Source organism: Zosterops lateralis, assembly GCF_965231275.1.
Source record: "Zosterops lateralis genome assembly, chromosome: 11".
Classification (NCBI taxonomy): Eukaryota; Metazoa; Chordata; class Aves; order Passeriformes; family Zosteropidae; genus Zosterops; species Zosterops lateralis.
In genome coordinates this window covers 10,100,239-10,161,186 of record NC_139771.1, presented here as the reverse complement: position 1 = coordinate 10,161,186, position 60,948 = coordinate 10,100,239, and the positions used below count along the sequence as shown (strand labels likewise).

Here is a 60,948-nt window from a genome sequence, read left to right as displayed (position 1 = left end):
TGCACAGGGTGCACACAACAATGCACAGTATCCTTTCCAAATCTTCTCCTTTAGCAGCCAACAGATGAATGCTAAGGTGTCATGGAGTAAAAGTAATGACAATAGCTTGAAAGAGGGGACTTAATCTGAGGAGGGTAAGACCTCATGCAGAAGGGGAGGGAGCAAAGGCCAATCCATACACCAGGCTAAATTTATCAGCACAGACTAATGGGATCCCAAGTAACCTTCCAAGTAGCAAAATAAAACACTTAAGCCATTGAAAACTAAACTGGTCAAAGAGCTCCACTGAACAATCCTGCATTGTCCATGGAGCCAGGAAACAGATTTATTAGGTCACCCAGGCCATCTCCAGTTACAGTGAACTTGGGATGCTTCTACGGATGGTTCCAACTCCCTCCTCTGGCACTGTCCTTCACTGGGCAGCGGAAACTGCAGGCAGGGGAGAGTCTAGCAAAAGATCTCTTTTTCAAGGCTCAGGAAAAGCTGAGTGAGATAGGACATTTTGTCATGCCAGACATTCCCAAGTTTGGATTCCCTTGGACTGAGGCTGCTCTGGTGGAGGAACAGAAACACCCCCCCACAGAGCTCAAACAGCCAAAAAGAGACCAGCCCATGAGATTAGAGCTTCAGTTCCTCCAATATCAAAGCATTTGGCTGCCAAAAGCTTAATGACTGCACCAATTCCAAGTTACACTTCCCAAGCCCCTGATAAGGCTCAGAGCATGGGGGTCTTTGCCAAGCAGGAACGCTTGACTCCTGAATGGGCTTTCCCTCCCCACCTTTTACAACCCCAGTTACTGTTTACCAAGGAAAAAAATATTACGGCAAACCTCTCATTCCCTGGAGCTGGTGACACACTCATGTTTCTGGAGGCATGGACTGCCACAGCACACAAACACAACAGGCACTACAGGGCAGAGTGCCACCACAACTGCAGCCTGAAAGTGCCAACATCCTGGGCACAGCTCAGCCTTGACTCCTAACAGGCACCCACCAGTCCTCTGCATCCAGTGTCACTCACCAGGGCATGGCTCCTAGTACTCAGAGTTCTACATGGAAAAAGCATCTACAAAATCCATTTAAGGCTGCATAAGCAATGACCAAAAGCTGCAGCCCACCAGAGCCGCAGCCTTTGGTCAGGAGTTGGTCCTTGCTGAAGTGCTGAGAGCAACGCTCAGCACAGGCAGTTGCTTTTGCAGAAAAACAGAGTAACCTGGAAAGCATCTGTTGCTGAGGGGTTTGAATGTGTTCCTAGAATAAATTAGTAGACAAAAGCCTGAGGAATTAGTTACCCAAGGAAAACAGACATTCCCAAAGAGATACCTCTAAAGAAGAAAACTTGTAGGAAATGTTAAGCAAGGATCTCTTTCCTGGTATTTCTCACCAACTGCATAACACCTTGGAAAATCAAACAGGAGGGGAAAATATATAGCAATGGAAAACAAAAGAGGATTACAGTCCTGATTGCAGTCACAAAACCAAGACAGAATCATTTACAGGTTCCACAAGGCTGGAGGCATTAAGTGAGCTTGTTTAGTTTTTCAGCCCTCAGTGCACTTGTAACGAGCCAGAGCTTGTGGCCATAGTTAAACCCAAATTGCATCAAGAGCATTTAACAGTTTCAAACTTGCCTAGTATACACAATGAGTTCAGACCCTGACTCTCTAATCAAGAATCCAGATTCAGCACAAACGATTTAGTACACTGGATTAGTCTCAAGTGCAATGACTAACTCTGAGAAACTTTTACACTGTTTTGAAATCTCCCTTGTCAGGACAGAACCTGGAAATTAAATGAGAACCTCAGAGACATTTATCCCAAAGAGAAAAATCAAACAGGAATACCTTGCAGCTTCCAAGGGTAGCTGTGACAGGCTAGTGCCACCTGGTGGGAAACTTTTCTCCATCCCCCTTGCTCAGCTTTCTCTTCCATGTTCCACCTTCCCAGAGGCAAGACAAGGGAGCAACAACCAGTTTAACACCAAGAAGGCAGAAAGGGCTTTGTAGCTCTTCCAGCTACTCAGACTCAGAGATTATCTTATGGGTATAGGCCAGTCAGAAGCTTCTCAGTTATTGCATGGCTGAACCTGACTGCAGGAGAGTTAAAGAAGAATGTGTAGACCAACACCACCACTACACAATAATCTCTGCTCATTATTGAGCTGGTTTACAGATAACCAGGAATCTTAAGATGAAAGGTTACACATCTCCATAGAGAAACATATGGGTTATAACAAAGCTCCTCTGGAAAGACATTTGCCTATCAACAGCTCCACCTCCTCACATGGTATTTCCCCAATTTGGCAAGATTACCAATGTCTACACACACCACCCAGGAAGACACAGTTGACTACCAGCAGAACCAACTTCACATAGGATGTATTTATTTTTATACATTTAACACAGAGAAGACTGCTGCTTTGAATGGACTCAGCTTGCCTGTGGTGCCCAAGACATTCAGTGCCAGAGGGAATCTGTCATAGTCGACAGCTTCTTTATTTCCAACCTGCAGGCAACAAATCCTAGAAACGGACCCAGTACATGGCACTGCGGATGCGGTTGTAATCCAAGAGCTGTTCAATGGGACCTGAGTGAACAGGAGTAAAGTCACTTGGAGACATAGTTAAAAATCCCTGTACAGTTTCTCATGGTCTTTAAAACAGATAGTGGCAGAGCAGCCTCTATCTGTTGCAATATCTGTGCTTGCAATTCATAGCAGCTCTGCACAAAACCAAGCAACTACAGCTCAAATCTGCATCAGGAAACTAGCAGATACCAGCTCCCAACAGAATTAGGTGTTTTCTCATACTACTTCACAATGCTCAATACAGCTCCCCATACAGGTATCAAATAAAGGGAGCCACCAAGTAATTTCCACATTTCAACTTCCTGCTCAAACACTGTCTTTTTTTTCCAAGCTGCTCCACTTTGAAGGCCAGAGGAAACAGCTGCAAGGAGGAGGGGAATTCTCAACACACAGGAAGGAGGCAGCAGAGCTGAGCTGCTTAGGCAGGTTTTCTGAGAGGAATTTGTCCTTGGCCAGACAGACATGCCAGAGCAGCACAGGAGAATCAAGTCCCTTCACTTCCCTTACATAAACCACCCTGACCCCAGGGTAAGGACACCTGGCAGACATGCTGGGCCTGCACCCAGCTACAGAACTCCTAGTCTTAGTCACAGCTCCACAACAGGCAGAGGTGGGAGGACAGCCAGCAGCTCACTGGCACTGCATCTCCATCACCTGCAAGTCTGATCTCATGGCAAATGTGCCTTGGCACACCTCATGTGCAGAGGCAGGACACCACTAAAGAACCAGAGTAGCTTAAAGAGTCAGGACAGACACGTGAGGACTGCCTGCAACACACTTCCACTCAGCTCTCCACCCCACCTTGCTTTTTAAGTGTGTACTGATTGTCACCTACTACTCACCAACTGCTGCAATTGCTGGGCATTTGTCATAAATGTATTTACTGCAGACATCTCTCACCATTCTTGCATCAACGGCCTAATAAAAATCAAACAAGCAATTAATGACTCTGCCAGCAAATCTACACTTCTCAAAGTTGCAAGTTACTGTTGCCATTACATATCAAGATCATTAAAAGATAAAATCAGACCCTTGGGGTCATCCGCACCAACTGCCCAGCTTTGCCTGCAAGAATGGCTGATGTCCCTACACAGTGCATGTTCCCATGAGTACAGAAGACAAGGCCAAAGTTGGAAGGGATAGGGTGGCTGCAGAAACTACACAAACTAGATGTGGGACACCACCAGGAAAACTGTTACAGAAATTTCAGGTTGTGCTGCTCAACACCATTGTATGTCCACTTTCTGGGATGGACTGACTCCAGTCACAGGGACACAGGATACACAGTGTCTGATATCAGTGTCAGCAGGATAACCACCTGGACTCCAGGCAGTCTGATTAAGGGATAAGCAGGTCACGTGTTACTGCAGCACACTAGGGCCAGACAATGCTGACACAAACCATGCTCAGGTACCCCAACCAAAACAAAAGGATACCTACAGAAATCCTGGCATCCCACTCCTCCAGAGGTATGCGGCGTCCGTAGTGCAAGAGATTACTTCCAATATTCTCACACACTCGTGTGGTACCTGGATGTTGAAGATATTGCATGATCAGTGAACCAAGAAGACTTCCAGGACTGCACAGCCTGACCATCAGCCAAAGCACAGAGCAGAAACTCCAAGCATTAAACCCTCTGCTAAATGAAGCACAGTCGTAATTCCCACTTTATGCAGCTCCAGCAGGAGCTACACAATACACATATTGCTTTACTCATCCCCAAAGTGTTACAGCCAAGGCAGACCAGTTTGAGGACCTCAATTCTTAGGCCACCAGGCAGTATGTCACTCCTGGGAGCTCTGCAGGCTGGGGTCAGCTGCTTTGACAACACAGAAGGAGGAGTGTGGAGCAGGAAAAGAAGTTTTGCCCAGTGCCTGCCAGCAGAACTGCAATCTCTAGCACAGATCCTGTTCCCTAGGAGAACCCCAAGCAGAAACCCTGTGAAAGCTGCAGAGTGGTCAATCCATAAACCAGAACGTACCATCCAGCTGAGCCACCATGGCATTTCGGAGCCAGTTCTTGGCTCTTGTCACCTCTGACTCTGTGGCACTAGTGCACAAACGCATCCTGGAGAAGACACGGAAAAACCACAAAAGCTCTTAATGATGTTTGTCTGCTCAGACAGCAAGTGAATTCCTCCCTTTCCCCAGCCTCCTCAAAAATAAGCTGTTATCAACACCACTTGTCTTGCAGGCTGACATTCATCCTTGATCTCCACAGAGCAGCCAAGAACTGGGAAGCACAGAGCAGCAGGAGGCAAGAGGTCCACCACATAGGCAGGGGATTCAGCCAGCAGGATACACAGAGTTACACTCAGAGGTTCAGCAGCCCTGGTGCTGGCTCTGGTTTGCCCAGCAGCACACACTGTGCATTGCCCTATTACAGGAGAAGGGAGGCATGTCAACCATTCCCATGCATGGCAAGCTGCTATGGAAACTGATGCTAAAAGAACAAGACAGTTCCACAGTCTGTTTGGACTCCAGCTGCTACATCCTTTTGTCTCCTGCCAATGGCCACAACTCTGGTGCAAGGGCTCAGTTCACCTGCTCCACACAGAATGACTTGTAGCTCAGATGTAGCCTTGAACCATTACTGGTTCATGGACATAATAAGACAGACAGCCAGAAGGATGCCAAACACTGCCAGAACGCTACCAAACACTGGCATGACTGCAGCAGCAGATTATTCATCAATCACAACACAAAAGCCTGAGCAGCAGGAACTTTGCCTGCTTTGCTCAGGCTTAACAAGACAAGTCTCTTGTGCACCTAGGAAAGCTTTGTCTAAGGAATGATCTCACTTGCATATGAAAACCCCCAAAGCCTTAGTGTAATACTTGAAAGTGCGAACAAAAGACCTGAGGAGCTCTAAGGGATTAAAACAGCTCCTCAAAAGCCATATCCTTAGAGATTTACAGAAATCACTTACAGGATCACTTAACCAGAATGCAAGTTACCAGGAAGTTCATAAAGTGACACAGCCCTCTGTAAACTTAATAAGCTCCCCCAACACCTGAGTCTTCCACAACAGGCTGAGATCTTGAACAGCAACTTGTGCCAAACTTGTACTTACCACTCTCTCTGAGCACAAAACATCATATCATCTACGGACAGAGGGTCAGAAACAAAATGGAAACCGAAGAGGCCAGTGTCAGAGTAGGAGGTGTTGAATGGCTCGAAACTGTGGCAGAGATTATGCTCTACGGCAAGTGTAGCCAGCCTGCTAGACTGATTCTGTAAAAAAGGAGATGCTATCAGCCATTTCACTGAGCTGTTTTCCCGAAGATCATAGACAAGACAGAGTGGAACACTTTGCTGAAGGAGAGCTTAATTTAGAGCCTTCATGTGGTCAACAGATGAGAATCACTGCTGGAAAAACCACAGACAATGGCCTAGGAGTCCATCCAGCAGAACCATTTCCTCTCCCAGCTGCAGATGAAAAGCTGGCATGCACACCACCATAGAAGTGGGAAAAAAATTGGAAGGACAAGGTCTCCCAGCAGCCGAGATTAGCATAGATATACAGGCCAGACAGATTTCAGACAATAATGGATGCAATCCTGAGTTCCATTTGTTCTGCAGTGGTAAAACAAGCTTGCATCCTGAGAGATTATTCTATCCTGCTTTCATCACCACCCTCACTGAGTGGTTAGTTGTGAGAGTGGGAATAAGCTGCTGAGAATTCCCACCTACATCTCTTCCATAGAAGGTTCAGTTCATTTACCACTATCACCTCTCAGGAACTGTCCTAGATTAGCCTTGATTACACTTCTATTCTACTTTCCAGGCTCCTAACCCCTTCACAGTTGGAAGTTAACCACAACAGCCTCCCCTAAAGCACATCCACCTAGGGTCTCCATAACACTTCACATGAAAAGGCTCCAGGCTCTCCCTGTTACACTCCCAACACTCTTACCTTCCCACCTCCAAAAGTGCGGTCGTAGCGCCCTATGATAGCATTAGCTACATTGAGGACCACGTTGTCTGGATCAGCCCATCCTGGCCCCTCCACAGCAAGAGCAATATGGGCAAGGGGCAGAGCATCATCTCTGGCACGGATCTGGAAAATCATCAAGGAGTGGGGGAAAACTGCATGAACATTGTGATCTGTCTGCAGCCTGCTGCAATGCCAGGCTCACAAACTGGGGCACTTGATGTTATTCCAGTGAAATGAAAGAATCCCAGGCAGAACTGAGCACACACCAGCTGTCCTGATGTGAGCTTTGCAGTAGATCACATAAGCAAGAGCCTCACACTCCTAATGGATTTGTGTCCCATCTAAAACCCAACACATGGCAATAAGCCCCAAGAACAGAACATGGGAGCAGGACCAAGATGGTGCATCATCAGCTTCTCCGAGACACACAAACAACTTTTCCACTGAGAATCAGCAGTAATTGGTTTCACATTCATTCCACAGATGGGCAACAGCTGCTTGTTTTGATGGGGACCAAAACAACTTTACCTCACTCCCTGTGAAGCGACAGCGTGGAAGGGCAGGCACAGAATCCCCCTTGTATGTAAAAGGCGCACCAGTGAAGTGTTGCTTAGCTGCATCTACCAGTTCTCTGTGGGAAATACCTGGAAATGATAAAGAGAGAGATTTCCAGTCTTAAAACAGACTAATTTACAAAACTATCTGATTTTACATTAGTGATGTGAGACAAGTCTGATAACATGCTTGAAAATACCGAGGCTTCCCAGGATTACAAAGATCTAGAACTTACCTCCAGCAGCTGCCAGGACCATACGAGGTGCCTTGAAGTGAGTATCAATATATGAAGCCAGATCTGCTCGAGTCAGCCTCCTGAAAAGAACACAGACACCAGGAACATCAGCATCTCCAACTCTGGAGGAATGAGAGACTTAGGAGAAGCAAGTTCACAGTGCAGAGACAGCAGTGACTGTCTTTGTTGTGGGGTAACAATGCTTTTCAAAACTAAGACTGCACTGCGTACTGTGTTTATCCTGTGGTCTACTTCTACAACACAAAGAACAGGAACCAGCAGCCAAGATGGAGAGTTAGACTTCAACACAGACTGGAGAGTACTGAACCCAGTCACTGAGTGAACACAAGGCCACTGCTTTAATGAGCATCCCTAGCTCTCTAATTTTTCTAACAAACTGAGAAGTATGGAAGGAGGTTCAACCTGTTCCTTCCAACCTCAGGAAGGGCTTGCATGAGGTGGTTCTAAGGAATGCGTGCAGGCACCGTTTCAGCACCAGGGAAAACACAGTCCAAGCACAAGGAGAAGCCCATGGGCTCAGATCTCCTCCATGTACACTCTGTGCAGTCATCACGCCCAGGAAGCTGCAGTCACACACCCATGCACCCAACAGACTGTGCAACACCCCTAGGCTCTGCAATACATCCAGCCTGTTGCTCACTTGATGTTCTCTGTGGTCCCTTCAACAGTCTGGGCCAGCGCAGTCCCCTGGTAAGCAGTGGCATGAAGGTAATCAAAGGTGACATCTGTCAGGCTGCTGTCCATTTCCTTCAGCTCCTGAAGGATGATGCTACGCTCCTTCTCGATCTGAGAATCCTCTAGCGCGCAGTTCTGCACAAGGTCACTCAGAAGCTCTACAGCTGCAACACAATTCCTACATTAGCATCCCACTGCCTGACTGCTACGCAGTGCTGTTGACAGGAGACACACAGGAGTGAGCAAAAGTCATGCTGGGGGAGGGCATGTGACATAAAAGAGCTGAGTGCTACCCATTCCCGAGCATATGGAAAGTACAAACAACACTGGTTTAGCAAGAAACCAAGTTTGCCAAGCACCCCTTCCAACAGAGTGCAGGCAACATCTGCAGAACGTGAAGTATGTCAGAAGCAGGTACCCTCCCAGATACACGCTGAATCCTTACACAGAGTTTGTGATGCCTACAGCACAGTTCATGTCTACAGTAAGGCCTCTACTCAATCACTGCCTCTGCCCAAAACTGACCCAGAGAAGGCAGCACACAGCAGTACAGAGCACAAGGAGCACCTGCAAGAGCTGCACTGAGGACTCCTCACACAGCAGCTGTTACTAACCTCAGTTGCTAGGCTCCATAAAACCAACCACAAACTAGTGAATCCCTCCCATCTTCCCTCCTGGCAATGCAGTGCAGCCTGACCTAACTAGAATTCTTGGTTTAGGGACACACAAACACACAGCCTTGAAGCACCACATCACTGCATTGCTCTCTTCAACTACCAACCCAAACCTTCAATTTACTGCTCAGCTTCAACTTCAGTCCTTGGTCTGCTGGTAGAAAAGATGCTTGGCAGTGAGAAACAGAAGCACATGCACTTACTTAACCTCCCAATCAGACTTTGCCCCTGGCCATCCTACCTTTGGGCATGTCCTTGGACAAGGCTTTTATGTAGAAGGCAGTTTGCTCACGGGAGGTGTACCCATTCAGGTGAGCACCCAGACTCTCCACTTCTTTCTCAAAGGCCGAGCCAGGACGCTTCTTTGTGCCCTAAAGGAAACCAAATAAACTCAATTATGAAGTGAACAAACTCCCCTTTAGGTCAGAATTAAAGCAATGAAAATAACAATAAAGGCCTAAAGAGAAAAATCTGCCATGTGATTCATAAAAGCCAAAGGCAGGTGCACAAGGCAAGAGATATAATACTTGGCTTATTTCCTATAGTTAAAGGATGGGTGAGGTGTATTTTGAAAAACCAACACAAACTTTCAAGAAAGCTTGTGTTTATTGCAACACAATAAAGCTGTCTGAAAAAATAAAGGTTGTCATCACCACTAACCAACAAAAACTCAGCAGGGAAGGAGACAACCTATGCTGAGACATGAGTGTTTGAATAGCATACCCCTGGAAGTAAACCAAGAACAAGCCCAAACCAAAAATAAGCAGGTTTCTGCCTATCCAAGCAGTGATATATAGAAGAAGACAAATAGAAGGAGAAGACTACTTCTAATACAGGGCCCATCTCTTAAGGAGCTAGCCAGATGTCATAGTTGCTTATGAAGACACAGGCTGAACTTGAGTCAGCAAATCCCACACTTAGATGTCTTCTGCCCTGTTCAGCAGACACCTACATAATTTCAAAAGCAAGAACTGTAGCCTCGGAACTTTGTTGGACAAGTAATAAAAGCAAAGAATAATAAATGGCTACAGGAAATGCTGCTTCAAATTCTCTGTGCTAACCTGAGAAAACATGCTTCATAACACAGCACTCGACATGTGTCACACTTTTAATTACAACAGTTTTTCCTTTAAAAGGAAAAATCAGAAAATAGTAATTAAGAGTTATTTTTAATTCATGCATGCTTGGAAATTGCTGCACATTCAACCAATGAGCACCACATGGGCTGGATGCCTTTTTAGACTTATTTTTATACTTCTGCAAAGACTCTAGGACTCAGATGACCTGATTTACACCCTCTTTCAACAGCCACAGCCTCTGAAATGAGATGACAACGTACAGATAGAATATGCAGGGCAGCTCTGTGCAGACCCAGCACACATCCTTACCTTAAAGGCCATGTGCTCCATAAAGAAACCAGCCCCGTTGGTCTTGGCGTCTTCATAACGGCTCCCGGCCTCGATCCACAAACCCACCTGGCAGCAAGAGTACCAACATCAGAGAAGAAAACAGTCAGCATCCAAATGACACAAATATAACTGCAGGGGCAACAACTCTGCTCCACAGATATTACGCTAGAAGAGCCAAAATGAGAACAAACTAGCAACTGTTTCCTGCAAATATTTTTGCTTTTTCTCTCTCTAAGCCTCACCAAATCTGGTTTTGCCAGACTGATAACTTTTACTGATCACTTATTGGTCATACAAAAACTCTAAGGCTGAGCAAATTTGTAGAGCACGAAAACTTGTCTAAAGACAATACAACACCAGTCTGGGCTTCCTGCTGCTATATTAATCCCACCTGTTCACAAAGAGAAGCAGTGAGGTCTCTGTCAAAAGCACTGGTTTAGAGAGGTTTAGCTGCAGGCTAGGCAAGGTTGACTGTTTCAAATAAGCCCCTAATTTATGTTAAACTTACAGTGCAGGTTGGCTGATTTGACTCCTCTGAGGCTACACGGAGACCGTTGTCCAGGGTGGTGACCTGGGTATCAGGGATATTCTGGAGTGTCTGGGCATAGGTGGCAGCACCTCGCTTCCTGGTCGAAGTCAATAAAGCTGCCTATAAAAATAAAGGCTGTCATCACTACTAACACACTGTTCCCCTCGGGAGGGCCAGGAACTCAGAGGCTTGAAGAGCTGAGAAATCCCAGGGAAAAGCCGCACGAACCGGTCACACCACAGTATCGGGGCGGAGAGCGGACAGCGCTCGGCGGCAAGCCCCGCAATGGGTGACAGTGACAGCCGCCGCTGCCCCCCGCCCGCCCGGCCCCGCTCCGGGGCCCGGGGGCTCCCACAGCCACCGCCGCGTCCCCATGACCTTCCCGGCCGGAGCACGGGCGGGGCCCGGCAGCCACTCGGCACTGCGGGGCCGCCCGGGGCCCGGCCGGGCTCTCTCCCCGCGCTGCCCCCGCGAGGCGCGGTGACTCACAGAGGGGCGCGGGCCCCACAGCAGCCCCCACGCCGCCGCTCTGCCCGCCCGGCACACTGAGCGCGCCGCCATCTTCGTCTTCCGCAGACCGAGCGACTGAGGGACGGCGGCGCGCCTGCGCAGGGGCGGGGCCGCGGCCGTAAGGGCCATGAGCGCGCGCAGAGCGGGCGGGCAGGTGGGCGCGCCCCCTGGCGGCGGGAGGGCGCGGCAGCGGGGGCGCGCACCGGGCAGACCGGGATGGGGGTGCCGGGAACGGGGCTCTCGGGGGATTCGGGTCCAGGGAATGAGGAAGGGGGAGAATGGCGGGGACAGGTCCCGGGCAATGTGGGTCCCGCGGAATGAGCATTCCGGGAACAGAGATCCAAGAGAATGGATATCCTGAAATGGGCATCCTGGGCATTCTCGGGGGGGGAGAGCACAGGAGGGTACAATCTGTTATAAATGTATGTTATAAAATTGGCTTTTTGCAAGATGTGTGCCATATGATTAATAATGTTGTAGTAAGAATATAGGATATAAGTTTTTTATTTCTGGTATTAGTAAAGAAAATTAGGCATAGTGGTAGTAGTTGATATAAGTATGCTTAAACTGTCTGTTTGGTTGGGATAACATCCAGTGAACATATAAAGAAGACTCTGCTACTGATATACCAACTATCAGCATCTCTCATCTGAAGAAGATATGGACCAAGGCTCAAGCTGGAGGTGATAATGAAGACACAGCCGCAAAACACACATGCTCTGAAAAAGTGGACCCAAGGAGACACCATGCAAAACATTTCCTAAAATATAGAAACTAGTTTATGGAAGGATATTGTTATAAATGCAACGACAAAAATCAGATTAATAAAGAAACAATTTATTAAAAAAACAATCCCAATCACCAATAAAGAGAGAAGCCACAAATAGGACGGGCAGCGCAGCGCTGGGTGGACAAGGGGTCCGCACCCTAAGGCACAGGTTTCCCAAATCCACCCGGAGCGGATCGGAGCGGATCACAGCCCGGGGGTTTTATAGGGTTTTTCGTGTCCTGAGGCGAAACAGGTGCATGGAATAGTCCGGCAAATAGTCCAAATAATTTTTGGATGGGTTTCCCGGATTTGTCAAACTTTGCAAATTGTATTCCGGGAAGGTTCTTTTCACATGCGGATGGAGCCCGCTGGTCCATGGTTATTCCGTTGTGTATTCCTCAGTGGAGAATTCCCCTTCGTTCGGGGAGGAATTTCTCTGTCTGGGTATGATGCCGATTCTTATCTGGGTTGGCCAGTGTCTGTTCATCCTGGTGGCTCCTATCCTGTTCTTTGTCTTGGGCTGGGAAACGACAGCAGCCTGGCTTGAAGGAAATTTTTCTACAGACTATACCTTTTCACATTTTTATATTAACACTGAAAGGAGTGAAAATTGGAAAGCTCCTAAATATATGTTGGAGACTTGAAGAGTTGAAACCCTTGATTGTTATGTAATAAGTGTATTAATATTTTAAATGTTAATAATTTTAAATTGTAATGTAACAGTAAGGAGCCACCTCTGTGGTCCCCCTGGGGGGGCAATGGGGAGGGGGCTGCTTGGTCACTGGAGGCTGCCCACAGCCCCCCCCGACACCGGAGCGGGCTCACGCGCCGTCGGGGGAGCCTGCAACTCCCACAGACACTGGAGCGGGCCGCCCCGGCCCCGACTCCCGCGAGATGCCAGCCGCCCGTGCCTCCCCGCCGCTGCCACCGCCCCAGCGTGGCTCTGCCGACTCCTGGCCCGGCCCGCTCCAAAAACCCGCTCCCAAAGCCGCGGCAAATTGCCGCCAAGGCGCCGCCGCCGGCGCGCCCTCCCCCACCAGAGCTGGCATAAATCTGCCCCGGCTGCCAGACCCCCGCCGCTGCCGCTGGAGCCATGCCGCGTGTCCCCGCAGCTGCCCCGACTCCCGGCCTGGCCCGCTCCCACACCGCTCCCGCTGTGGAGCAGCCAGAAGCATACACACACCCCCCCATCGAAACCGTGAGACCCCCGAGGCACCCGCTCCCCGTGCGGCACAGCCGGGACGTCCTGTGCCCGCTCTCCCACCGCGCGGCCATCTCGCTGCTGCCGGACCCTGGCCCGCTCCCGCCATGAGCTGCAGCACCGATTGTGAAATAATCCCCCCCGGAGCGACCCCGTAGTACATGTAAATTAAGAATCCCAGTGCACTCTGGGACTCTTTTTAACACCAAAAAACTCCTATAAAAATAAATCGGTGTAAGATTTAGGCCCACAAAAGACAGTACTAAACCGTGTATACCCTAGAGTATTAATAGACAATTTTTTGTAACTCGCTGTAACCTAAAGATACCCGAGAAAAGGCAAGACCCCAAGCCAGCCCAATGGAAATCAGAACTCTTTGGAGACTCCCGGCGAGGAAAGAGTTCTCCGGCTTTGCAGGAACTTCTGGCTGCAAAGCTGACCAGGACCCTCCTCCTCAAAGGTGAACCCGGCTGCCGGCCCCTCGAGCTACCCTTGTAAGAGCTGATTAATAAAGGCATTTTAAGGAGAAAAATATTATCTCCACCCATTTTTAACAATACCAATCTAACATATATTTCTATATTTTTTTATAATGAATTTTTACCCCCATGTCACATTTATCACAATATGAATATTCATCAAACTGATGCAATAGAAAGAGTATTTAAAGAATGTCTCTGATATGGCAGGGCGTGGACTTGGCTAAATGCCAAGTCACCCGGCCGGCCGTACTTTGCTTTTTTATCTCCTAATTGTCCTAATTTTTTATTAAACCTTTCTCTTAAAATTTACCGAGAAAGTGAACGTCGTTTTTCACAAATCTTTTTTCGATTCTTAAGCAGCAGTGAAACCAGCAGCAGGGCTAACTGCTTAAAAATAAAAATTAACACAAGTCCTCCAAGGGGTAAGTCTTGCAAAAGACAAAGGCTTCTTTTTGTGTTCAAAGGCCTGGAATATTTAGCTTTGGAAAATCAACTCATTTACAAATGTAACTGCAGGAGCTATCCACTGTTACTATAATTAACCTTTATATGGATATAACCTTTAGTGGGTATCCATCCTTGTGATGCACATCACATTTTGTAAGGAGAGGCAATGTTGAATGGCTTCAGTGAAAAAAATCTTAAATGTACTCCAAATAGAATTAAGATCCAAAAGAGCAAGTATTTCAGGAAAGCCTGAGATACTGCCTTTGATGAGATCCCTTCTAAGAGGTTCACTTAAAGGACTCAATGCTCCATCCAAATACTGGCAGATTAGGCAGAGGAAAAAAGCAATCTTTTTTAATGGTCCTTTGGGAAGACAGGGTTTGCAGCAAATTTGCAGGTACTTTCTGGTCTATTGCTTACATTCCAAGAAAGAGTATTAAATACTGAAACAGCCTATAGAAGGTGAAGTGATTGTGAATGTGAAAGTCCAGTGCATGGCAGTCTCAATAAGGAACCCAATAAAGCCTTTTAAATCCCAACACACAAGTGGTGAGTTGGCAGCGTATGCCACTTTTTACCAAATCACAGCAAAATGCAGATCACAAAAAGAGGCCATTAGGTCAGATACCGTATAAAGCAGTATGAAAGAGGAAAGCACCTAAGAGCATCAACCCTGGTAAAAGGTATAAAAGTAGAGAATAAGTTGTTAGAAAGTTAATACAAAATTATAAGTTAATGAGGATGGTGGGTTGTTTGTGTGAGGAGTTGTGTAAATTCCCTTACTGTCGGGTATGGCCCCTGCTGCTCCCATCCCCTCTGAGATAGTGAGAAAGATGACAGCACCAAGTATTCCAATGTCAAAATTCCATGGGACTTAAAGGAGAGGGAATTCGTCTGCTGGAGACCCCTAAAAACAACCAGCCATTACCCCCATGCAGGTCAAAGAGCTGAAGTAACACTTCTAACCAGAAGAGACATCAGACGACATTGTTATAAATGAAACAGCCTGATTTGAAAAATAAAATAAAAAAAACAAAGTTTATTTTCGCTTAACAGTAAATTTGTAAAGCCACGATAAAAAGACAGCTCCAGGGATGGGGCAGGGCAGCCCACGGTGGCAGAGGCACCAAGCCTGCCAGAGGAGGGGCAGGGACGGGGGACCGGGACACAGAGGCTCGCTCTGGTTCTGGTGGTGGCAGGGAGTCCTCGGATGGTGGAGTGGGTGCAGGTGGGGGCTGAAATCCCACTGTAGCCTGAGCAGAGAAGCTGAAGCCATCAGTAGGGAGGGGGGTCTGAATCCCCCCTATGCAAGGGGATGGGAGCCAAAGTATGCCAAAGCAGGGGTCCCGGGGAGAAAGCCTGGGCCAGTGATTTATTAAAAAACTATGGATATTGATCTAATACCAATATCCAACTATGATGGATAAATTTAAACTAACAGTTTAAATTTAGAAAGTGTATGTTTATTACGACGCCGGGCAGCATGCGGGATCGCTCCCAAATTACACACGTGCAATTTACAGATGATCACGGAGTCTTTTTATGTACAGGAGTATTGAATACCCAAAACACGAAAGCATATTCATAACTCTGGTACATCCCATTCCCTGCTTTGTATGGTAATTAGCCAAAAAGCCATTAAGCATGCGTAGTTTGTTCTTTGAAATTGGTCGGTGGTCTTTTTTATGGGGTGGAGTCCCAAAATGATGAAGTAAGATGGGTCTTCCTCTCTTTGACTTTTTAACCTTTAGTGTTACGTGACAGCTGAATCCTGTTTTCCCAGGATGGTTTGATTCCTTCAATGATTTATCAGTTCCTTCAGTCTGGCTTCTGTTAACAAAAGGGAAGTTTAGCTACCTTACGTCAGCAATATTTATTTTAACTAAAGTCTTTAATTCTTCTAAATCAATGCTTCACCAGTGCAGGTATTCAATCTTTGCAGGGAAGAGTCCAATGTCCACTCCCCTCTCTCACAGCACGGGAGATCAACACAAACAAGTCCACAAAAACCCACACCTCTCAGCTACACACACTTTGCCCACACAAGACACTAGAAACAGATCAGTACCCCCACATTCATTCACCCCTTTCCACAATGAGACAGCACATTCCTTAGCACCTCCTTTGAGGTTTTAAACTTCATCAAGGGCTCTTTAGATGTTTGGGACCTCAGAAAGAAAAGCCCTCGGCACCCTCAGTCCTCCTGAAAGATGTGCTCGTCTTTCGTCCTTTTTCTCTAATCCCTTTTAAGATGTCCCTTCTTTTTGCAATAGTAGCCATTCTGCAACCTCCGTCTTATTTTCTGAATCCTTCCCTGTGGGTGCTGGCTGTTTCCCCTGAGCCCCAGGGTTTTGGGTCAGTTTTACTGTCGGTTCGCTGTTAAAATAGCCCATGTACCTTGATATATGTATGAAACATTTAGTGTATTAATGTCCCAGTCACATTCAGAATTGTTCACTAATATTTTAAGATAATAAATGACAATATTTGCTTCCTCTGTTGTTTTCTTGGGGGTGTTTTTCTGTTTGTTTGTCTTTGTTTGGGGTTTTGTGGTGTTGTTGCTTAGAGCTCTATGTAAATAAAATTGAAATCTTACAATGATCAACAGGAAGTTAGTAATTATGATAGTGATTAGTTCACAGGGCAAGTACTCTCTACACCTTATTTGGTCACAAGAGTCCATTCTCTGGTTGCTTGTTTGCTGTGGCATAGGTAATCTTGATCTTAATAAAACATCAACCATTTTTCTTGCTATATGACAGCTGTGAGGGATTAATGAATCATTTTTAACATTTTTCTTGCTGGTTTTCCCATTGATCACATACCACTGTGTTACCCCTGCCCTTAGAGGGGCAACACATGGCGACGTGGGAGCGGACCTTCACAGAGGACAGCAGGCAGCAGCTTGGTGAAACATGGAATGCTCTTTATTATCTGACTCCAAAAGCTTATATACCTTTTGTACAGAGGGCCAAGATTGGCCCAAAGAGGTTACAACCTCCTGACTCCATCAGTCAATATGACCATCAGTCAAGTTCTCTCTCAGAGAACAAGAATGCAAAACATACAGATAAATTCTAAGAATACAATATTGTTTACATGAAGCAGCATGAGAAGCTGCTGCAAAGACTCAAACACTTGAAAGCAAGAAATGCAGGGGTGACACCACTGTTCCACATATTCTGCTCACTATTTTTTTTTTTGTTTTGTTTTGGTTTTTTCCCCTCCTCTTACCAGCTACTGTCTCTTCATCTTGGGGTGTTTTTTGGATTTTTTCACATTTTGGCATTTGTGGTGTATAAGACTGATGGTTCTACTTTACTAGTTCTGGGGTTTTTTTAAGAGGCATTTTTTAAGAGATCTTTCACTACCTTTTTCCTACTCAGGTACTTTTTCCTGTTTGTTAATTTTTTGTATCATTTTTGATTTAACTGTAAATGTGCCGTAGGAGTATTAAGTTCATAGATGGTTAAGACAATCCACAATGAAAGCATACAAAAATTTCCTGGTCTTCAAGACAAGGTTGACTTATTTTGTTCAATTCTGAATCTCCCCATTTCTATATAGATAGAATAATAATAATAATAAATTACTATTATTATTATTATTATGCTCCTTAGCACAATACTGAACCATTAACTAAGCTTTCACCATTTAACAGTAAAGTTACTAGAGCTTTTAACAAATAATCCACTATGTAAGTGCCATGCTCAGTATAAATTATTGGACATCTTACATGACTAATTGCATAATTATATGCAATACCAGTGTGCTCCTAATAACCAGAGATAAAGACTCTGTGACAATTGTGGTAAATAGGTATGATTCGTGCTGACAATATCGAAACAGTAACCAATATTTTAAAATTATAAAATAGTAGTTAGAAGTTTAATGCCAAGGAGGAGAGGGAGGGGTCCCCCCCTTTCTCCAGCAGACGTTCAGTGAAAAGTTGAAGACAGGAAGGAACTAAGATGAGAGTAGCTAAATTTATCTGGGAGACAGGAGATTAGGGGAAACTCCAGGAAAACTGCTAATTATATGAAATTTATGGCCTTAATGTTCAAATTTGGCATTCGCTGAGATAATATAGGCTTAATACGCATGTGCAATCAAAGAGGTTACTGGGAGGACACGCGAGGAAGATGATGAGCCTTACTCCTATGACCCTCAAAGGTGGGGAGAGCCCCTGAAAGGGGATAGTGGAGCAAAGTCAAGGCGGTGATGGGCGGAGATGAGGGCAGTGATGTAGATCTTACAAATCAAAATAGGAGGGGTTGGGTGATGACACACATTATAAAATGGGTCAGACGGTGATAGGAAAAATGGGACAGGAAGGACTTATGAATATGACTGCATGGTAAAAAATACTGTAGATGTAAAACCTGAGTGAAATAGAAATGAAAGCCAGTTTCGAGATGTGTGCATGGCAGGCAGGAAAACAGTGATTAGCTGAAGACAGGAAAACAAAAGACAAGAATGTTGCCTTTCCACCTTGGCAAAGACATCAGGGAACAAGTACATAAGAAAGAAGTCTATAGAGTTTAGAATATAAAATGACACGGTAATGTAGTAGTTCTTATGGACTGCATGCAAAGTTTGTAGGTTTTGTATCTCATGCCGGTTGGTCACTGTAAATTAGAATATTCAACACAAAAAGAGATATAATGTATTGTAACAAGAGGATCGCCCTCTTCTCCTGGCTCTCCTACCTTTTTCCCTTACCTCTCTCTTCTCCTGGCTCTCCTACCCTCTTCTCTGGCCCTCTCACCCCTCTTCCCTTACCTCTCTTGGCCCATCCCCTCTCCTCTCTCTCACCTCGCTTGCTCCTGTTTTCTCCCCACGTTTTTCCCTACCCCGTTTTTACCCCTTAGCTCTCTTCTATCTCTCTCCCCCCATTCTCTCTTTAGGGCTTTGCTTCAGCCGAGGCTGGTGGCTGGAGGCAGGCCCTTTTTACCCACGACCCTTGTAATAATAAAGCCACGTGTTTCTAGAACATCTCAGGTCTGGAAAGTTCCTTGTCCCAGCCATCCACGGAAAAATTTCTACAAGACGGGTTATCTTGCTTTGCACACGAGGCAGAACAAGTCCTGCTCCGTACCCCATGGTCCATTTGCTTATGCATTATTTTTAGAACCAATATATTATTTACTATTAGAAAATTATTGTAACTTTTAAGTTGCTCAAATTAAAATTGCTGCTACATTTAATTTTGTTTGGGTGAGGTTTTTTATTTTTTTTTTATTGGATAATTAGGCAGCACATACACTTATAACACAATCAACAAACCTACCTAACTCATGTAAGAGTAAATGAATGACAAAAATTAGCATGTGGAATAAATATTTGATACATGTCTGGAGAGAAGAAAAGAATATAAAGTACCCAAAACATTAATATATATGTATTAATATATAAACATTATAAACATATTTATATTGATATATAATATATATATTAAAAAACATGGTAAAGGAACTAATGCATTTAAAAATTTTACCTTTTTAGTTTTGCAGGGAAAACTATTTATACTATTTATTTAGCATAAATAGCATTGGTGCTAAAGCTTCCTTCCCTTTTCTCACTACTGTGTGGACTTTGCCTCTTTATCAGCATCTGAAAGATATGTATCTATGTCCTCATCTTCACCATAATTGCCCGGTATTTCCAGGAACTGTAGAGGAGATCTGTCACAACCATAAAGTTTCCAGTTAGATCTGCAAAAAGCAATTTAATGTCTGTTTGAGTACTGCTTCCTCTTCAAAAAAACTCCAACACTAGTAAAGTAGAACCATCAGTCTTACAATTTAGACAAGTCCAAAAAGCTGACACAGGCAGACATCTAAGCTTCTGTTAGCTGCAAACAAGGAATGTAGATGTCTTGGTTTTGAGACAAATTTCAGGAGAAAATGCCCTTGAATCAGTGTTTCCTCTAAATAGGATGGGCTTCAATAACTCCCTTTTCTTCTGCCACTGAGAGAAATGGACACCAGGGGGTGAAAGTGGAAAAAAAGCCTGTTTATTAAAAAAAAAAAAAAAAAAAAAAAAAAAAGCTTGTAAGGCGCAGAAACAGGGGAGGAAAAAAATGCTAGATGTTGAAACTGTGAAACCAACCTTCCACCCTGCCCCGCCCCCCAAAACCCAAAACCAGCCTTCTCTTGGCTGTGAGCATTTTCCCCTTTGGTGTAGTTACGATTGCAGGCAGCAGGCACTGGTGGCTCCCCAGGGGCAGGGCGGGTGCTGTGACTTCCGAGTATGGGGATCCCCGTGATCCCATAATGAATGCTCCCTTGGCTGCACCCCATGGGCCCAGAGCAGGTAACGTGGAGAAGTGGCAGGAAAACGCCAGAGAGAGTGTGCTGGGGAGCCCACCTTCCCAGCAGTGTCGGGGTGCAGCCAGGTGCTCTGGCCCAAAAGACCTGTTATTGAGGAAAGGGCATCGAAACCAACCCTGAGAAACACCACATAGCTTTATTCATGACGCCAGCACACTGCTGGGACCAGGAACCCTTTGACCCCTCCACTGCCCCCCACAAACCATATCCTGGCCTGCTGGGGCAGGCCAGTGCTGGGGCAATGTAGGGGCACCAGGCAGCCCCTCGGCAGGACAGCCAGCAGCAGCTCCGTCCAGCAGCAGCCCCATCACAGCAGGGCTCATGGACAGGGCAGGGCCCCAGCACTGAGAGTCCAGAGGGGCTGGTGGGGATCAGGGCATCTCGGCCCCAGAGTAAGCGAGTTGGCACCATCAGGGTGGCAAAGCCTTCCTTGCCTGCCCAGCTCCTGGGGAGGGGGAGATGTCTTCCTCTAGAGGGGCTACATTCTGGTGCTGTGGTCCACCTAAGGGGGGCAGACAGGGAGAGGTTGGTGTGGCTGCCCTCTCCATCCCCATGCTGGGGACAGCAAGGGCGAGGTGCTCACCGAGGCCTGCTGCCGCTCCTTGCTGATGTGCGCTACAGCATCATGCACTGAGGGGAAGAAGGAGTGCTTGGTGATGGCTGAACTGAAGAAATTGCCCCGCTCCAGCTGGGCCAGGACAGATCCTGTGTGGAGGGATAAGTATCTAAAGTGATGGCACCTAGCTGAGGCCCCAGAGCAACCTCCTCCTGCCTCCTGTGTTGTGGGGACACCAGGGTCACCACCAGGACCAGCTTCAAGGCTCAGATTAGATCCATGGGACAATCTGCAGCACTTGTCCCCTGGGGAAACCCTGGGGATGGGAGCATCATGAAGGGACTGCCCCAGGCTATCAGCTTGTGTCAAAGGGCTGGCCGTGCCCTACCAGGGCTCATGACTCTGAAGATCCTCCTCACCTGGGCAGCTGGCAATGAAGACATCCACTTCTATCTCATGGAAATCCCTGAAGATCTGCAAATGGGAAAAAACATTTTACCCAGGAAGAGTGATGGGCAGCAGCCATCAGGGCATCCCCCAGGGTCTCAGAGACACCCTCTGTGAGGCTGCTGTCCTGCCTGCTCCCCAGCCCCTTACATTCTTCAGGATCTTGATGGAGACAGTGTCCACAAAGCTGACGGAGCTGAAGTCCAAGATGACAGCGTAGAAGCTGGGCTGAGGCAGCCCTAGGCTGCGCAGGGTGGGCTCTGAGGGCACATTGCTCTCTTCCACACTCAACTCAACCACCGCCAGGCCTGGACCATCCTCTGCATTCTGGGGAAGGGAAGGAGACCTGGCGTCATTGCTCCAGGGCTGGCAGCACCCTGGTCATGTCAGTTCCCCTGGGCTCACCTTGGTGGGGGTCTTTGGTTGTATGAGGGCATAGGCAGTGGGTGGCCCTGGGAGCGGGTGCCCCTCTCACATCTTCACCCACTTTTGGGCTCTTTTCAGATGTGTCAAAATCCACCCTGCTCCCCAGCCCCACTCTGCAGAGCCAGGCTCATTAGCTGGCACCAGGCCAACCTTTGGTCTTGCTCTTAATTCTGATTAACTTGCCAAAAGGTTAATGACTTGGCAGATCCAACACATAATCATTAACAGCCTGGCTTTCCCACCAACCTTGGGTGTGACACTGTGACCCAGTTCAACCCCAGTGCCTTTCTCACCCATTGGCCCTACACTGAACTGGGAACCGCATGGGCCACCAAGCCCCACCAGCGTCAGAGCCAGGGAGGGAAGAGGCGCAGGATGTCACTGGAGGGCTGGTCCCCTGCATCAAGGAAGCACCTTTTCCCTCTTTGCCTTTTCCTTCTCCAGTTTCTTCTGCTGTTTCTTCAGCTTCTTGAGGGCCTTCTTCTTCTTCTCAATCAGGCGGTCCACATCAATGCCACTCTGCAAAGCAATGTGGCCTTGTGTCCACAGCTACCCCAATACCACCCTGCTGCTGGCAGGCAGGAGACACAGGAAGCACTCTGAGGCTGGTGTTTCTCTTACCTTTTTCTTCAGGGCCTCAGCATACAGCTCCACATTGGCAAAATAGACAGTGGAGGAAGAGCGGAAGATCTTCACGCCAGGGACTTCCTGTGCCTGGGGGCAGATGGGGAAGGTGCTACCTACCCCAGAGATGGAGCCACCTACCCCAGGGATGGAGCCACCTTCCCGCTTCTCTCCCCACCAGCAAATTCCCCCAGCCCCTTTTCCAGTGAACCACTACTGGGCATGCTTTGAACTGCCCCCTCATTGCAGGCAGCTCTTGCCCCACCCCTGGTGCTGTTACCATCTCGTATTCTGCCACATCCTTGTAGACATCTGTGTCAGAGATACGCCCCAGGATGGAGTAGTGGGGGCTGCAAGGAGCAGAGCAAAGGCCTGAGGTCACCACAGGCTCCTCCTGCCCTCGAGATCTGACACCAGCCCCAGCCCCAGGGTACTTACAGCTGGGTACGGAAGATGACCGTGAGCAACCCAAAGGCCACCGAGGCTGCCAGGCCGATGTCCAAGTTCAGCAGGAGGGTGGCTATGAATGTCACAATCCAAACCAGCTGGAAAGGATACACAGTCAGCTTCAGCACAACCTCCCCACTGGCACCCGCAGGCCTTCAGGGAGGGTGGAGAAATCCTCTCCAGGAACAAGAGCACAGCCCCAGGGCTGGCCGGCACCTTACCAGGTCCACTTGGTTGGACTTCCAGAGAGTTTTGAGGTCACTGAACTGCTTGAACATGCCCTTGAGGTTGACAATGATGATGGCAGCTAAGATGGCCTAGGAGATAAATGTCTGGAGCTATGAGGAAGCTGAGGGCAAATCTGGAGGTAGCTCTTTGCTGTTCCCCTACTATTATCACCATGCCATGGGACAGGCACAGGTGTGGGCTGTGGGACTAGATGTACCTTAGGTAGGTCCCGGAAGAGCTCTCCAATCTTCAGAATGGTCACCAGGATGACCAGGGATGCGATGACACCAGCTACCTGTGCAGAAAGAGAGTGGGAGATGAGGAGTGAGCCCCCACTGCTCCCTGTGCTTCCTTCCCCTGGCTCAGCCCCACAGAGGAAGGCAGCACTGCCCAGACCCACCTGGCTGTTGCCCCCTGTGCTCTCCTGTACCAAACTCCTCGACATGGAGCAGCTGATGGCAAAACACTGGAAGAAGCCTCCCAGGAAGTTGCAGAGGCCCAGTGCAATCAGCTCCTGCAGGGACAGAGCAGTGGCAGGGGAGCACTGTGCTTTCACGTAGCTGCAAGAAGGCAACATTAGCTTTCATCCAGGGTGGGGGCCCTGTGCCTCAGAGCATCACCTGGTTGCTGTCCACTTTGTAGCCATGTTTCAGGGCAAAGATTTTGCCCAGGGAGATGCAGATGGCGTACCCTACCACAGCAATGGCAAAGGCATTGCCCACCACCTGCCCAAAGTAGCTGACGTTAGGGGCCACAGGTGGCTTCAGCCTACATTCAAGAGAGAGATGGGGCTCAAACAGGGGTGCTGTGGGCAGCACAGTGCCCTGGAAAAGCCCCCTTCACCGTCAGGCCCTGCTCACCCGCTGGGGATGTTGCCCACCACAGAGATGCCAAACTTGTCTTTCAGGTTGACTCCATAGGAGATGCCGGTGGAAACGATGATCTAGGGGAGAATGACTGGAGTGAGGCAGGGTCTTCCTGCACAGGGACTGTGGTGGAGGAAGAAGAGGCAGGCACAGCGCATGCCCTGGAGCTGCACTTGCCAAGGAACCTCATCCCACCTCTTCCCACCCTGAAGGAGACAGGGATACACCAGGGATTCCTAGCTGCATCCCCACAGCAGGCTGGGGAAGCTCTGGATACCGTGATAAGCTCGATGGGGATGGGCATAGGCAGTTTGCTGGCAAACTTGTGGTTGAGCTCTTTCACAATCAAGATGGCCACCATGGCAATGATGGAAGTCACCAGGGTGCCTACATTGGTGTCTGGCAGCTTCTTGCAGAGATCGATGACAGTCTAGAGAACATAGGAGGAGGGAATGTGCTCAGGAAAGCAGATGTCTCCTCAGCAGGTTTTGGAGGTCTCTGTGTGCCCCAGAGGTGAGCTCCAGGGTTCCTTGGGTCCCAGCAAGCCCCGACTCACCACAAACAGTGAGAGTGGCCCTGAGTGCTCGCCCTGGGAGACTCCGAAAACATTTTTGAGCTGGGAGACGAGGACGTGCACAGAGGCAGCAGTAGTGTAGCCACGCACCAGTGGGTCTGAGAGGTAAGTCACCACAAATCCAAACTGCAGAAGGCCCAGGGCCACCTGGAAAAAGAGATGGCAGAAATGACTCACAGGTTACGGTCTCCTGTTCTCTGCTAGACTAGGCTGGGACCACCTTTACCTGGAAGATACCCGTCAGGACAGTGATGGTGGCCACCAGCTCCACCCTGGTAGCGTCACGCAATTCCTCATTGACTGTTGCATTGCTGCCATTGATGGACTCCAGGAAGTTCTCGCTGGGCACCAGGGACTCCGTCAAGCTCCCAATCATGACAGAGATGACGGCAAAGGGACCTTAAAACAGGTAGAGTGTGGGCAGGGAGCCCAAGGTGGGCACCTCTCTGGGAGGACCTCTTAAGGGGTCCGTTCCTCTCTCCTTAGGCCAGGCTTAAAGCACACACATTATACTTTGGCTCTGGCTTGGCCCTTCTTGGTGGAGTAAAGTAAAGGCAAGAAAGATTCCCCCAACTACTGATATGGTAATGTTGTGCCGTGGACAGCCTTGCTCTCTCCCCACCAAGTAAGCACATGGTCCCTCAGCTCACCCACAGAGTTGTGCCTTGACGTTCCGAAGAAGAAGTAGAGGAAGACGGGGTAAAAGGAGGAGTAGAGACCTGTGACTGGTGGCAGCCCAGCCAGCAGCGCATAGGCAAGCCCTAAAAGGTGGAGCAGGGAGAAATGTCACCAACAGCCAACCCCTGACCACCCCACCTGTGGGGAGCCCCTGGTAGCCTGGCCATGGTATCACTCACCCTGGGGCAGGTGCATGATGCCCACACTGAAGCCGGAAACAATGTCCCCCAGGAGCCAGTCCTTGATAGGGTAGCGGGGCAGCCAGCGCAGGAAGGGCAGGAAGCGGAACAGCAGGGACTTGGCAGCAGAGCCCGAGCATCTGGCAGGTAGGGAGCAGGAGATAAAGTTGAGCACAAATGCAGGGGGCTCGGGGCATCACTGAGGGTGGATGGGACACCATGGGAAGCAATGGGATCTGTGGGAGCATCAGCTCCATCCACTGGAGCCTGATGTCCCTCCAGGAGGAGAATAGCATGGGGACATGGGTATTTGAGCATAGGGAAATGAACCCCCAGGTCTGCAGCTTCCTGTGGTGGTGGGGTTGGGGTGCAGAATGCCTGGCAAGGTCCAGGCACATCCCACTGGCCACATGATCTTACCTGGTCTTGCGGAGACAGCCATGCAGAGAGGGCTTGGTGGGAGCTTTCCTCTGCGCCATCTCCTCCAGTTCAGCCTCACTCAGCACCTCACGGGGTGCTCGGTGGGTCAGGGCCATCTCTGCTGCCATGCCCACCTGGCTTTCTGGAATGCCGGTCCACTGCAAGGACACAAGGGACAGCTCAGCCCCATTCCCACGGCCCGGGGCAGCCAGCATCCCACCCACCCTGAAACCCCTCCTCCAGCTCCACTTGCCCATGGGACCATCCCATCCTGGCCAGGTGGGCAGGAATGGTCCTGAAGATAGGCACAAGCCCAGTTTTGAGAGTCCTGAAGCAGCAGCAGTGGCTCAAAATGGAGAGTAGTAGGCAGTTAGCAGGTGGGTAGGGAGGGAACTGAGGCTTCAGCAATAAGTGCTGCCCAGTCCTGCCCCACAGCAGCCCCATCCACCCCACAGGAATGCACAGGTGGGGTCTGCCAGCAGAGCTGCCTCGGGGAGGGGCTCCCCCTCCACGTGCCCCACGCAGGACCCACCTCAGTTCCAACCACCTTCCTCTCTGTGTACTCCAGCAAGGCAGGGCAGTGGGCCAGCACAGCTGCTGAGAGACCCAGCCATTCCACAGCCCCATCTGCAGACTTTGTCCCTTTACACATGAGGGGAGCAGGAATGTGAAACCCTGGCAAATGTCACAGCTCACCATCCCTCCAACAGTGCCTTCCCTTGACCCCTGCAGCGCAGAGCAGAATGAGCCTGTGAGCAGAGGAGCTGGGCTGGACTGAGGTCTCACTCTTCACAGGGTTGGCATGGTGAGACTGAGGAATCCCTGTACAAATCTACAGCTTGTCCTTACTCAGGGCTCACTCTGAGAGCTGCACCATCATGCCGGGCCCACCCAGCTGGTGGCCTGCTCAGTCTTAAGGTGCTCATCCACGTGCAAATGGACCCATAATCCCCTCCCTGAGTGCCTGGGGCTGTGCCAGCCTGAGTCCCTGTGTTACCCCTGGCCCTCCTACCTGCTGTGCTCAAACTGGTCAGGAGCCACCAGTCAGGTGCATGCTCTGCTTCCTCCTATTTATTAAAACCAGCCAGTGATCTTTGAGACACTGTTTGCTGCCTCCTGCCCTGCCAAGAAGTTGCCCCACTTCCGAGCCCATGGATGTATAGCACCCACCGTGCTCTCCTTGGTGCCCTGGTCTGCTCGGTTCCCCAGCTGTGACAGACCCAGCACTGTCACCACTGTGCCCAGAGCCATCCCATTCTGGGGACTGTCTACTACAGTCTCAGCTCCTGGTCTCCAGCCATCTCCAGGATGCTGCCATGCCTGACCACCCATGCCACATGCAAAACAGGGGGTTTCTTGCCACTGGGCACAACCTGGTGCCAACCTCCTGCCAAGAGCTGCCTCCCTCCCCAGGGCACTGCTGTGCCCCCATGGCTCCCATGAATGTCCATTCCCCAACCCATGTCCTGGAGCAGGACTTGTGACCAGGACAAGGAGGGTTACCCACAGCCTCTGGTCAAGGCATCCAGGGTATTTTCCTCAGACCCCTGCTTACCTGCTGGAAACAGGTGTGCTATGCTCTGCGGACTACCCCGGTCTCACACAATCTGCTCAGACCCAGCCGTTATCTTGTTCCAAAGGTCCCCCGCGGGCACTACGGTCCCACTGAACCCATCATACTTTCCTGGGCTTTATCACAAGCTGGACTTGGTTTCAGGGAATTTCTGAGTCACATTTGGCCCAGGCCCATGGGGCCACAGCAGCGGAAGTCCAGGCTCTAATGTCCGACTGGTAGCAAGGTGTGTTGTGAAGGCAGTGGGCAGAGCCAGGCATTAGAGAATCCTGGGTCCTCCGGATGGTGGGATAGGGCTGAGAAGTAGCAGGAGTGGTGACATCCAGGATCACAATCTCTGGTGTTGGAGCAACTTGTCTCCATCCCTGGTGCCTGGTGGGGTCAGCCTGTGGCCACCTTGGCTCTCTCTGTGGTGAGCACAACCCACCTCCCACAGCTTTCAGTGAGGCTGAGCCTCTTCCCTCAACCCATCCCTGGCCCTCCCTGTCCACCTACATGCCCATCAGTTGTCAGGAAAAGGCAGGTCTAACACAGGCACCCACATACCACTCTTGCCTCCTCATTTATCCACTCCCCATCATTAATTCATTCCCCCAGCACGGAATGAGAAGCCACCACAGGGCTCCTGCTTGGAAGCAAATAACACTCATTTATTGTCATTTATTGCCTCCTTATCACTGCTCCCTGTCCCCACCCATGCCATTCCTTCCACACACTCCAGCCTTCAGGCCCTCACCTGCACCCCAGGCTGGTCACTCTGCCTGTGGCCCCTCCTTGCCACTCCAGGCCCCCACCAGCTCCCCCTGCCTCACCCCCCAGCCAGCCTCTGGAAGGGCTGCAGGACAGGACCACAGCTCCTGGCACTGCCAATGCAGTTCCTGAAGGCCGCCCTGAACTCACCCCCCAGCAGCTCAGGTGACAGAGTCTGTAAGGGACAGAGGGGTAACAATTGATGGTGACCCTTGCTCAGGGTGCTGTGGATCAGTGCTGCCCTTTGCTCACCTGATATCTCCTCTTTAACAGAAGGGGAGGGATGGAGGGCACCAGGATCACGCTCAGCCTCCCCTCTCCACACTTCCTTCTCCTTGCTGGCAGCCAGCTTGAGTCTGCTGAGGTCATGCAGCCTTTGGAAAATAGATCTTCCCTTAGTCTAGGTTAGGCTGGGGGTGCTGGCAGCTGCCAGACATGAGCCCCACAACTCACCACAGCCACTGTGGCACTGAAGCCCTGCCAGCCAGGCCTGGAGCCACTGCACACCACCACAGCCAATCCCATCTCTGGGTGAATCAGCCTGGACACAACACAGTTCAATCACCTCACTTGAAGTTCCCATCCCCTGGTCACCTTGCCTCAGGCCACAGTCACTCCCAGGCAGCCAAGGAACTGGCTGTGAGCTCCTGCCCAAGCCCCCTCCCAACATCACTTCAGGTGCTGCATCCACAGCCCCAGCCATGGATCCCCACCAGAGGGAGAGACGGCACAGAGGCCAGCACCATTTTATAGACTTTTATTTCCAAATCTGGCACTTCCATTGTACACTTTTACACAGCCAAAAGGAGGGGTGTGGGCATCTCCCCACTCCCTGCCAACAGAGTCAGGAGACAGAGAAAGGAAAAAAAACGCCGACCAAATCCCCCAAAGGAAAAAATCCAAACTCAAGGAGGATGCTCCCCAGAGCCCAGGTCACAGCACTACAATCAGGGACCAAGCTGCAGACTGGTCTGCAAGAAGCAGATTCCTGCTTCTTGTCTGGCCCAGCTCCGCAGGGATGGCCACCAGTTCTGCAGGGATGGCCACCAGCTCTGCTGCTCTCTTCTTTTTGGCACTTGATACTTGCTCTCCATTTGACAGCAGCATAAAGAGCCCCATGCCCAAATTGGCAGAAACATGGGCCCTTACAGTGCAGCAGGGACAGGATCTCATGACTCTGGTGCTGGCACTGCACAGCTGGAGAGAAACTTGTAAACGAGCTTGTTTCCAAAGGCAAAGATGGGCAGCATGGAGGTGCCTGGCTGTTCCCAGCATGTGGGGCCAGAAGGCTTTCCCTCTGCACACTGGTCCCAAATGGCATGTAAACATGTCAGCAGGCCTTTCTCTCCTCATCCCTGGGAAAAGGATGATAGTGAGCCTGCCTCATCAGGGCTGTGCTGGGGACCCAGAGCACCCCCAATCACCAGCCCTTCTGTTCCCTCCATACTCTCCCCACTGACTCGGGGAGGCAGCCAAGAGGCATGAGGACAGCAGCACAAGTCCTCTCCTGTAAACATGTCAGGCTGGGCTACAGTAAGATGCCACGGCAGTGTGGTAGTAAGGCAGTAAAGAGCACATGGTAACACAGCGCCAAGAACACCATGGGGGTGAAAGGGAACATGCTGGCCCAGTTGAGCTGAATGCCCTGGCCTGAGGCTGAGGTAGGCACAGAGGAGTGCCATCTCACAGCACAGCCAGGGGTCAGGCCCCAGCCTGAGCAGAGATGCCATCTAGATAGCCTGAATTTCCAGAGAGGGAAAAGTGCTGTTCATCTCCCAGAATTCAGGCCACTCTGAGCTGGGGTCCTCTGCTACTCAAGGGAGAGCAGGTGTACACAAAGCCCCCAGGGAACCAGCTAGATACAACTTTTGTGGGCAATGGTGGACCCTGAAACTGGAGCCACATTATGCTCCTGTGGATGTTAGTCCTCTGCAGAGTTAGGATTGTCTCTGGGGAAAGCCAAGCCTGCTGCTAAGCAGGGCAAGGGTCATCCAGCTCCTCTACCAGACCCACCAACCAACAGAGGTTTGTTCTGTAACAGGCAGGTTAAAGAGCACAACACCCACTGGGTAAAAACACACTGCTCACTTGCTGAGCTGAGGAAACTAGCACTGACAAGAGTGGGACCATCCTGGTACAGGGCAGGACTTCATAGTAGAGCTTGTCTCCTTCTCGGCAGGTTCCTAGTGGCAAATTTGCTGCTCCATTTACATGTGCTCTCACTGGCACACAGCCCCAGCTCACAGATAGGGGCAGCCCCAAGGGGTGGTCCCACATCAGGGCAGAGGGAAGCCTGGCTGCAGGGAGCTGAGGGACCCCAGGCAGGAAGGTGGCACCGAGACGTTTGGAGCTGCACAGTGGGGAGGGCAAGGGGGAAACAGGGCCAGCTGCCCTGCAGTGGGGATGGGACAAAGCAGTGCCAGAAAAGCCTTAAGGACTGCCTGGCACTGTTTCTCCAGTCCACTGGGATTGTGGTTTTAGTAGCCCCAGGGAAACCGGCAAGGGGCTGTTGGTGAAACAAATGCTCCAGGTCCTGGGAACAGACCATCCGTAAAAATAACATAGAAATTTCTTTTCTCTCTGATTACAAAGATACAAAAGGATAGAAAACCCTCCCTTGCCCCCATATCCTAGGCTCCATTTGTGTACCCCTGCCACTGTCCACCCTTCACACACACACACAGGCACACCCCACACACAAACAGCTTGCAGAGAAAGAGCTTGGTCCCAGGGAGTCGGAGATGCCACCCTCACCCAGAACTACCTGTCACACCAGGCAGGTGACGGAGAGCATGGTGGCAGCTGAGAGCCTGGAGGCTCCTAGCAGTGGGTGGTGTGGGCTGCTGGCCCCTCAGGCCACAGGGCAGGGGAAAGCAGGGTTGGTTTTGGGCCTCTGACAACCATCAGTTCTGGCCCCTGCTCCATGGGGATACCAAACCTCATCTGGCAGTGCCTGGCGAAGGGCCCTGCTTCTTCCATCTCTCTTGTGGACAGTTTCAGCCCCTCAGGAATGGCCATCGTTTCTCATTATTCTTCTCAAAGGAAAGAAAAACAGTGTTAAGCCATGGCATCTCTCCTGAGCTCCACCATCCTTTCCCCGATACGCCAGATAGAGACAGGGCAAAAACCTCTCTTGTGTCAGGGCAGGAACAACTGTTTCCAAGATCCTGAGATTAGGAAAGAGGGAAGGAGGGACAGGGTGGGGTGGAGTGGCAGCAGTACCAGCAGGGAGCAGAGCTAGAGGGAAAGAAGTGACACACTGGAACAGGGTGCCTGAGGAGAAACATGGCCAGGGAAGGCAGGGCTTCCTTAGGACTTGGGCTTCCTCCTCTCCAGCCAGCCTGGCCCTTGCATACATCCATTGGGACTTAGAGCCAGCACTGACCAAGGGATCAGCCAGGAGGCCAGCCTAGCTGCACAGATCCTTCCCACAGGCCAAAGCAAGGGCCATCATCTCTTGGGCAGAGAGGACACATACACAGAGGCTTCTGCTTTTGCTCACTACAAGCATCTAGAGTGGTCACACCTGAGGCTTCTCCATCCTCAGTCACTATTCAGGACCAGGAGACACCTGCCACTCACCTGGGGAGCTCACCCTTACACAGCCCTCTCCCTCCAAATTAAATCCCTTTGGGAAGAAGCCAGGAAGGTGGGCAATGCACAAGATCAACTGAACAAGATCTGGCTGAGGAAGGAAGGAACACACTTACTCTGAGTCTGGTGACAGCTCTGAAATGCTGTGGGAGGTGGCAGAGTGAGGTGTTGAGGGACACACTGCAGAGGGCGTTGAGGTCCGCATGACAGAGGGAGTGGCAGTGGTCTGGGGTCCTGAAGGTGTGCTGGAAGATTGCACTGAGGACAGGATGGAGGAGTTAAAAGAAGCAAGGATGGAAGAAAGTATATCTAACTGTTCAGTGGAAGGATGTTGGCTGGGAATGGCCTCCAGGTTCTCCCTAGAATGCTGTCTCCTTGACAGTGGTTCTAGGCTTTCCCTAGACAGCTGCCTCCGAGAGAGACTCCCCAGGTTATCCTGCGAGGGCTGCCTGCAGGTGTCCAGAGGCTCTCTGGAATTAGATCTTCTGGACAAGAAGTCCAGCTGCTCCCTTGAAGCTTGTCTAGCTGATGCTAGCAGGTCCCTTGAAGGCTGTTTTCTAGAAAGCAAATCCAATTGCTCTCGAGAAGTATCTCGACTTGGCAACATGTCTATTCGGTCTCTGGACACTTGCCTACTTGGCAATGTGTTTAGCCACTCTCTAGAGACTTCTCCTACTGGCCCACAGTCTAGTCGCTCTCTTGATCCAAATCTGCAGGGTAAAGTGTCAAGGCAGTCTCTGGAGCCCTGCCTCCGGGGCAGCGTGTTCCCATGATCTCTCTGACTGGGCCTAGCAGCAAGTAGATCCAAGTTTTCCCTAGATGCATGTCTGCTTGGGATGCTTTCCAGGTGTTCAGAAGACCCATGCCTGCTGGGGATAGTGTCCAGCTCCTCTCTGGACCCATGCCGACTGGGCACAGCTTCCAAGCACTCTCCTGAGTTGTGCCTGCTCAGCTGCTCCCGGGACATCTGTCTCCTCATCAGCATGTCAAGCTGCTCCCGGGACGAGTACCGGCTGGCTGGCTGCGACAGACTGCCGGCCCCAGAGTAGATCCTGCCATAGGAGGCAGCGGGGACAGCCCTATGACCCAGCGTGGACGTCTTGTACCATGTCAGCTCGTTGGTCATTCTGCCAACAGATGGCAAGCCTTGAAGGGTTGGAGGGTACTGGAGGCGGTTCTTCAAAATTCCTGCACCGGATAGAAAGAGAAGTCAAATATTGGCACAACAGCAAGAAGAGCAGGAAAACCAGGGAGATTAGCCATGCCTCCACAAGGGCATGGCCACACAGATCTGATACTGAGCTTTCAGTGTCACGTCAACCTGAGACAGGCAAGGCCACCCTTGCCCGCTTGCTCCAGATTGTTACCTTTTCTCTGCCGTTGGGTCTGGGTGAGGGAGTTCTCATCCCCACTGGTCAAAGCCAGGTCTGGCTGATTATTGTTGGCTGCATCCTTATTAATGTCAAATCCCAGCTTCCGCTCGGAGCCCCACTTCTGCAGGGAGCAGGGGTGAACCTCACACTCGCCCAGAGTTGGCCAATATGACATGAGGTCATTGCCATCCACATCTGATGAAGGACACAGCAAACCAGGCCCCAAAGAAGAGGGAGAGAATATTTCCATAAGCAGCAATTGAGCGATTACAAGACATGGCCTGACCCCCAGGGAGCTGAGATCATTCTTTTCCCTGCCAGAGCCCTGGGACTTGCCTTTGGGAGTGGTGTTGGCAGGGTTAGTGAGGAGGCGTTCGCTGTGTGCCGCTCGCTTGAGCTGGCGCTGGAAGCGACCCCGCAGGCGTACATTCTCCTCGCTCTCTGAGGATGGGATGGAGAGACTGCGCTCTTCATCCAGAGACAGGTCACTGTCTGAGTCCGAGTCCTGGTCTGTTGGAACATGGTGTGTTGGGGAGACATTTGAAATGAAGGTGGGAGAGGTTCCTGCTGACAGTACTGGGAACGCAGAACCACCCTAGGCTGACCACCGCACTTGTGAGAGTGCCTTACCATTTGTTGCCCCTCCCTCAACAGCAGCCTGTGCCAGCTCCCCTGGCCCTAGCACCAGGTACCTGTGAGAGGAGCCCAGCTCTGTCTCATTGCACCTTCCTGTAAGGCAGCTGCAAATAGCCCTAAGATCCTCTCTGCCTCTTCTTCCAGGCTGATCAAACCCACATCCCTTAGCCTCTGCTTGCCTGTCCCACTCCCCAGCTGGTCTAGCCCCAGGGAGTCAAATGTCTGTGCTGTACTTGAGAGCCCAGTGTCCCCAGAGATCCCACAACAGCCAATGTCCCCTCTGTTGCCTCCCCCATTTCTACCCCCTTGGGGACTGGCTATGCCCATTGCCATTTGTCCAGGAGAAGGCTGTGCTAAATGACACAATGGCTGCCTCTCCCTTCTATCTACCATGTGTTTGAAAGTTGCAGCTGAACATGGAGTGGAAGATGTAACCATTCAGCCAAAGCCTACACCAGGAAGAACTTCCCAAACCCAGGAACAGGGCTGAGCCTTACCTCCCCCAGCATCACGGTGGAACATTGCCATGTCAATGTCTGTGGGGCCGGTGTGAACCAACAGGCTGTGATCCAGGGCCGAGCCCTGACGTGCTGCCACATTGTCTCTGAAAGGGAGGAGGCTCAAACTGTTACAGTGGCAGGAGCCTCTGGCTCTGCCCAGGCACCTACTGGCCGCCAGAACCCTGGCTGCTCCCTACCTGAGGTAAGCTCGCTGGCTGGAGTGGGTGCGGGCAGAGCGCACGCTGCTCACTGAGGACACTGTGGAGGCCCCCAGGGTGATGCGGATGAGCCCGCTCTCCTCAAACAGTGCTGTGTTGTTGTAGGTGTTGGGGCCCTGGGGAGGAGGCAGAGGGCATGTGCCCTGTTAAGGAGTTGCCATGGTAGCCCAGGGAAAGTGGGGATATCCCTGTCAGCTCCTGTCTCAGACATGCGGCTTGAGCCCAGCACCCTGGGCCGCTCTGCTCTTGCCCACCTGTGTGCTCCTCGTGGCCTCCTCGCTCTGCCCCTTCTTGTTGAGGCAGGCCAGCTTCCATGCCGCCCGCACCTCCTCATTCAATACACAGAACAGGACCAGCACTGCCAGGCCCTGTGGGGAGAGATGCCATGAGAGGCAGCCCTTCATTGCCAGCTGACCTGCTTGCCCACAGTGCCAGCAGTGGGACAGTCCCTGGCTCCTGCAGAGCCCAGTGTGGCCACCAGACTGGGGTGCACCAAAAACCGCAAATACCAATGAGGGCTAACACCCATAGTGGCCATGGATGAGGGAGGAACAGGAGGGGTGTCCACCTGTCTGGCAGTGGCCAAAGAGCAAATGGCAGGGTCCCCTGACGCATCAGCCCCAGTGGTGGGAGAACGTTGGCAGGGTGCCACCATGGGTCATATTTTGGAAGTCCAACACCTCCATCAAACTCTGCCCTCTCAGGACATGAAAGCACCTTCTCTCCAGATGGTACTTGCTATCCCTTGGACCTTACCTCTGAACCAAATGCCTTGCAGCCACCTCCTGCTCTGTGTGCTCACCACAGGCACAGCAGCAAGGAGAGGCAGGAGTGATTCAATGCCACAGAGGTGACAGCAGAAGGGACAAAGAGCTCAGCAAGATGTCGGGCATCCACTCTCCACAGATGGCCGTGGCAACCATATGGATGCTTTCCTGGGCTGACCCGTGCCCACCCCAGCAGAGGCCAGGCAGTTACCTGGAGGCTGCAGAGGACAGTGTAGAAGTAGTGGAAAGCCAGGACACTGTTGTTGACAGCCAAGAGGCCAAAGAGCCAGGTAGTGCTAATAACTAGAAGCAGAACAAAGGAGCTCCGCAACATCATGCTGGAGAGAGAGAGACAGACAGGGACATAGACACACACTGAGAGGTTAGAGTGTACTGTTAATCTGCAGTCTAGTGCTCACAGAGATCCAGAGGGGAAAGCTCTTGCAGAGACCTCCCTGCTGCGCCCAGCACTGCAGGCACATCCCTACACAGTGGCCCAGCTACCCCTGACTCCCAGGCCGTCCCTTCTGGATCACATATGGCAAACACAGCGGCCCAAATGACACAGGTCATTTTGAGTCACATAGAGCTCAGCCATGTCCCATGGCTGGCTCACAAGGGAACGGGGAAAGGTCTCAAGAGCATGGAGAAGAGGAAGAAGCAGGTGCTCGTATTTGACAAGGGCTGAGTGCTGAATCCAAGCAGACACAAGAGGTGGCTGTGAGGGCAGGTGGTGAAAGATCAGTTGGGAGGTCAGTGTGGAGATGGGGATGTAGGAACAAGAAAGGATAAAGTTTAGGAAGGGTTAATGTGGCTGGCAAGTATGGGAGAGGAGAGTGGCTGCAAGGCTGACAGTGATGCACAGAAAGGCCCTCTGTGATGGTAGAAGGAGGAGGATGGTCACTGAAAATGCTACAAACCACTAGCTGCCAGAGCACTGCTGGGAGTTTGGCCACTAATACTCACAGAACCGATTTCTTCTTGGTCTCCTTTTGGCCTGGGGAACAGGACATCTTGGCCACAAGCAGGAACATGACCCCATTCATCTGAAAGCGTTGGCACTGATTAGAAGCTGTGCCAAGGGCTGACTCTGACCTGACCTCCCCAGTGCAGACTCCAGGTTTGCCAGGCCCTGCAAACATTCCCTCCTTTCCCCTTCATGCCTGAGGCCTCCCCCAGGTTTGGCTAGAGTGAAGAGGGACAAAAAGAGGGCCTCTAATTGAGGGAGAGGGACACAGAAAATGGGACAGGCAGTGGGCAGCCAAGGAGGGGCAAGTGCCCATGGTGCAGAGAAAGGAAGCTGGAGAAGGTTGTGGATTAAACAGGACAAGGTTTTACCACAATGACGACAGTAATGGGGCCTGCAAAGCTCCAGACCAGCTTATCATGAATGGAAATCCAGCAGAAGTCGGGGTTCCCATAGCCCTCAGGATCCAGGCCAACGGCCAGCCCTGCAGGAGGAAGAGAGAGGCCAGGTCTAGACCCAGCAGCCTTGAACTTGTCCAAACCATGTCAATTCCATGTCAGCAGTGAAGGAGCTTTCTTCTTGCTCCTTGCCCTGTGCATAGGCTTCCCCACCACAGGTGGAAAGAGTCAGGACTTTGGGACTCAGCAACAGGGACTTTATTTCCTTTTCCTCAGGTGACCCTGACACAGCCCAGTCCAGGAGGCATTCTCTGCCAGCAACAGGTCACCCAAGTATGCAGGCTTGAGAAATCAAGAGACTTTAACTAGAAGACCTGAGTGGATGTGCTGAAAAATTACTTCTCCTTAGGAGGCAAGACAACAGCCCCTGATATGCGGACCCCTGACCACCACAGCACTGCTTGCTGCCAGCACTGCTGACTGTGGCAAGCACACCCTCAGCTCTCCACACTGGATGAGCTGGGCAATACGAGGAAGTCAGGAGACTGCTGAGAAGCAGCATGGCTGGTTTGGGCACAGCTGTAGCACAAGCAGCTCTTACCAGTGATGACGGCAGGCACTCCCCAGCCAATGGCGTAGTAGAAGCGCATGGCCCCAAAGTTGATGTTGCGGGCTTCAGTCTGCATGCGGTAGATGTGGAGGCCCTGGACAAAGAGCCAGGCGAAGGTGGAGAGGAAGAAGCAATGGAGGAGGATGGCAATCACAGTGCAGAGAAACTGGGGAGACAAAAGTGACTTAGAGATGGTCCCACTGTACTAATACTAATTGCATCATCCACACCTCACCCTCATGGGCAAGCTTGTTTAAGCCCACAGACCTGGTTCTCAGTGCGGTTGATACCCAGAAGAAAAAGCAGCTCGGAGAAGAAGAGGGTGACTGATATGTTGGAGTGGATGCCACATGTGTTGGACTTGAGGCCTTTGAGGCAGGTCAGAAAGGAGAAGGTCAGCAGCAGAGACAGCAGGGAGAGGGACACCAAGGAATAGGTGACAATTGCCAATGTCTCCAGATCACCTTCCAGTTGCTGCAGCAGCAGAGAACCAAAGGCAAATAGCAGTGTTAGGGGCAAAAACAGGAAGCTTGCAGAACTCTCAAACTGTATTTGTGTCCCACAAGAAATTTTTTGCCTGTGCCCAGGACATTTTCTGCCTGTACTGGGACCCAGCTGCTAACAATCCCCACCGTCACCCACGGCCACACAGGCTGAGGTTACCTCTCGGTGTGAGCTGTCCATCAAAACCCCAAAGGTGCCAAACTGGGAGCACTGGCAGTGGACATGGGTGGTGTTTCGGTACACAAGCTCACAGTCTCTGGCTGTCCAGAAGCCAGAGGGGTTGGTCCTACAGCCACCAAAAAGCAGAGTGCACTTAGGAGAGAAGACACACAAATGCGTGTGGGGGGCAGGAACCACAGAGAAGAGAGGTGACAGACAAGGCTCTTCTGCCAGCAAATACAACTGCACTCCTAAAGCTGAAATACTGGAGCCAGAGTGTGGACGTGGCACTGAGGAAAATGGGTTAGTGGTAGACTTGGCAGTGCTGGGTTAATGGTTGGACTCAATGATCTTAAAGGTCCTTTCCAAATGAAATGACTTTATGACCCTGCTGTGCCCTCCCAGAAGAAACAAATCCCATGGGAGAGGGCGGAAACCCCATCTCAGTGCTGCTCAGGGAAACTTGGGGAATGAGGTGTGTGGGAAAAGCAGCTCAAAGAGAGTAGCCTGGTCATGCTCAACTCACAGGTTGGAGTGGTTCCACTGGACACAGAGAGGTGTGCTCCTGTTGGCTGTCTCCAGCAGGTGAAATTCCAGCACAAGAGGGGTGTCCAGGGGTCCTTGCAGGAAGGTGTGATTGCTGAACACAGACACACTCACAATGGGGGAATTCATCACAGGATTCTTGGGGAGCCTGCAAGGAGCAACAGAGCTCTATCATCACTATCACTGTGTCTGGCTGCTGCAGACCTCCAGAGACTTCTCAGGTGTCCTGCTCTGACATCTCAGAAGGAAGAGTTCTGCCAGTCTACAACACGGGGCTGGGAAATGTGGCACAGAGCAGCACCAAGGCTGGGAATCAAACCCTCGCCATTGCAGACAGACTTGGCAACTGCCAGAGGGAACAGAACAGAGTCCAGCCAGCCCCTCTCCACTGGTGCTTGTGGGTGCAAAGGGGAGGAGGATGTACCTGACGCTGCGGCGATCCACTTGGTAGCGTGCAGGCAGCAGCCCCCCAAGGGTGCGGTACATGATGAGGATGACCACAGTGAGAGTGGGCTCAGGCTCTGGCAGCACCTGCTTCGGGGAGGAGTTCTCCACAGTGTAGTTCCCTTCACCCTCAGCCAGTGTAGGCACTGCTGTGGGGACAGCTGGGGCACACAAGGGGGTGGTGAGAACATACACATGCACACACACACACACGCACACACGTGTGTGAGCACATGCTGCTCTGAAGACAATTTGCAAAGCCATCAGGAGCCTTTGGGATGTAGTGAAGTGTAAAGCTCAGGCTCTCAGGGTCAGCTCTTGGACCTCTGACAGAGCCATGTCTCAGTAGGGTATGTGCAAACTAAATGGCTTTTAAAGATCCATTCCAACCCTAACTTCCTATGAGACTACATCTTTCCTGCCAGCTGTACCCACTCATGTTGTTTCTTGAGTGCTGCTCATATGCTCACCTTCGGCTTTTGGAGGGCTCAGCACTGACAGTGGCAGCACAACGTGGGTGTGGGGGTCCCAGGCAGGCTGGCCCCGGAAGAGGCTGCTGTGGTAGCGAGGATAGCGCCGGCGGATGTGCGAGTGGTTCTCCATGCGATCAATGCTCAGCACTGCAGAGGAGCAAGGCAGTGAAAATCAGCTCTAGGATGGTGAGCAACTGTGCTCCAGGGCACCCCAGGATTCAAGTCCCTGGCAAAGGGACCATACAAGCCACAGGCTGGGTTGGGGCTATGGCCTTTATTTGGGCATGACACAAAATCTCAGTACCCACAGTGCTCCTTCCCAGCTCAAATCGTTGCTCTGCCATAGGGCAGACTACTCCTGCCACCAAGGCCAGCTGCTTTTTCACTAGAGACTGGAAAGTAACTGGGAGCAGGCAGCACACTCCTGGCTCTGCTAGCTCTTGAAGGTCAGCTAGTCCAGGCAGGGATGGGACCAGGACATCTCTCACAAATGCCTCCCCATGTCTGAGAGAGCCATCAAGGACATTACATGCACACTCCCTGAAATGCAGTGACATGAGAAGGGAACAAGGTGTGATGGCAGAGTGTCACTGCACCACCCCAGCCAGCTCCTACTCACTGATGTTGGGGGTGATGACACCAACAGGGTTGAGGTAGGTGAGTTTCATGTTGCTGGCCAATGTGCCCGAGTAGTCCCGCAGCTGCTCCATGAGGCTGGCGCTGCCGTGCTCCCCATGTGGCAGCATGGCCCAGTGCTCCCGGTTCTCAGGTGCCAGCACAGAGCTGCCTGCGTGCAGCAGGTTCTGAATGGGAGAGACGTGAGGACAGAGGGTGAGCATGGCCTCTGGGCCTCTGCTGACCACCCCCAGACTGCAGCACTGTGCTCTCTGCACAAGGGCTCTGGGAAGAGAGGTACATTCTACTGTGATGGGCCTCCACCCTCAATTCTCATCAATCAGTGCTCTGCAGAGACATCTTTCCTGCACCCATGCCATGAGGGCCCTACCAGCAGCAGTAAGCTCTCCCTTTGCCTTCCCAGGCTGAGCAAACCCAGTTCTCTGCCTTTCCTCAACCATATTTTGCTCCAGCCCTGACCACATAGGTCTTGCTTCCCACACCGCTGGTGTGGACTAAGTCCAGTGCTTCTGATAGGGTCCCACCACATCCTCAATCCCCTCAGAAACAGGGTGGCTGCTAAGAGAAGCAGCAACAGAAGCCACTCTGATCTGGGGGAAGGACTCACCTCGTTGAAGTGGGCATCCTGTGTAGCTGTGAGGCCAAAGCCACGCTGCTGGCTCTCGAAGGCCATGAGGCGGGACAGCAGGCGGAAAGCAATGTGAACATCATTGCCAAAGTAGTGGTCCATGTGGTCTGTCACAGCCCGGAGCCGGTGGGCCAGCCTCTTGGCTTCAATCGTGTTCAGCTCAGTCTTGTTCCTCTCCAAGCCCTCTAGCTGTCAGTGGGGAGAAAAGAGAGGGTTAAACAGTTCAGCAGGTTCCTTATCAGGAAACTGGGATGCTGCAGGCCCTGCTGGACACAGATAACTTTTTAAGCCATGGCAGAAGCTATGGACACTTACAGTGGTGGTCACTAGAACAGGGAGAACATCTGGCAGACAACCAGGCTCCAGCAACACACCAGGGTCTGCACTGGCCCAGCTAACCCAGTGATCAAGTTTTCCAAGTGTCCTTTCATCTCCTTGGCCTCAACAGAGACCAAGGAGATGAAAGGATAGGGCAAGGCCCTGGCAATACTTCCCTGGACATTCTCCTGGCTTCAGTTTCAATTCAGCCAAGATGACATGTAAGGGTTGAATACACTTGCCTGGATATTTCAAAGGGATTTGTCTCTGACAAAATCCAGGGGCTAAAGAGATCTCATGGAGCAGACATCCTACCAGCTTCAAACCACTCAGCCCTGCTCAGGGTTATTTATTTTCCCCTCAAATATTCTGGCATGACTCAAGTAATTTCTGGGGGGACACAGATTAAATGAAGCCATATGAACTTAAGCTCAGATCACTGCTCCGACAGGAGGGATTTGGGGGAAGGAGATGGGAATAGAAAGGCACTGAGCACTATGACAATGCCCTCTCATACTCCAGGCACCCCTGGAGAGCTGAGTGCTTTGTATTCTAGCTGTGAGCCCTTGCTCAGAGGGCTCCTGTTCTGTCAGGGCTGCAGAGCTGAGAGGATTACCAGCACGGACAGCTCCTTGAAGGCAGGTGAAGTGCAGTTGAAGAGATCTGGCTCCAGCCAGCCCTTCTCCTCATCACAGTGTCTGATGGCTGCACCTAAAACAAGGAGGAAGGGCGTGTTGGAAATTCAGCACAAGAGACATGGCTGCCCTGCTGCATCCTCCCAGCAGGGATCCTCTGCACCAGCTAATCCCAAAGAGTGGCACTGACAAGTGATGGGGAGGGCTTGTAACACCCCATGGCCATTGTCCTACTTTGCACCAGTACAACCCATTCTACTCTTGGTTTATAATACCTCAGCAAGATGCTGCCATCCCCTCCCTCCAGGAGCTGAGGGCCTATGTGTGCTTTGAGGCTGCATCACACCAGGTGCCATCACACATGACTGCTAAAAGGATTGACTTGGCAGGACCCAGGCTGGAAAAGCCCAAGGGGACATGACTGTTCTTAGGCACATCTAACCCCAAGCTACGGAAGCCCAAGCAGCTCTAAGCATCCCCCAGCTGACAGCCTGCAATGCTTGCTGAGGTCCTGCTCTCTCTACAGGGCAAAGCCACCCCAGGACCACAACGGTCCTGCTGGAAAACCAGCCTGAGATGAGCCTGTTCAACCAGGAATGGTGGACCCCAGTGTGGAGGATCCAGCAGTGTGGGTTCAGTATCTAGCGCCAGCTCCTAGTCCCTGGTTGGAGCCCAAGCACTGGTGTACAGCAAAGGAGTTTCCAAAACGGAATGGGATGAGATGTTAACCACCACCAAAAATGCTGCTAAAGCCAACAAGGAGAAAAGTGTTCTCAGCTGGGTGTGTCACCACAAACACTTTGAGGAAGAGAAACCAGGCAACCCCAGTGTATCCAGCAGGATTGTGGAGCAGGTCCTCCTGGGGACAGCATCAGGCCACAGGAGCCCACCCAGGTGCCTACGGCTGGGAGAGGGTAGCAGGGGAGGGCAGGGAGAGGAAGCTTAGAGCAGAACTCCAGTTGCTGCTCAGAAAAGCCCTAAGGACAAGCACACCCCCTTCCACCACCTCCAGCTCCTAGCAATCCTTCCAGCCACCCTTCTCCCAGCTGCAGAAGCACAGGGACCAGTGCCATTGCAGCAGACAGCAGGAAGAACAAGAAGTCTCCATACTGATGGCATTCTCCTTGCATAGAACAGAGATTGACTCAGATGCAGATCTGGGCAGAATCTGACCCCCAGGTCCTTGTGCCTTCCCTGCCAGCCAGGCAAAAGGAACAGGACCATGTGCTGTGCCTGCCCATCTGTTCCTGCTCCCATACTACCACCCTCCCCCCCCCCAACTCAAATAGTTTCCCCTTCTTCCACCCCGCAGCCATTCCTCCCTAGCCTCACCACCCATTGTTCACCACCAGCTCCTTCCCCGCCCAGCCTAAGCAAGCGAGTGCCATCCAGGAGAGCCAGCATCTACCCCAGCTGGCAAGCAGAGCACAGATCTGCCCAGAACCAACACTGCAGGCTCAGCACAGAGGGTGGCAACAGCTGCATGCAGCTGCAGCTGGGCTTGTGCTGGTTAGCAAGCTGGGAGCAGGGAACACTGTGTAGGAGCGGTGAGACCAGGCAAAGCATTGGGAAGGCCCTTGGCAGCTCCAGAAGCAGTGAGGAAAGCGCAGGGGTGTGCAGGGTGTCAGGCAGGGAGCAGGGAGGGAAAGTCATGTGGTGCAGCCCTTTTACAGCACAGGGGGAAGGAGATGGGAACAACCTTACCTGCACCCCTCAAGCCTGTGCACGGAGGGCGAGAGAACCAGGGAGAGAAGCGACAACAGTTAGGAGCTGAACCTGCCTCCTCCGGGGGCGAACGGCTGGGGAAGGACAGGGTTTGTATTGTCCCCCTGGGGCTTGCACTGCCCTACACTCCCAGACACCCTGCTGACACCTTTTCTGTCACTGAGGACAGCTTTGCCTCCTCCAGCTCAGGATGCTGACTCCTACCCAACATTCACCTGACAGCACACAGTGCCCTGTGTCCCTTGCAGGGCACAGGGGGATGAGGCTGGTGGTGCCATAGGAAGGCACTGTGGGTGCTGTGCCAGGCCTGACCTCAGCCTTAAGCCTGGTGAACCCAAAAGCAGCAGGAAGAAGATGGGGACGAAGACTGAGGGAACAGCACAGCTGGGTGATGGGTCTTACACTCCATAGCTTTTACCCAACCCCAGTCCTATGGCCAGCACCCTCTGCTCTTCCCCAGGCTGTGGCATTTTCTCTTCCAACTTCCTTCTCCCAAACTTCAAGCTCAGCTGAATGGGACTGGGGTAGTGCAAGAATAGAGTGATATTGCCAGGGATGCTACAGGACAGCCAGGCTTCCCCCTCCCCTCTCCATCACGTCCTCCACTCACCCAAGGAGCCTTTGGGACACAGCACTGCAGCCGAGAAGCCAAACTTGGTCTGGGGCCACCACACACCTGCCTTCAGGCTTTTGGGGCAGCCATCATAGAGCACTGTGGAGACACATGGTCACAAGGCCAGGCCACTGACACCAAGCCCCACGGCACCAGCTGCCCACACTCCTGTGTCCACACTCACCCTCGCAGCCACTGGGCGTCACCTCGGCAAAGGGGCTGTCACAGCTGTTGCACTGGCGGCCAATGACCCCGGGCCGGCAGTGGCACCGGCCACTCTCCCTGTCACAGGAGCGTGAGGTGGAGCCCACGGGGTAGCAGTCACAGGGCAGGCAGGTGTCACTGCCTCTGGGGCGGTAGTGGAAGTCCTGGGAGGAGATGGGGACAGTCATCAGAGAGCCCACTGGGACGGCACCTGAGGCTGGCTGGGGGAACCCCTGGAGCCAGAGAAGGTCAAGGCTTTCCTGATTTTCAATCACCCCACTGCTCCCATCATCACCATGCTAGGCCAGGAAGGCTGTACAGAGGAGGTGAGCATGGATCCAGCCCAGGGATCCAGATTCAGGCACACACAGCAGGGCCTGGGCAACTGCCAGGCTTTTGTGGGGGGACAAGGAACAGAATCAAGAACAAGCCATGGTCCATTTCCCATTGGCAGAGCTGCCCCCTCACCTTGCAGTGGCACTGCCCGTTGGTTTTATTGCAGTCGGGGTCAAAGCCCTTGTTCACATCACAGTTACAGGGCCCACAGGTGGGATTTCCCCACCAGCCCTTCGGACACTGCTGGTCTATCCTAGGGAGAGAAATACCTTTGATACAACAACAATCAAATTCCCCAGGCCTTGTTCTGCCACCAGTCCAACTGCTCAGCAGCTCCAAGGAGGAACGTGGCACTGAGAAGTCCCTGGTTACACATCCAGGATGAGAGGTCAGCATGGAGCCAGGCCCGAAGGCCATGGTCCTGCCCTGTATCTCACCTGTGCTCGCAGTACTGCCCAAAGAAGTTCCCACTGCACTCACACACGTAGCCCAGGCGTGAGCCTGGCTTGCGGCGACACACCGACTTGTTCTTGCAGGGGTTGAGGTGACACACATCCACACAGTCCCCTCCGTAGTAGCCTGTGGTGTGGACATAGACTACCATGTAAAGCAAACACCTTCTCCCTGAGAGGTGCTGGAGTATCAAGGAGTGAATTCAGGGGGCTCATTCTGCCCTCCAGAAAAACTGATGAGTGTCTGACAGGGATGTGACTTGCCCAAGGCATGGACAGAAAAGCAGCCACAGGCCAGGAGGGAGTCACAGGGGGAGAGGAGAAGATAAGCAGGCACAAAGAGCAGAGGAGTGGCAGGGTGCTGGAGGTCCTACCTGGCTGGCAGACACAGGAGTAGCTCTGCCACTCATCCTTGCAGATGCTGTTGGCTGGGCAGGGGTTGGAGTCGCAGGGACTCGGTACACTGCAGCCAGCCTCCACCCGCAGGGCATGATTGGGCTTGGGCAGCACGATCCCGGTGATGCTGTCACCCAGTCGCACACCCTGCAGTGCAGGGGACAAACTTACAGTGAAGCTAGGACAGATATATGAGGCTCCAGTTCTCCTGCCTTCCACAAACCCCCAGCAGCAGCCACTCCCCATCCTCCCTATTTAACATTACCCCATGGCATGTCAGAGTCTTGAATGCCCAGAGGGAGAGTGACACCAGCAGGATGGATGCTGGCAGCAGTTGCCAGACTTGTGTTTCAAACTCTCCATGTAAACAGATCTGCTGAAAAGGGAAGGCTCAGAGCAACGGACTCACCTGTATGCAGCCCCTCAGTCCATTCTGCACTTCTCCAGAGCCCAGGACTCCCCCCACATGCAGGTGTTTCACCTTCAGACCATGCAGTTCATTTCCCACAACCACCGTGTCCTGCAGAAAGGAATAACATGAGGCAATGGGCACCAGCCCTGTCCCAGCCTTCTCAGGGGGTGCAGAGGCACAGCTCCACCTGTGTTCGCCAAGCATCCCCCACAGTTCCTGTCCTGGTGCCAGGGTCTTAAGCAGCACCTACCTGGTAGAGCCCAAAGTCCAGGGTGAGAGTGATGACGTAGCGTGACTCTCGCCCACTGTGGACATCCCGCAGCTCCAGCTGGAGGTCGTGCCATTTCCCATCACTGAGCTGCAGCTGGTCCAGGATGAGGCTGGTGCTGCGCCCTGACCCCCTGCTCACCATGAAGGAGAGCAGGCCTCCAGACAGCTGCAGAAAGGGAACAAAAATGCCAGCAGTGAGCAAAGACCTCATCAACTCTGGCTGCTTCCACCCTATCTTCCATCAAAGTATGGGGAGGGAAATCCATCTCTGCTAAATGCCTCGCCCCTTAACTACCCTCTGCTTGGGATTGAGCCAGCATTGAGAACAAGGTTCCCATGCTCTCCTGGGACAGACAGCAGCAGAGGCTGGGCCATAGTGCTGTGGTTGAGGCCATGGGCATACCTGGCAGAGCAGGGTGGTGTACTGGCCCGCGTGAGCCTGCAGAAGCACCCCATCCTGCTGGCGCGTCCGAAACGCCAGCCCCAGGTACCATGGCACTGAGATCTTCACGTCTGCCTTGAAGTCCCAGGTCAGGACACTGTTGCCCTGAAAATAGTGGGCATGGTGCATGGCTGGAAAGGAAAGTGGAGGTGAGGAGAAGGGAAGGACACTTTACAGACAGCACTAGATGCAGGGACAGCAGAGTTAGTTCATCTCACATGGATCCATTACTCTGCTTCCACAGCAACCCCAGCACAGCCTTGCACACCGTGCCCAGCAGTGCCCACTCACTCACCATGGTGGCAGTCTTTGCCCCCAAAGCCAACAGGACAGAGGCAGGAGTAGGTCCCCCAGCTGACAGAGCAGGTGCCACCATTCTTGCAGGGGTTGGAGTCACAGAACGTGTGCTTGGCATGACAACCTGGAGGTATTAGTCACTTGTATCAGCCTCAAACAGTGCACCACCTCCTCCCAGCCCACATGGAAAGTCACCCCTGCCTGCTGGCCTTTTCCCTGGCTGTCAAGAGGGGCAAGCCCTGCTGCTCAGTGTCTCCACACAGACCCTGCCTGCTCAGGGATGAGGGTTAAAGCTGTTGGTGCTCCTTATGCCAGAACAAAGCTGGACTGATGATCAAGCATCTCTCAGGTCAGCCAGCTCAGCAGGCTCTGCATTTGGGATCAGGGGACATTCCCAGAACATTAGCTGAGGTGGGCATTGGATCATTTAGGGGACCTAAAGGTCTTTTCTCCAGTGAGAATCTGCTCAGCTCCAGCTATGGTGCCATGATGCTGTTACAGCCCAGTAGCACTGCTGTGTGAGAAGAAGACACATTGCTCTGTGTGCCACTGCTGGGCAGGGGCTGGCAGGAGCAGAGGCACTGGTACCTGCAGCAGTTCCATTGTTGGCAATGTAGGAGGCCAGGTCGATGCGTTTGCTGTCGATGAATAGGTCTCTCATGCATCCCACAAAGTCCCGGTGAGTGATGGGGAAGTTTTCTGGCAGGTTGGGGACCCCTCCAAGGAGCAAGGGACCTGTGAGGTCCAGGGACCTGCAGGATCAGAAGCCCGGGGCTTTAAGAGGTACAGTGACCTCACATTAGCCCAGCCAGCTCCCTCAGTGCACAGGGCTGGGAAGCAAACATCCTCAGGGACAGGCACACACAGCCAAGGTCTGGATGTGAAGGCCTGGTTCCTCAGGGGACCACCTCTCCTCACCAGAGCAGTTCCAAGGAACTCACTTTTTCGAGCTGGTCTGCACACCTTCTGCAGCACAGGAATAGTTTCCAATCTCACTGCCAAACTGCAGGGCCACTGAAGCATCACATTCATCTATTGTCAAGATGGCCACCTTGTCCTTGGAGGGGCCCTGCACCACTCCCAGGGTGCTAACCTTGGGCTGAAAGCAAATGAAGGGTGTCAGCAGCACATACGCCCCAGACTCAAGCACCCAAGGGTTCACACAACAGCAAGGAAAGGCCTGAGCATGACCCAGGCTCAGCTGTGCTCCTGGAGGTGTGAGCAATGCAGGAAGGAAACCTTCAGCCAAGCCCAGCAAGCAGCACCAGAGAGAGACATGGGCAAGGACACTGCATGGAGCACATTCCTGCAGCCTTCAAGTGAGGCCCTGAGTGTCAGTCTGTCCCTGTACCCAGCTGTCTGTTCCATTGCATCCATCCCTAAGGGCTGAAAACCTCCTCTACCTTCTCTCCAGAGACCCTGCCATGGGACAGAGCCAGAAAACAGGAGAGCCAGAGCTACTTGTGGTGAGAGAGAGCCATGAGTGTTGGGGGATAGCTGGGGCACACATACCTTGTTGTAGTAGTGGAGCTGCAGTGTGTGCCACTTCCCATCACTCACACCCCCTGGCAGGTAGGGGCTCACTACCGTGCTGGACTCTCCTGAGGAGACAGGGATGATGGCAGGCTGAGGGGACCCAGACAGCCTTCAGACATCCCCACCCTTCCTAAGGCACCAAACCCACTGTGCTGCTGATGGACTTGTGAAGCTCATAGTAACACAACAGGACAGAATAGCAGCAGACACACCAAAAGGGTTTGTCCTGGTTTGTGCTCACGCTGCACTCTTAAGCCCAGGGAGAGTCCTAATACACGCAACTCATCCCCTGTGCTGTCCACTGATGCTCACCAACACCTCTTAACCCTGCTTCCCTTAGCACAGGTTCCACCCAGGGCAGCACTCTTCTCTCCCCAGTCAGCACAGGCCTTCTCACAGCTCCCATGACAAATCCCACAACAGGCAGGGGCCAAGTGTACCTGTGGAGTATTTCAGCTGGATCTGCCCCTGGATGATCTCCACTGCCAGGAAGTCGTGCCTCTCATTCAAACGCCCATTGTAAAGCAGGAGGCCGCTGGGCTCCACAGTGCTGAACCTGGGGCAGGGTAGGAAGAAGGAGGGCAAGGTGTGTGCAAGGTGCACTTGGAGACCCCCTCTCTCCCGCGGCATGCACCAGCATCCTAGCACAGGGATGCTAAGACCTGAGCATGGGAGCCTGGCATGGAGGCAGAGAGCTGGCAGCAGCGAAGAACAGAGGCACTGCAAGAATAGATGAGCTGATGCCAGTGCAGATTCAGAGCCCTTTGGCTAAAGGTGCCAGGGCAGCCCCACAGGGAAGCAAAGCTAGTAACACAGGGGTCTGGAGAGCATTAGGCAGTTCTTGGATTGGCCCAGTGTGCTGGGCATAAAGAGCCACTAGAGCAGGGCCAGGTGAACCAAGGATGCTGGTGTGCAATGGAGGAAAGCGAGAACTCACGAGAGGGCAAGGGTGAGGTGGAAGCGCTGGCGCAGGCCCCGGAACATGATGAAGGATCGTGGTGGGAAGGAACGCGTGGACACCTCGCAGAAGGGCATCTCGAAGCCACCCGGTGGGCACTGGCAGTGGAAGCCGCCGTCGGCGCTGTTGGTGCAGGTGCCGCCATTGCGGCAGACGCCGGGCACACACCGCCCCGCACGGCTGTCCACTTCACAGTTCTCGCCTGCAGAACAAGGCCACGGGCTTGGGACACATAAACAGCAGCCTCCCATGTGCTCCTTGTCTTGGGAATGCAGGCCTCAGCCTGGATTCAGGACAGGGCAGCTGAGGGGAAGGAGTCTGTGGAGCAGCTGAGGGCCAGTGAAGGATATGACACCCAAGTGTTACCCAACTGTTCCCCACAGTAGCCAGTGAGCTAGCAACCATGGCCAGCCTGGCACAAGCCACTGGGCTGGATGTGATGCCAGGTCCTGCTGAAGGGGCAACTTTGGATCCAGTACAGCATGGGAATGTGACAGGAGGGCACTGGCCACACCTGGGCTGCAAGTCCTAAGAATAAAGAAGCAAGTCAGGGAAGTCCTGATAATGCTGAGTGCCTCCTTGGGGCGTGCCCCCACACAAACCTGGGACAGGCATCTCAGTCCTGTCTCTGGGGTATGGGGACAACCCAATGCCACTTAGCTCCTGTTAATAGCTATAGAAGTATCACCCATGGCACCGGGAGCTTCCAAACACTGCATGCAAGTGGGAGCAACATGGGGAACAACGAATACCCTGGCACCTTGCTGGCATGGGTAACAGGGATGCCTCACACCACCCTAATGGTGCAGTCCAGGGCATCTGTCAGCCCATTTTCCTGTGCTAGCTATCCCCACAGAACCCAAGGAATCACTCAGCTGAAGTCCTACACCCAGGCCCTGCTCCCATTACTTGCTCAGTGATACACAAGGAGGATGAGGAGACAGCATGAAGTGACAGGCAAATGAGCTCATTAACCCTTCTGCTAATGGCTGTTCATGATTCAAATGCCGGAGGTTAATTACCACTGACTCTGCTTATCTCACCAGGAGCCACCTACAGAAAAGCTCCAGGCAGCCATCTGCTGCCATGCTCCCTCCAGGCAGCAAGAGTAAGGCAGGGGATCTCTCCTCAGTAGCCAGAGGCCACCTCCTCTCATGCCCCAGTTGCCAGTTCTCCATAGCCTGTTGCAAACTTGTGGCAACAAGATGCTGGCTGGACTGTGAATTCCCCTGCCAGGCCCCCCCAGCTAAGACCAGATCTGCCTGAATCAGATCCTGCCTGATGGGGGACCTAGGCCCAGTCTCTCCTTCTGTTCTGGGTGGGTTTCAGCTTAGCCACTGCACATGGGGCCAGTGTGGCTCCACACCTCTGCCAGATCAGCTGAACACTGGCACAGCCTGAAACCAGCAGACAGTCCCAGAGCCCATCACCTCCTAGCATGGCGCGCAGCTGAAAAACCTCCTGTGCCCCAGTTTAGCATAGTCTAGCTTAGTCCTGCTCTGTGAGAAGGGGTGAAAAGTGATGGCCAGGGCCCCCAAGAGTCTTCCATGCCAACTCCCTATAAGACAGATTTCTATGGCAACCTCAGCCCTGCACATGCAGCACCATGGAAACACAGAGCTGGGAGCAGAGCTGAACCACTGCAGGCACAGAGAGGCTCTGACACCCACTGCTCTGGTGGGAAGAGCACCTGCCATGGTTTCGGCAGTGCTAAGGGCCCCACCCAGCCCTCCCCCCAGGGCCCCAGCACTCACCACTGAAGTGCTGGCGGCACACACAGGTGTATCCCCCCTCCTTGCGGGTGCAGATCCCCCCGTTCAGGCAGGGGTTGGAATAGCACAGGTTGATCTCCGTCTCGCAGTAGTCCCCGGTGAAGCCCTGGGGACAGCGGCACCGCAGGCCGGCGATGGGGTGGATGGGCCGAAAAAGGGTCGAGTGAGAGGCGATGAAGGGGGCAGAGCTGTCAAACTTGAGGACGGAGATGCACTTCATGTAGTTCTGGCAGGGCTCCCGCAGGCACACGTTGTCGTCGAAGGGCAGCACATCCAGCATGGAGGTGCCTGTCAGCACCATGCGCTTCATGTACAGCTGCTCCTGCAGCTCCTCCGAGCTGAAGTAGCGCCTGCCCCATGGTGCCAGGGCTGAGAAACTGACATTGAGCACCATGCCACCCACGTCTGTGTCGTTCTGGATGTTGAAGATGAAGATGTCCTCCTTGGGTGTTGCAAGCACAGTGGCCACTCCTTCCAGAAAGGTGGACAGCAGCGGGGAGAGGAACCGCTCCTGCCACATGTTCTCCAGCCGCACCGTGATGCTGTTGGCCAGCATGTCCTCCGTGATGATGATGACTCGCAGGACGCACTGAGCTGTCACGCTGTGGATCCCGTCTGTTGAAGGGAACAGGAATATGCTGCAGGTCTCTGCCTGCTGCTTGGAGGGTCTCCTCCCTCCCAGGGCAGAGCCCTGCACCCCAGTGCAGCCCCCAACAGGTCAGTCCTTGGTAAGGAAGCTTGGAGCCACAGCCCAGGAGGAAGCAGAGGGCCACCTGGGATGGAGGGGAAGTGGCCAGTGTGGCTGCACCTTCTACCCCACATCAGGCTCTCCACTGAAAGAACTCTCAGGTTTTCTCCTTGTCCTGGATCTTGGCAGCAAACAGCTCCCAGGAACAAAGGTGCTCAGGAACAGAAGGAAGTCCCAGCAGGAGGTTTGGCAAACAGAGGAGCTGATGCCAGGGCCTGGGGTGTTTTGCATCCCTGCTGTGCCCTGTCTGCCTCCCCACACTGCCTTTTCCTGTGCTCTCCTCTTGCCATTTCCTTTCTCTCCCCTCCAGGCTCTCACAGGCTTTTGTGCTGTCTCCCTGCTTCCCCGCTTCTCACCATCTGCTCTGCATCTCTGCCTCTCTCAGCCCATCTCTGGTTTGTTTAATTCTCTTTAATCTCTATTCCTTGGAAACAAACTCCTTCCCTTTGGGATGCCACAGACATGAGCAATCTCCCAAGCAGGAGCAGAGGAGCACAGGGACACTTGAAGCATGCCTGCCTGCTCTCTCCCAGACTTTGGCCAGCAGCAGCAGCTCACCCACTGCACATCAGGTACACTCCCAGCCAGTGGCTCAGGCTGCAAGGGGCACAGGCAGCACAGCAAAGCCCAAATGGGCAATGGTGCAGCTTCCACCCTGGCAGATCTGTGATCATGGGCCCTTGCCTCACCTACCCAACTCCCAGAGACCCAATGGACCCTTATAACCCAGGATACTCCAGACACCTCTGCTAGCAGCTTTGGCCAGGACAACCAGCTGGGAGAAGCCTGTTTGCTGATCCCCAGGAGGATGCCTCCTATCACCTGGTCCCCTCCTTCTGGGCCTCCAGCACAGGCTCCAGCAGGCAGACCCAGACTTCAGCATGGCAAGGCAAGACTGTGCCAACCTTGGCAGCCCCAGAAATGCTCAATGGGGCTCATCAAGAACCCCACTGCTCTTGAAATGAAGCAATCCATCTTCCAGCCCATTGCTAACTGGTGCCTCATGGGCATTAGCAGCACACAGTTGTCACCTGTTGTTCCCATCTCCCACCCCATATTCACCTGAGTGCCTCAAACCCCCATATTTCCTTGGAAAACTGGCTCCCCATCATCATACCAAGACAAGAGTTACATCAGCACGTCTCAACAGTGACTCCCATGACTAATCCTGGATTCCAAGCCTTGCTGTAACCTCCCCTATGTGCTTCACCTCCTCCAACCCAGTGCAAGAGGCACAACGAGCACCAGGATTCCAGACACCCCAGTCAGCCCCATCCCTGATGAGGATCTAGTGTGCAAATGCCAGCCACTCGTCCCTCATCCATGCCCCAGCTCCAAGCCTCATGTACAAAGCTGCCTTTACTGTTCTTCTCTTCCCACAGCTGCTGTGCTGCAAAGCCTTTTGATTTCCCTTAGCCCTCTTTGAAGTTTGCAGTGCAGGAAGATTTACAAATTGAAACATCTCCCTTTCTTCCATCTCTCTCTTCTACTCTTCAGAAGGTGAAAGCTTTCTAGTGACCCTGCAAATTCCTGCACAAGCAGCAGCCTATGCACTGGAACTGGTGCTCTGGAGATAAGGCTGGCTCCAAGCTGGGGGAGCAGCATGCCAGTACAGTCTCCCAGGAGCTAATCTCCTGGAGGAAAGGGGGGTTGCTTCTTCTGAAGTCAAATTTCTCCCACCCCATATGGAAGCAAGGTGAGAAAGCACCTCTCTGTGTGACACCCTGCCTGCTCTGGCACAGAGGGCAGCATGAGCAGCAGCAATCAAACAGCTCCATTCAGCATCTGGTTGGACATGCCAGGGTATCTAGATCTGTCTGGGCCCAGGGCAAGGAACTGGCATCATCACCTGCATTTACCAAGGCACGTTCTCTCTACAAGAGACACATGGGGTACTGAGACCACCCAGACCTTGGGAGGCACGAGTGTGAGGAAAGCCACAAGTCACACTTGGCATAAGATGCTCCTCAAGCTACCACCAGCCTGGCAGCTCTCTCTGAGGAACAACCTGGTGAGACAGTACCCCAGGATGCCATCACTTTGACACCAGCTCTATTCTCAGCACACAGCTCTCCTCTCCTCTCCTCTCCTCTCCTCTCCTCTCCTCTCCTCTCCTCTCCTCTCCTCTCCTCTCCTCTCCTCTCCTCTCCTCTCCTCTCCCCTCCCCTCCTCTCCCCTCCTCTCCTCTCTCCCCTCCCCTCCCTCTCCCCAGGGGCTGCTCAGCATCCAGCAGACACCTTCCTAATTTATGGCTGTTATTAGGCCTTGGCTGACACTATGCTGAGGGCATCCTAGGGCAGGCTGGAGGCCAGGAAAGCCTCACAGGAGCAAGGAGCCTGTGCCTGGGGAAGAAAGTGAGTTGAGGGGGAACCTGATGCCTTTGGCACTGCCCATCCCACAACAGGAAAGCCAAACATCCCTTTTCCCAGTTCCTCACAGCAATGTAGAGCCAGGCCTGGCCCAGCAGCCCTCCTCAGTAACCCCCCTCTAACACTGTCCCACATCACCATCACACCCAAGGCTGCCTCCTGCCTCCTTGCAGAGGGAAGCAGATGGTTAAGAGAATGACCCACTGCAAATGGGGAAAGAAAAAAAATAAAGCTACCAGAAGAAAGCCCAAAGCTGGCTGGAGGCACTGGCACCCCATGGGAGGCATTTTAATCACAAACGCTCAGCCTTTCTGATTAAATCCTGTGGCTGGAGAGCCGGTGCCTGGTGAATATTCATGCAGCAGTGCGAGGAGTCCTAGAAACACAGCTACAGGGAATGGAGCAAGGAAAAGGGATAAGGGGCTCCAACCCTTGTGCTGGACATCATTGGACCATTGTGTTTGCAATTCCAAGACTGACAATTACCACCTTCAAAAGCAAAAAAGCTAAAGAAGAGCTCCATGTCCTCTTCTGAGTGGTAGCAACAGTGTCCAGGAGAGCAAAAGTCAATATTTTGACTGCAGTGGCCACCCAGAGACAGCAAGGGTGCTCTGGGGACAGACAGGGTGACTTCCATGTTTGCAGGTGAGGAACAGTAAAAGATTTCCAGACAGAGAATTCATGAAAAGAGATGGGTATCACTATGGTGAACATTCCTCACTGCTGCTGATGGGCTTTGGCAGACCTCTCAACATTTGGATAACACTTTACCAGTTAAGAGATCATGAAAGTAAATCAGGCTCCCATCACCCAGCACAGAAGATGAATGTCATTCTCCTGCAGCTGAGCCTCCACACTTGCCACCAAGCCCACAGAAACCAGTCTGAAATGGTTTAAAGTCAACATGATGTCAGTCCCTTACACTGTCCCAATTTCACAGTGCTGCTGGCCATGGACAGCCCCTCCATCCCACTGTCCTACATCCTCAGCAGCCAAGAGCAGATTTTAGCAGTCAGAGGTGTCCACACACCTATGAAAAGCTGAGGTCAGTTTTGAGGCTATAAGCTCCACTGGAAAGGCACTGGTTTGTGATGGCCCAATTCTTCTGCCTCCTACAAGGGGCTGAGCTAAGGATACACACAGCTCACAGGCAAACAAAACGGTTCCTTGCCCTGTGTTTTATGGGGATTCAGCCTCCCTCAAATGCACCATAAAGGCAGGGAAGCCACTCCCTCCTAGGATGTTGACCCTTGAGGCACCTTGCAGCAGCAGGAAGGTGCTCTGTCACGGCACAGTGTCCGGGGCAGACAATGCAGCCGCATCTTAATGTCCTGGCTGCCAGCTCTGCAAACCCATCCTCTCTGCACACAGCAACAGCACGGGGCCAGCAGAGCTGCCAGCTGGGCGGGGGGCTTCCAACAACAAAGACTGAAAAACCAAACTGGACTTCCACCTCCACAGGAAATATAAAAACCAACAAAAAGGCCTATTTTCCAGCATCTCACATTGCTCACTAGAAGAGCTCTTCCCCTTCCATCTTCTCCCCTCCTTCGTGAGCACACCTCTCCCATTCTCCCTTCCCGATGGAAGATGACGACATTCTAATTGCAAGGGCCCCCTTGCCACGAGGCGGCTCGATACAGGACTTCAGGATGTGATTGTCTTCTGCCTTTGTGCAGGGTTAAGTGTGTGAGGAGACAGGGCTTGCATAAACATACTGGGGCAGAAGCTAGAAAGGTCAAAGCCACCCCCACCTCCAGCAATGGGCATGTGTTTGCCTGCAGCCGCTCTCGGCCAGCCCTGCAGCTACAATTAGCCCCCACAGAGCCCCAGCTCACTGCCAGGCTGGTGCTGCTCATGTACAGATCTCCTTTTAAAGCCCTTGCTCCATCTTTTGAAAGAGATCCTCCTCTCACAGAACAAGGCAGATGGAGAGAGCTAAAAGGGAAGGCAGCTGGTAGCCAATGGTCAGCGGAGCATCACAATTTAGAATACAGCTCCCCAGGAACTCCTGGCAATTCAGTACTTGGCCCCTCCGGGGAGGGCTCCTGCCCTCCCTCACGCTGCCGCTCCATGGTTCAGCAATGGACAGCTGCCTCCATTTCAGATCATGCATCCACCAGCTACGAAAGGCTAGTGGTGAAGGCAAACCTCAGGCTCTGGGAGCTCCAGATCCAAACCCTGCTTGCTCACAGGCAAGCCCCTAGGTCTATCTTTGTCCTGAACTCAGCTGGGCTAGAGGGCACCCCAACACCTCACAAAGCCACCACCCCTAGCTACAGCTAGCGACTGCATTTGGATACTCCAACAAAACACACTATGCAAGAGTTCCAGACATTGCACTCAGGTTTGTCACAGCTGTCCCCTGCAACACTAAGCTGGCTGCAGAAAGGTGGTACTAGGCTTTAGAAACCACACTGCAAAGCAAGCATTGGCAAGCACCACAGCAGAATCCGGACTGAACTGTTCGCTACTAGCAGATGGGCATTTAAGAGGACTCCTGCACTGAGCTCAATCCCTCCCTCCTGTGTGCAGAGCTAGGGAAGCATTCAGTCCCAGCAGAGAGAAAAACCACCTGGGCTTGGGAGCAAAGCTGGGTACCAGCCCCTGGGCCAACAGCCTGGCCATCCTGGGAACCACCTCTATCCTGGGCCAGCACCCTACGGCACACAGCACAGTCTGACTGGCCACAGCAGCTCCAAAGGTGCCTCACTAGCAGCCAGAAGTGATCTCACAGCTCAGTAACGATCTTTGTTCTTGCAGACCATTTCCAGCCTTGGCCCCTTAACAGAGCACTGCTCAACAGCCTCCCTCCCATGGCATCCTTCACACCACTCCAGTAGTATTCTCTGACTGGAATGGACTCCCAATCCAAATCTTGTTAGCAGTCCTCAACCCAATCCCCAATGCACAATGGGCTGCCCCAGAGGGGACCTCACAGAGCCCCCCAAAGGTACTGAAGATTTAACAATTTTCACCCCCTACCTGTGACAGTCACCAGCATGGAGGCCACAAGCGGACGGTTGTTGTCCAGCTTACGGCTCAGCCTCAGCTCCCCGCTCGACTGATTTACAATCAACAAGCGCAGTTCATTTCCCCGCTCAAAGCTGTAGGAGAGGTGGTCAGATGCATCTGGGTCATATGCTGGGACCTTTCCTATGACCCCCAAGGGGAAGGTGTTGGACTTATTGGACACGTAGTTATTGAACAGGATTTGGAAGTTCTTCAGAACAGGGCTGTTGTCATTCTGGTCAATGAGTTTGATGTGGACTGTAGCTCTGCTGACCAGAGGGGCAGAGGTGGCCTGCACTACAATCACATATTCAGATTTTGTCTCATAATCCAAGTCTATCAAGGCTGTGAGCTCCCCAGAAAAAATGTCCATTTGGAATATCTCAGGGATGTTGCCTTCCACAATTTGGTACATGATCTGGGCATTGGGTCCCTCATCTGGGTCAACAGCTGTGATTTGGGCCACCACAGAGCCTACGATGCTGTTCTCCTTAACCAAGACCTCAAACTCTTCAGCAGGAAAGACAGGGGCATTGTCATTCACATCCTGAATGGTAACCTGGATGTGGACAGGAGTTCTCTGGGGAGGAATGCCCCTGTCCACAGCGTAGGCAGTCAGTTCATAGACAGGAACGTTCTCGCGGTCCAGCCTGCGCACAGTGCGAATGATCCCCGAGGTGGGCTCTATGGTGAAGTCCCCGTCCCCATCCTCCCCGTTCTGGAAGGTGTACTGCACTCGCCCATTGGTGTGGGCATCCCGGTCGGTGGCAGAGATCTGGAGCACGCTGGTGAAGGGAGGTGCATCCTCAGAGATCATGCCCTGGTAATGAGGGCTGACAAACTGGGGGGCATTGTCATTAACGTCATTCACCATGATTTCAACATATGTGGTGTCTGCCTTCTGGGGGATCCCATTGTCCTTGGCAGTGATAGCCAGTGTATATGTGACCTGGTCCTCATAGTCCAGTTCTGCCTGGAGAGTGATGGCCCCAGAGTCTGGATCAATACGAAACTGAGGGACATTGTCTTCCAGGTAGTACGTGATGCGGGCATTTTCCCCCACGTCATCATCTGTGGCACTGATCACCACCACAGTGCTGCCCAAAGGCCGGTCCTCGTTGATGCTCACGGAGTAGTGGGCACTCTGGAACACAGGGCGGTGCGTGTTGGCATCAGTGATGTTGATGTGAACGTGGCAGTTGTCACGCAGGGTGCGATCAGAGGCCGTCACGGTGAGCACATAGCGCCTCTCCTGCTTGTAGTCCAGTGGCAGAGACAGAGTGATGAGCCCCAGCCCACCTTGCGTGCTGATGGAGAAGCGGTTCCGTGTGTTGCCTCCTGTGATCTGGTATGTGATGGCACTGTTCACATCCCGGTCTACTGCCGTGACACTGAGGACGCTGGTCCCCACGGCTGCATCCTCGTTCAGACGGATGAAGTATTCCTTCTGGGTGAACTCAGGGCGGTTGTCGTTGACATCCATGACAGTAATGGTGACGCTGGCTGAGGCGGATAAAGATGGAGAGCCATGGTCACGAGCCTCTACCCCAAAAAAATAGTGCTCGACTGATTCCCGGTCCAAAGGCCCACTGACTGTGATCCACCCCGTGGCACTGTTCACCACAAAGGGTGTGTCAGCTGAGACCCCGGTCAGTTTGTACTCCAGGCGCGAGTTCTCGCCGTAGTCTGCATCCACAGCCTGGATGTGGATGACAGAGTGGCCAAGAGGAGCATTCTCCAGGACAGAGATTTGAAAAGGGGTGCTAACAAAAATGGGGGCATGGTCATTGATGTCCACCACCTGGATGCTCGCCATGCCAGTGTTGTTAGAAAGAGGAGGACGCCCCGCATCCTGAGCCCGAATCCTCAGGGCGTACTCCCGCTCCACCTCAAAATCCAGGGGGGCCACCACTTGTATTTCCCCAGTGACGCTGTCAATGGAGAACTGGCCACGACTGTTCCCACTGATGATGTTGTAGTGCACCAGCGCGTTGTTGTCCTTATCCAGGTCTGTGGCAGTGACACGCAGAATCTCTGTGTGGGGCCGTATGTCCTCCCTCACCTGGACAATGTAGCGCTTCTCGCTGAACTGAGGGATGTTGTCATTCTCATCGAGAACCGTGATGTAGACCTTGACAGTGGCGGAGCGGGGCCCTGGCTCCCTGCCCTGGTCGTTGGCTTCCACCACCAGGCAGTACTTCTCCATCTTCTCCCTGTCCACTGGCCCGCTGGTGGTGATGAGGCCGGAGCGGGGATCAATCTCAAAGACGTCGTAGGCATCCCGTTCGTTGACAAAGCGGTAGCGGATGTTGGCATTGGGCAGAGAGTCGACGTCGGTGGCCCGCAGCTGCAGAATGGGGTATCCCTCCTCAACGTTCTCCCGGATGGTCTCCCGGTACTCGCCCTGCTCGAAGACGGGGTCGTGGTCGTTGCGGTCAGCCACAGTGATGGCCACCATGGTAGTGGCGGAGAGCCGCGGTGCCCCGTGGTCCGTGGCCGTCACTCGGAAGTAGTGCAGGTCCATGCTCTCGCGGTCCAGGGCCTGGGTGGTGGAGATGAGCCCGGCCTGCGGGTCGATGCTGAACAGATCCCGCGAGCGGCTGTTCATCAGCGCGTCCATGGAGTACACCAGCCGCCCCGCCTCGCCCCCGTCGGGGTCCTGGGCCACCACCGCCACCACCGCCGTCCCCGCCGGCTGGTTCTCCGCCACCTCCGCCTGGTAGTTGTACTGGGGAAACAGCGGGTGGCGGTTCGGGGCTGCGCGCCGCCCCCGGCGCCCCGGGGCCGGCGCTGGGACCGAGGGCAGCGGGCGCGGCTGGGCGGCGCGGGGCGGGCAGCGCGGCGGGGACCGGCGGCGCGGCGCCGGGGGCAGCCCCGGGAGCGCGGCCGCCGTCCGGCACGGTACGGCGGCGGGACAGCCCCAGCGGGCCGGCGGCTCCCAGTCTGCCGGCGGCGGCGGCGCGGTGGCCCCCAGCCCGGAGGGGAACAAAGGGAGCAGCAGGAGCGGCAGCAGCACCAGCAGTAGCGGCGGCGGCGGCTCCCGGCGGCGGCGGCAGCAGGAGCGGCTCGGAGCGGCCACCGGCTCCCCCGCCGCCGCCATGGTGCCTCGGCGGCCGCCGCCCGGCCCGGGCGCAGGGCGGTGGGCTCGGCGCTGCCCCAGCTCGCGCCGGCGATGGCCGCCCCCTGCCCCGCCGCCGCTGCTGCTGGGGGTGGTGGCGGCTCCTCCCGCAGCCCCAACATGGCTCCCGCCGCCCCGCCCCGCCGCGGCCCCGCCCGCCTCACGCCGCCATCTTGAGCGAGCGGGCGGGCGGGCTGTGTGGGGCTGAGGGCTGTGCCTTGTCCTGTGGGCTGTGCGGGGGGCTGAGGGCTGTGCCGGGAGCTGCGGGCTGTGCCGGTGCTGAGGGCTGTGCCGGGGGCTGAGGGCTGTGCCGGGGGCTGCGGGCTGTGTCGGGAGCTGCGGGCTGTGCCGGGGGCTGAGGGCTGTGCGGGGGGCTGAGGGCTGTGCGGGGTGCTGAGGGCTGTGCGGGGGGCTGAGGGCTCTGTCGGTGTTGCGGGCTGTGCCGGGGGCTGAGGGCTGTGCGGGGGGCTGAGGGCTGTGCCGGGGGCTGAGGGCTGTGCGGGGGGCTGAGGGCTGTGCCGGTGCTGAGGGCTGTGCCGAGGGCTGAGGGCTGTGCGGGGGGCTGAGGGCTGTGTCGGTGCTGAGGGCTGTGCGGGGGGCTGAGGGCTGTGTCGGTGCTGCGGGCTGTGCCGGGGGTGCGTGTCGCGGGGACTCCGGGCGCTCTGCGGAACACGCGTCCCCCGGGCCGGCCGCACCGGGCACTGCGGGGTGGTCGCTGCCGGCCCTGGAGCGGGGTGTGCCGCCCGCAGCCAG

General features: G+C 52.9%; 3 protein-coding genes across 3 annotated transcripts; all 3 read right to left on the bottom strand.

Moving 5' to 3' along the window:
• Positions 1-2,366: 2,366 nt before the first annotated feature.
• Positions 2,367-11,217, bottom strand: UQCRC1 (ubiquinol-cytochrome c reductase core protein 1). Its single transcript, XM_083869609.1, has 13 exons — positions 11,110-11,217; positions 10,600-10,740; positions 10,071-10,157; positions 8,924-9,053; positions 7,974-8,172; positions 7,313-7,392; positions 7,051-7,166; positions 6,502-6,645; positions 5,659-5,819; positions 4,568-4,653; positions 4,027-4,115; positions 3,429-3,504; positions 2,367-2,586 (listed from the first exon to the last, which is right to left on the bottom strand). Exons 1-13 carry the CDS (start codon positions 11,179-11,181, stop codon positions 2,522-2,524), a joined length of 1,446 nt encoding a protein of 481 aa, XP_083725735.1. The 5' UTR covers positions 11,182-11,217; the 3' UTR covers positions 2,367-2,521.
• Positions 11,218-20,480: 9,263 nt separating this feature from the next.
• On the bottom strand, positions 20,481-26,479 carry SLC26A6 (solute carrier family 26 member 6). Its single transcript, XM_083869849.1, has 20 exons — positions 26,339-26,479; positions 25,807-25,964; positions 25,387-25,526; positions 25,180-25,290; positions 24,756-24,928; positions 24,512-24,676; positions 24,233-24,385; positions 23,950-24,032; positions 23,710-23,857; positions 23,490-23,603; positions 23,307-23,384; positions 23,083-23,178; positions 22,853-22,959; positions 22,695-22,764; positions 22,412-22,504; positions 22,205-22,309; positions 21,515-21,691; positions 21,337-21,391; positions 20,945-21,066; positions 20,481-20,863 (listed from the first exon to the last, which is right to left on the bottom strand). The coding sequence occupies exons 1-20, from the start codon at positions 26,456-26,458 to the stop codon at positions 20,840-20,842; spliced, it is 2,292 nt and encodes a 763-aa protein (XP_083725975.1). The 5' UTR covers positions 26,459-26,479; the 3' UTR covers positions 20,481-20,839.
• Positions 26,480-28,910: 2,431 nt separating this feature from the next.
• Positions 28,911-60,177, bottom strand: CELSR3 (cadherin EGF LAG seven-pass G-type receptor 3; the record flags this gene model as incomplete). Its single annotated transcript, XM_083869198.1, has 36 exons — positions 28,911-31,161; positions 31,840-32,911; positions 33,091-33,291; positions 33,433-33,606; positions 34,230-34,336; positions 34,430-34,566; positions 34,705-34,818; positions 35,429-35,555; positions 36,184-36,263; positions 36,556-36,668; positions 37,184-37,358; positions 37,460-37,666; positions 37,856-37,982; positions 38,382-38,549; positions 38,826-39,006; positions 39,316-39,465; positions 39,938-40,121; positions 40,562-40,771; positions 41,517-41,611; positions 43,240-43,254; positions 43,871-43,972; positions 44,058-44,241; positions 44,546-44,666; positions 44,851-44,992; positions 45,240-45,408; positions 45,671-45,781; positions 45,924-46,109; positions 46,347-46,516; positions 46,681-46,806; positions 47,271-47,434; positions 47,624-47,781; positions 48,195-48,283; positions 48,659-48,774; positions 49,156-49,378; positions 50,931-51,563; positions 57,051-60,177. The coding sequence occupies 36 exons, from the start codon at positions 60,175-60,177 to the stop codon at positions 31,134-31,136; spliced, it is 9,486 nt and encodes a 3,161-aa protein (XP_083725324.1). The 3' UTR covers positions 28,911-31,133.
• Positions 60,178-60,948: the final 771 nt, after the last annotated feature.

What these genes read in the sequence shown, in the direction of transcription:
- UQCRC1 (XM_083869609.1), bottom strand. Translation starts at nt 11,181, where the DNA reads ATGGCGGCGCGCTCAGTGTGCCGGGCGGGCAGAGCGGCGGCGTGGGGG. An exon ending in GTCCAAGGACATGCCCAAAG is followed by an intron (nt 8,173 to 8,923) that starts GTAGGATGGCCA and finishes ATTGTGTTGCAG; the next exon opens with CTGTAGAGCTTCTGAGTGAC. An exon ending in AGTGGGATGCCAGGATTTCT is followed by an intron (nt 3,505 to 4,026) that starts GTAGGTATCCTT and finishes GATTTTTATTAG; the next exon opens with GCCGTTGATGCAAGAATGGT.
- SLC26A6 (XM_083869849.1), bottom strand. Translation starts at nt 26,458, where the DNA reads ATGTGTAAAGGGACAAAGTCTGCAGATGGGGCTGTGGAATGGCTGGGT. An exon ending in GTGGGCAACATCCCCAGCGG is followed by an intron (nt 23,858 to 23,949) that starts GTGAGCAGGGCC and finishes TCTTGAATGTAG; the next exon opens with GCTGAAGCCACCTGTGGCCC. An exon ending in CTGAGGCCCTGAAGAAAAAG is followed by an intron (nt 22,310 to 22,411) that starts GTAAGAGAAACA and finishes ATTGCTTTGCAG; the next exon opens with AGTGGCATTGATGTGGACCG.